This window comes from Helianthus annuus, chromosome 16, assembly GCF_002127325.2.
Source record: "Helianthus annuus cultivar XRQ/B chromosome 16, HanXRQr2.0-SUNRISE, whole genome shotgun sequence".
NCBI classification, from domain to species: Eukaryota; Viridiplantae; Streptophyta; class Magnoliopsida; order Asterales; family Asteraceae; genus Helianthus; species Helianthus annuus.
Window position 1 is genome coordinate 31,096,418 of NC_035448.2, and position 72,089 is coordinate 31,168,506.

Sequence of the window (72,089 nt, forward strand, 5' to 3'; positions counted from 1 at the left end):
CGGGATCGATTGAAGAATGGTTGAAGGTTATATGGAACAGAATCAATTGAAGATCACGTATTGACATAAGAACAGGGGAAATGTTGTGAATGGTTCAGCTATTACCAATTACGACTTTACCCTTTTTATTAAAACACAAGAGAATTAAATGAGTGACTGAGATTTGTTCTCATGGTTCTCACAAAAGGTGGGTGTTCTCATTTAAACTCTCCCATATATATATATATATATAGGGAGAAGATCATGCGAGAACCACCTCTTATTGTGAGAACCGCGAGAACCAATGTAAACACACCAAAAATGCCTAAAAATAGCTAAAAATCACACAAAAATTTTTTTTTTTGAATTTTTTAATATTTTTTATAAAAAAATCGCTACTTTTCGAAGCAAAAAAAAAAATTTTTTTGGCTTCTAAAAGTAGCGATTTTAACATGAAAAATATTAAAAAATTCAAAAAATTTTTTTTTGATTTTTTTAGATTTTTTTAGGTTTTTTGAGGGTTTAGTTTTTAGCATTTTAGCTTGGGGTGGGGGGGGGGTGGGGTTTAGGTTTTTGGGGGGTGGGGGTTTAGGTATTTTTTTTTGGGGGGGGGGGGGTTAGGTTTTTTTAAGCATTTAGCTTAGGGGGGGGGTTTAGGTTTTTTTGAGTTGGGGGGGGGGTGGGGGTTAGGTTTTTTAGGTTTTTTTTAGGTTTTTTTAGCTATTTTAGGTTGTGTTCACATTGGTTCTCAAGGTTCTCACAATAAGGGTGGTTCTCGCATGAGCCCCTCCCTATATATATATATATATATTGGGAGAAGATCATGCGAGAACCAACTCTTATTGTGAGAACCGCGAGAACCAATGTGAACACACCAAAAATGCCTAAAAATAGCTAAAAATCACACAAATTTTTTTTTTAATATTTTTTTATATAAAAATCGCTACTTTTCGAATCAAAAAAAAATATTTGGCCACTAAAAGTAGCGATTTGAGCATAAAAAATATTTAAAAAAAAAAAAAAACTTTTTTAGATTTTTTTTAGGTTTTTTGGGGGTTTAGTTTTTAGTATTTTAGCTTGGGGGGAGGGGAGGTTAGGTTTTTTTTAGGTTTTAGTTTTTAGCATTTAGCTTTGGGGGGGGGGGGGGTTAGCTTGAGGGGGGGGGGGGGGGGTTAGGTTTTTTTTTTTTTTGGGGGGGGGGGTGGGGGTTAGGTTTTTTTAGGTTTTTTAGCTATTTTAGGTTGTGTTCACAATGGTTCTCAAGGTTCTCACAATAAGGGTGGTTCTCGCATGAGCCCCTCCGTATATATATATATATATATATAGGGTAAGGTTCATGCGAGAACCACCTTTATTGCGAGAACCGCGAGAACCAATGTGAACACAACAAAAAATAGTTAAAAAACCTAACCCCCACCCCCCCCCCCCCCCAAAAAAAAAAAACCAACCCCAAGCTAAAATGCTAAAAACTAAACCCCCAAAAAAGCTAAAAAAATCAAAAAAAATAAAAAATAAAAAAAAACACACAATTTTTTTAATATTTTTTTTTATCAAAAATCGCTACTCTTAGTAGCCAAAAAAAAAATTTTTTTTGGCTACTAAAACTAGGGATTTTTTGATAAAAAATACGAATTTTTTTTGTGTATTTTAGCTATTTTTAGGTATTTTTGATTGTGTTCACATTGGTTCTCGCGGTTCTCGCAATAAATGGTGGTTCCTAACGGATCCTTATCCTATAGTTGTGTTTAAAAAAATTTGAATATCCGAACCCGTGAGTATTCACAGGCGATAACCTACTATAAATACAAACCAATCAAGATTATATCTTTTTTATGCATAATTATGCATGGGCTAAATAGTTCAGGCCCATACTTAAATACAAATTTAGTACTAACAAGTTTGACCCATATAAATATAACACATAAAACATAAATAAAGTTTGCAGCCCATATCGAGAGAAGGTGTTGGATTGATAGATTATATATATCTTTAGTATTTTTCAAAAATGTCCTTTAAGTTGTTTCATTTTTGTATAAGCTTTAATAATATATGGCAAGTGCTTAAGTGGCCACCACATACATTATTCCCAGAAAACAAAATAATTAAATAGCATACATACATACCTGCTTGCTAAGCATCGGATTTTCATGTCAAAGTTGGTTATGAAAGTTGTATTTAACAGCAACACATGCTAACTTCAGTCAGTCTGGAGGGAAATTTGGGTACATAAAGAATTGATGTCTGCTAATCCAAAAAATTGAGAATTAAATCACCAACATACTCAAGTCTTTCATAGGATTCAGATCCTTGATAACTTGGATGTGTAAAAGCATGCTGCAATAACAATTTTGTTCTTGAATTTATACACCCTCCATTTCCTTGAAGACTTGCTGATGCTTTTTTCTCCTAGAAATCGCTTCTAATTTCTCTCTAATCTTCTGCCCAAATTTGGTGCACATCATATTGTAATTACATTCAGGTTTAGGTTGTACAAAGTGCAATGAACACCTGGTGTACTCAAGCACAAGTCCTTGAGCTTCTGATTGTTGTAGTGTACAAAAGGTGGACCTGAGGTGCTGGTCAAAAGGGCTGGTATGACACGCGCCTCGTGTACATGGAAAGATTTTGTGAATCCAAGATGTTGTACACCTTTTAAGTTATACATACAAGTTATTTATATATTCAATCATAAATAGACGGTAGACTTATATATATCCAAGTTAGTTTTGGGTTCATCATGATAGATATGAGAAACATAGAAATATTTATAGAACTATCTTGCACTTTGCTAGGGTGAAGCAGTTCGCTTTTGCACTTTGCGCCTCGGCCACCTCGGTCCGCCTCATGCTTTTAAAGCCACCTTGTTAACTTATAATGAACATCAAGGAATTGTAATGTCTCGAGATTGAAGGAATCTGACCAGAAACCGATCACAAAACTGTAGCGTTAAATTCGATAAGCTGATTAAGTATGAATTGGATGAATTCTACTCATCTGTATCATGAAGATTCATCTCCGTTTGATGATATATTTCTTGGTCTTGGTTGTTACGTGGAAGGTACCTTAACAAACTGAATCAATATGGGATGTGGACTGACTTCCGACCGAAGGTTGGTGTGAATGATAGTTTCAGTTTCACACCTTATACTGTAAATAAGATACATGTTTAACCCATCTAATTTGAATTTTCTATATACCCTATGTTCAATCATTGTTGTAAAAGTTATTCAAATTTTGTATCGTAAACTATACTAGTATCGGTATCATACCAGTGTCGTAACAAATCAAACTGATACCAATCAAAAAATTGAATTCCCCTCATCGCTATGTATGTTAAAAAATATGTTGTCACCAATCTAAATCTAATCTAAATCTAAATCTATTAATAAGCCAATGGGAATGAAGAGTGTTTTAAAACATGGCTTGCTCTAATTGATGTATTTGGGTGGCCATCCCTTCCGGTTTGTTTTGATTCAACTATTTGGGTAGTCATCCCACCTTTAGACGCATGTACCTTATGACCCTTCCCCCTTTAAAACCATCCGAGGAGAGAGAGCGAGGAGAGAGAAAAAGGGTAAAGAGGGAAAGAAGAGGGTGTGAGAGTAACCGGAGGGTCACCACCGTGACAGCACCACTGTGGTCACGTCGCATTGGTGTTTCCGTTATGGGTTTTTTTTTATGCCTAACAAGAGAGAGAGCCTGAAAGAAAAAAGTGTTGGAAATCCATTTTTGCATCAGCGGAAGCATCATATCCTTTTGGATTCGCAGACATACTTGGCATTGATAATGTGCAGATAAATGACAAGAAAAAGAACAAGGATTTGGTGGACAATTTCTGTTTTGATTGAAACTGTCTTGATACCGGACCATAATGCCGGATATTACATATATATATGAGAGGTTTTGGCGGTTGTTTATGGCGGGAATAACTGCCATAAACCGTTTGAACATATAACCCGCTTATCTCTCGGTTTATAGGTCATAATACATATCTAATTAATAAGTTTCATAATAAACATAAACATAATTAAGTTTATACTTCTAACACAACCCCCTAAACTTGATTATATTTGGCTGCATGTGCTTGAACACTCCGATTCGCTTCGTCCACTGCTTTCTTTGCTTCATTAAAATCAAACCGGCGACGCTTCTTCTGCAGAATCCATCCATGAACCTTCCCAGCTATTTCCGGCATATAGAGCATAGTGCTCCGAAGCAGCATCCTCCGGTGTTGGATCTGCACTCTTACTTCTTCCTTTATCCTTGCCTGCCGTTGAAGTTTCACCTTCTTCCATCAGTTCTTTAATCTGCACCCTCTCTTCAGTAGCTTTAAACTTATAATAGTAGATCAAGACATCCAAATACATGGCATATATGACTCTTATAAAGTCACCATCTTGATACTCAAAGCCTAAATCTTTCGCTATCGCCGGCCACAAATTATCAATGGTCACACTTCGGTAGCCTCCATCCCTCTCAACCATCACATACAACCCAAGCAAATTTATCTTTCTCCCATCAGTTAACAGAGGAGGAATTGATCTTGATGTTATCCCCATCTTTTCTTTTAAGAACCATCCTACCATCTCTTCAAACTTTACTTCGAGATCATATTTATATTTGAATATGAAATCCCGGTCATCAATCATGTCGAGCAGTGCTTTACAATCAGTAAATTCATGAAATTCAAGTGCTCTAATGATCATACGGGTCCAGTCATTCTCGTATTCATTTGAAACACTTAGTGTTTCAAAATATGAATTCAAGTAGTTTTCTTTGAATTCATCATCTTCGGAACACAGAGATTGCAATTTTCGTTTTTCATACAATCCTAATTCCTCTTCCTTTGACAACCCACTAACTTCACTTACAACATTTGCAACCGGGGATGAAAACATGGGGTAAATCTTGCACGTGTCACCGGATTTCTTAACCGTAAACCCTTGAAGGGTTAATTGATCAAGACTTAGAACATTACGTTCTAGATCCGGTGAGTAGAACACACTATGTATTCTCATTATTTCATTCCCAGTTTTGATTTCTACATTTCCCACCCCTCTAATGAACATGAAGTTATTCATCCCAGTTTTTGTTTCTACCCCTATCACATGTTTCACTCTCTTGAATAAATTCAAATTACCACTAAAATGATGATCAAACGTCGGATTTACATACCATATATCGGACCATAATCCGCCTTCAGTGCCTGTAACGATCATCTCATCCTTGCAGTGTACGTCTCCCTCTTGCCTTTTAGTTCCAGAATTTATTGCCTGCTTCAACAATTGTGTCACTTCATCATTTTCTTTAACTTTGCAATTATAAATTTGATGGCCTGGAGAATGACAGTAGTAACAGAGTTTTGTGCGAGGGATTCGTCGGATTCTTTCATTTTGTTCATCAGTGCAGTGTTGGCACGGTAAAGTGGTTGAATTGGGTTTGATTTCTGCACATTTATCAGACTTGGCTCTGATACCACTTTGTTGGAAATCCATTTTTGCATCAGCGGAAGCATCATATCCTTTTGGATTCGCAGACATACTTGGCATTGATAATGTGCAGATAAATGACAAGAAAAAGAACAAGGATTTGGTGGACAATTTCTGTTTTGATTGAAACTGTCTTGATACCGGACCATAATGCCAGATATTACATATATATATGAGAGGTTTTGGCGGTTGTTTATGGCGGGAATAACTGCCATAAACCGTTTGAACATATAACCCGCTTATCTCTCGGTTTATAGGTCATAATACATATCTAATTAATAAGTTTCATAATAAACATAAACATAATTAAGTTTATACTTCTAACAAAAAGGGAGAGAGAAGGATGAGGGGCGGTCACCGTTAACATAATTGATACTAGTAAAAACAAAACCTCTATCAAATAGCATAACCGAAAAATGACTCATATATGTTTGTAGAACTTCTACAATATATGTCTGGAATATTAGAATTGAACAAAAAAACTAAAAACAATTCTCCTGTTCAATGGGGATTTATTCCATTTTGGATAATCATTTTATTTAGTTTTATCATCTTTTTGAACGTGAATGATTTTTATATAGCTTTATGATTTTTATATACCTTTCCTAAAGCATTTCGAACTAGATGCACTTAACACATTGCGTTTACTGCATATAATGGGACATCAGGTTTATATATGTGAGTCACTGTTTTTAACGTTTTCTTCGACTTCCCTTCTCGTTGATAGTTTGATACACGTGAGCGTTACATACCAAACAATAGAATTCAACTCAAAAGACTAGTCTTTTGGGTGAAAAAACTCATTTGGTATATAAAACCCACATTGGTTGTCCATATAACCGATTGCAATGGTTTCAGTCCATAAGAGTGACACAAATAGTTCTCAAGAAAACATGGTTTTGAGTTTTGACTACTTTAATTTGTACATGATTTTACCTCTTGGAAACCTGCAATGGACAGTCGGTAGGAAACCTACTACCATTACTAGCTTTGTTGACGAAAATAAAACTACAAGGAATTGTGATGGATATTGGACGAATATGAGATGAACATGTGGACATATCAGCATCAAGGCATCATTTGCTCGATTCAAAAACATTTCGTGGAACGTTGTCTTTTCAAACAATATTCTAATTCTATTAATGTGATGGTAACACCAACAGCTAAGCTGTCTTTAAATTCCGTCCTTTGCTTTCAATGCTGGTTGTTTTATTTGTTGAAACATTTGATTGTAATAATGCACATCGCCCACTCAAATGTATTGTAAATACACACACATACGTATATACATGCTTACATACTACACACACATATACAGACATACATATACATATACACATACACATACATGCATAATACTACGTATGATTAGAACTTAAACGTCACAAAAGGGTGTCTAAATTTGGTCTGTTATTTGTTTCCAGATTTGCAAAGACTTCGTAAGATTGTCACGTGTCATTTGATAAACCTAATCATGCTGTGGAGTTCTAATCTCATCCGTAACAATATGATCAAAACGCATTGCTGGTATTCGAGAGAGACAATTCTTATGAAACCTAAAGCTATCATGTTTACGATCAATGTGACATTTATCTAGTGTGTTACGCGTATGTACATAGCGTCTTTAATATACTGTAGGTTGTATTTTTAATTGTACCTCCATGAGATTCTTATAAAAAATCAAATGTGTCAAAAACAATATACGTATATATTTCTAATCATCAAGTTCGATCAATACTATGATGGTGTATTTTTATATTATCGATCTAATATGATATAATTAAGAGTTCAAGTTTTTGTAGTTGTTTCTATACATTTTAAACTAGAATTTATACACGCGCTACGCGACACGTTTTAAACTAGAATTTATACCCGCGCTACGCGACAGGATAACTTTTTTTACCGGAGCGTTACAACGGGTTGTTTCTTAAAATTTAAACGTAGAAAAACATTGTAAATGTAGATGTATTTGAGAAGCGACGTCATTGTATAATACTACATTAAGAGAAAAACGAAATAAAGAAATATTAAAGTGGATATATATATATATATAGAGAGAGAGAGAGAGGGAGAGAGAGAGAGTGGGGATCCTGCGGAAAGTGTGTTTTTCCTAGAAAGTCTAGGAAGCGATCTGGTCCGTCCAATGGGTGTGTTTAAGGGTTGAGATTAAATCAATGGCAATCTTGTAATATTTGAGTTTAATTAATTGATTGTTTTAAATGAGTAGGGGCAATTTTGTCAATGACCGGATTTTAAATCAATCAAAAAAACTGTCAGGCAATCACAACTCCTATTTTCACGCGAATTTCCCTCTCTCTCTCTAAAACCCACATTTGGAAACCCCCAAAATCATACCAAATATACCTAAAATCATGGATGAAGATAAGAGATTTTTTCTTGTTCTATATACGTAAGATCAAGCTGTCATTGTACTACGTGTTTTACAAAGCGATTACGGGTGTTAACACATTGACTTCAGAGTGTTAAAACACATTGACTTCAACCTCTCTGACTGGTAAAACACATCACCAAGAACATGCTGAGTGTTAAAACACACTGACTTCAGAGTGTTAAAACACACTGACTTCAACCTCTTTGACTGGTAAAACACATCACCAAGAACATGCTGACTTCAAAGTGTTAAAACACACTGACTTCAGAGTGTTAAAACACACTGACTTCAACCTCTGTTACTGGTAAATCATTAAAACACATCACCAAGAACCTGATTATATATTGACTTCAGAGTGTTAAAACACACTGACTTCAACCTCTCTGACTGGTAAAATACATCACTAAGAACATGCTGATAGTTTTCCAGATAAACACATTCACTTCCAGATTTGAATTCGAAAACAACAAAAATTCCGAAAATCATGGAATGTTAGTTAAATGAAAAATAAATTCCAAAAATAAAATTAAAATGTGAAATTACATAGTTGCCCTTTTAATTAAAATAACTCAATGCCACATGTCCAATTCACATTGCTTCCTAGACTTTCTAGGAAAAACACACTTTCTACCCAACTCCTACTATATATATATATATATATATACACACACACACACTAACTATATTAATATATTTAATAACAGTATCAATGTAAAATTTAGTTTTTTTTTTAAAGGTAAACTTCATTAACAACCAGCCGACCCAAACTGGGCCGACCAAAAACTACAAAACAATAACATATTTACAAAAGAGCACCATTCTTCCCATTCTATCCCTTTAAACTTTGATCTAGTCGAAAACCAAAGGAAACCTAAAGCTTTTACTTCACTAATAATCCTATCTATCCTTACCGGACTATTGGAAAAAATCAGTTTGTTCCTCGCTCGCCAAAGACTCCAGCAGGCTATAATTATAATTCCTTGCACCGCTTCCTTCTTCTTTTGCGAGGCCTGAATATCCGAATGAATACCGAGAAGGTCTTTAATCGAAAAAGCATACATGAGCGGGATCTTGCACCACGAACTGATCCCGTTCCATACGTTCGAAGCCACCACGCAGGCTGAGAACAAATGTTCAGCCGACTCATCAGCAGAAGCACAAAGCGGACAAGTCGGTTCACCAAGAATCACGTTCCTTTTCCTTAACGCTTCCTTAGTCAGGATTTTTTCCATTTCCGGTCTCCAAACATGTATATTACATTTGTTGGGAACCCATTTACACCAAGCCATAACAAAATTATTGCTAAAATCCCTATCCAAGTAAAAAAGACTCTTAACGGATTTAACCGAAAAATTACCGAAACGATCTGGAGACCACGTCCTCTTGTCCTCACTGTCTACAATCTAAACCGAGGCGAGCTGAGCAAGAAGCTGCTGCAGATCAGCAGTCAATCCCAACTCAGATACATCTGATTTCCAGTTCCATTCAAACGCCAAGTTCGAGCCAACACTCTTAACCCGGTCCGCGACTCTGCATTTTTTCTCAGCTTCCAAACTAAACAGAGCTGGGAATTTCAGCTTAAGCGGTTCATTAGCTATCCAAGTATCAAGCCAAAACGAGATTTTGTTACCGTTGCCGGCAACACCTTTCAAATAGTTCCTGAGATGAAGACCTCCAGCTTTACTATAGATGAAAACCTTAGCGATATTACTCCAAACTCCATGTAACGATTTCTTAAAAGGGATACATTCCCAACCAACTCGACTATAGTGAAGCGCATCAACCATTCTTTTCCATAAACTATTGCTTTCCGATTTATACCTCCAACCCCATTTAGAAAGAAGCGGCAAATTTATCTCCTTGAGTTTGTTTAACCCTAAGCCCCCGTCTTTTTTGTGACTCGACACACGGTCCCACGCCACCCAATGCATCTTCCTCTCTTCGATAGAACTGCCCCAAAGAATTTTTTTAATCATTGATTCCAAGTCTAAAATCACCTTCTTAGGAGCTTTATATAGAGAAAAGTAATAACAAGGCAAACTTTCCATTACCGATTTAATAATGACAACCCTTCCACCTATCGATAAGAGATGAGATTTCCATTTAGCCAATCGATTGCGAAAGATATCGAACACAGGTTGCCAGTTGGTAATCCGGTTCATATTGGCCCCAACTTTAAGGCCTAGGTATTTGAAAGGAAGAAGATCTGGTTTACACCCCACCTCACTAGCCATATCTCCAATTTCCTTCGTCCCCACCCTGATACCGTATAAGTTCGATTTCTCTATATCTATTTTAAGACCTGAGCAAATAAAAAAGCACCGGAGAACTCTCACTATGTTTATCACTTCTGACTTGGACCATTCTCCCACTACAATAGAGTCATCCGCATACAAAAGATGCGTAATAACCGGCACGTTATTTGGAGTAGCTATGCCCTTAATCTCTCTCGCAACCTTAGCATAATTGATCATGCATGAAAGAGCCTCCATAACAACTAAAAAAAGGAAGGGAGAAAGTGGGTCTCCTTGTCTCATTCCTTTTTCACATCTAAATAAGAACGTAGGAGCCCTGTTAACGAGAATAGACGAAGAAGCCGACTTGAGGATTCCCATAATCCATTTGCACCACAAATCTGGAAAACCCATTTGAGAAAGAATGTTGATCACAAAATTCCAGTTAACATTATCATAGGCCTTTTCAAAATCAATTTTGAGAAAAAACGCTTTCGACTTTCTTTTTTTAATCCAAGAAATAAGCTCATTAATAATGAGAGGACCATCAAGAATGTATCTTCCTTTTAAAAAAGCAGACTAGGTGTCCGAGATCACTCCATCCAACACCATCCTCATCCGATTTGCCAAAACTTTAGAGATAGCTTTACTAATAACTCCGACCAAATTAAGCGGCCTAAAGTTGTTAAGAGAAACCGGGTCAGGAATTTTAGCGATAAGAGCAATGAACGACGCCCCACAACCATCATTGATCACTCCGTGGTCATGGAACCAAGAAAAAATTCTATAAAAATCTTCTTTGGATAATTCCCAGAAGTGTTTGATAAATCTGAAATTAAAACAGTCCGGGCCAGGTGACCGATCATCCCCACATTCAAAAATCGAGTTCTTAATTTCCTGCTCAGAAAAAGGCTCAAGTAACAAGTTACCGTCAGCTTCAGAGATCCTTTTAATGTTATTACAATGCAAGACGGGCCTGTGCTTGATAGGCTCTTTGAATTTATCTCAAAAAAAAGAGAATACTTGTTTTTTAATTTTTGCCGACTTAGTACAACACTCTCCATCTATAGACAGGCCGTGAATATTATTCGAAGCTTTTCTATTGTTAATCATAGTGTGAAAGAACTTTGAATTCTCGTCCACGTCAATGACCCACCTCAATCGGGCTCTTTGCTTAGAATCACTTTTCTTCCTATCGTCGATTTCTTGGATAATTTTCCTATTTTCTGATAGAATCCATTCTTCCTCTTCCGATAGATCCCTCGATTCCATCTCTACTTCCAATTTCTCCATCTCCGAAAGCGCAATATTTTCACATTCTCTTTCTTTAGCCAAAAACTCATCCCTCCAAGCTTTAAGAAACGACCTAATACGAGCAAATTTTGTCATAAGGAATGAGTCTGGAGGATCGAAAACCTGCATACCTTCGATTGCCGCTTTAACCATATCCTCAAATCCCTGCTTCCCAATCCACGAATTGATAACTCTAAATGGGTGAGGACCGAAATTCAAATTAACCAGCTCTAGAATAATAGGACAGTGATCTGAATGCCGATTCGGCAATGCTCTAACACAGGCCGACGACCATTTGTTGAAAAACTCGGGGCACACAAGGAAACGATCTAACTTACTTAACTTTTTACCATTATCTCTAATGCAAGTGAACTTCCTTCCCTGCATCGGGTATTCAAACAAACCACAGTTAAAAATAAAATTATTAAAGTTTTCTGAATAGACCGGCTTGAAATTCGAGAAGAACGAACTGCGTTAAAATCTCCAATGACTATCCACAATTTGATAGCCACGTGTACACGCATGTATTAGAATTTGACAATTTGTGTGAGAGAATAAAAAGCGCATGGATGGAAAAAAACACCTTTACCATGATTTGAACCGGAACCCGAAAGCATTGCAATAGTGCATGTAGCAAGAATAGATATAATATACACAACCGAAAACGATAAAAAATAAGGTCCAACAGCCAGCTGCAAAATTACGTGGGTAGGCACGAAAACCAATTGAGCTAATATAAATTTTGGTGATGTCTATGTCTATGTCCCCAGACGCGGTGCGGTTCTTCAAGCGGGTTCAGCAGGTTCTAAGCAGTAACAACGCGAATATTAAGGGGCTGAATCTTATGTTTAGCAGGGTAGGGTTTGATATTCAGAATGAGGTAGCGGCGCAACTTGTTGCTCTTCTACCTACCATTAGTCTGTAATCGTCTTTGTTTTAAATAATTTGTTTATTAAAAAAAAATTCACATCTTATCAATGTAGATATTTATATTAGTTAACGTGTATTTTATGAAAGATAAACTAATTATGGAAATTGGAAAAGTATTATAACGTTGTACGCTATTGATTAACGCCTCTGTCATGTGGCAAGCGGCTTGGCGTGGAAGGGCGGGGCACACCGCCGGAAGTGGCGGTGATGGTGGCGGGTGAGATGTGCTGTGGAGAGGGAGTGTTTGTGGTGGGCCAGCCACGTGGTTGGTTTTTGTTTGCCGAGGGATTGATTTTTCACCGGAGATCTGGATTTATGTCTCTTGGGGAGAAGAAGACATAAATAAAATTCAAAATTTCCATAGCCCCTATAATTTATGTAAACTAAAAAAATGACGGCATTATTTTAAAAATGTCTCTTTTTGTTTTTTTTATATTTTAATGTTGATTTATTTTAATTACTATATCAAATTATATTATACTAGCCTAAGACCCCGCGAGTTTCGCGGGTGGCTTAACACACAAATATATAACTTAAAATCATTGGAAATAATCCTTTGAAAGAAATAAACGTTCAAGTAAGGAAATCCATCTCTCTACCCGCGGGTACGTAATGTATCAAACGAAGTTAGATTCAATCTAACTTTAAAAAATTAAACTAAAACTAAGGTAAGGCATCTGAAGTTTGTTGAGTTTCGAATCAAACCATGTACCAAGTAAGATGACAGATGTTGAAATAAGCGATTACGGGTTCTATAGCCCAAGGTTCAAACTATGTCATTAAATAAAATAAAAAAAAACATGTTTTCAAAAGGCAAAAATCCATAAACGATTTTCGATTATTATAAATCTATTAAAGATTTATCTATTGACAAAATAAGTAACTGATCTACACAAACGAATATCAAAAGAATTAATTAAGTGTGAATTATCTGTTTTGTTCTCCAATTCCCCAGCTACCCTGTCACAACATCATATAAAACAGTTTCAAATAAACAATGGTGATCGCTATTTGTTCCTATTCATTATTTAGCATATAGGTAGCTTATCGCTATTTGTCACTATTGGCCATTAACAACTACGCACCACTCTCATTTTGTCATCCATAACAATACCTTCCTTTCCTAAAACTTCATCCACCAAGCTAATATCAATAAGACGCGGGTCAACAATCTCTCATGTAGATTTGGCCGTTGTCTAAATTTCTCACCAAGCACTAATGTTTTCTATATTTTTTTGAGTTGATACAAATCAACTCATTACCAGCTTGTACTGCCACATTCTCTAATTGCAGTCCTATAGATGTTATTGGTTTGGTCTTTCGGGCTTTGTTAGTTTGTTTTAGATTTCTCAACTAAGTTTAGCGCATAAGCTAAAAACACATACTTAAAAACACTGGTTTGACCCGTTACACAAGTAAGAAATCTATCTTGTTTGACCCTTTAGTATACTACACTCATTCCACCCGTTAAGAGGAAAATGATCATTCTCCGTGTTTCAAAAAGCTTGCCTTCTCGACCCGTTTTATAAAGCTGACTCGTAGTGCCATTTAGTATGGCGTATGGCCCCAACATACCTGACCTGCCCATCTTACAATACACACACACGCCATATCTCATTATTTATCTCAATTACTGTTAGAACTTTTGAGATCCTTGATACTTGTGCTGGATTAGTTTAGTAGCAGTTTGTAGCAAATTAGAATGTACAAGGGCTTGTTTTGTAATTCTCTAATAGTAATGTTCCTGACCTAGTGTAGATAAGATTCCAGCAAATTTATAAATTTGCTGGCAGATCAGGAACACCCTATAAATAGTCCAAGCCTTGTAACCAACTTAAGCTTTTGGCTCTTGAATGAATATTGGTGTTGTTACTTTCTCTTGTTGATCTAGTGCTCAAATCTGATATCCAAGGTTGTTTATTGATATATCTTATTATTTGGATTCAATACAACACTTGTTGTATTCACTAATCCATTAGCTTCCATTCATCTTTGATCTTTCTTAACATTTCATATCTCAAACACCTAATCAATAGGTGTTATGAGTTAAAACAACCAACCACTGTGATCCGGATACGTTTTGGGATCTACAATTTGGTATCAGAGCCTTTGTGCTCTTGGTTGTTGTGTTCTTGTTGAGATTTTTCATTGTTTTGAAGGTTTTTCAAAGTTCCGAGGTTTTTCAAATTTTTTAACTTAAAATGGATTGATTTGGTGTGTTTAATCGATAGGTTGTTGTTAATACTTGATTAGGGAGTCATTTTGGACATTTTGTTGCATCAAAACATGGTTTTTGAGCTGTTTTTGAGTGATTAGAGGGTTTTAGTTCGTGTTAAACCCTCTGTCCAGCGAAATTATCTTGAAGGCAGCGAACAACTTTTGAATATAGCGAATTTATTTTTTGAAGACAGCGAACTCAGCGTTGAATATAGCGAACTAAATCAAATCGTTGAGGATCTCATCGCATAATCACTAATTTCGCCGACCATCATTCGAGCGAAATTATTGATCATTAGCGAAATAGTGTCCAGTGTCCCTTGAGCGAAATTATCGAAGGCGACTTCGAGAACCGTGATACCGAACCACAGCGTTCTTATCACGGTTATTGGTGAAATTAACCTAACAGCTGTCTGTGTTGTGTTTTGTCCGCGAAGTTACGTGATCGCTTGTGCAGGACTGCCCAACACTCTAGCGAAGGAAGAGGATCAGTCAGCGAAGGTGTTCAAGTATCTTCGATCATCGGCGAAATTAAGTCTCTTGCCGGTTAATCTGTGACTAGTCAGCGAATTTAAAGTCTAATCAGCTCAAATTTGTCTAAAACAAGCTAACATGTCGTTGAATCAACTAAGTCCAATTGCTCAAGCTGAACTTGAGACTGGAACCACCACTCGTCCACCAAAGTTGAAAGGGGCTGAAGACATTAGCACTTGGAAAACTCGCATTCAATCGTTTTTCGAGTACACGGACTACAATCTGTGGCTCTCAGTTACCGCTGGACCCCACATTCCAACGGTAGTTCGAGGAGATGCAGTAGTTGCTAACAATGATGCTACTACCTTCACTGATGAAGACAAGGCTCTTATTCAACGTGATCGTCGTGATCATGCTGCTCTAACCATGGCTCTATCAACCAACGACTGCAACATGTTTGAGGAGCACCGAACTGCAAATGCACTCTGGAATGCATTAATTGAGTACTATGAAGGGAATGAAGAGCTGATTGAAAGCAAGAGAGATATGGTGCAGAAGCAATACGACATGTTTTGTGGAGTTCGTGGAGAAAGCCTTTCTGACCACATCAGTCGCTTTCTGAACATGATGACCAAAATGAAGAAGGCGGGAAATCCTGTCACAAACCGTGCTGCAATAAAGAAGCTACTAGATTCACTTCCCAAAGAATGGAGCCTACAATGCATGATGATCAAGAAGGATTTCCTTAACAATCCAAATCCTGTCACTCTGTCAGATCTGATCAACACCCTAAGAGCCTTTGAAATGGATGTCAACAAAAGAGAGATGAACACCGCTGGATACCAACCAAAGTCAACTCAAACTCAAACTTCATCTGGATTGAAGAATGTGGCATTTCTAGCCTTAGGAGGCAGTACTCCACAAGCTTCTGACTTAATCTACGCGAACGCTTCCGCAAACGCATCAAAAGCTCCACAACTTGTTGAGAAGACGTTCACTATTGATCCTCAAGCATTGAAAGTGTCTACTGAAAACGTGGCACTCTTCAACACATTTTTGAGCAGCTACGAAGCTCTAATGTCTGGAGAATTGAAAAAGGAGATGTTCACTGCTGCAGACATGTATCAGGTTGATCCAGATGATATGGAGGAAATGGATCTGAAATGGCAAATGGCCATGATCACTTTGAGGCTGAAGAAATTTCAAGACAAGACAGGAAAGCGTTTGGGTCTTGGAAAAGCTGGTTTTGACAAATCCAAACTCAGGTGCTACAACTGCAAGAATCTAGGACATTTCAAGCGTGATTGTCCTCTGTTGAAAGAAGGAAACAGTGAAGCCACTCCTGCTGTTAAGCAAATCACAGTTGAAGAAAACAAGAACAATGCGTCTCCTAGCATGCCAAAAGCCTTAGTCGTCGAAGACTATGATTGGAGTGAAGAAATTGCTGAAGCAAAGGAGCAAGTCAACAAAGCCCTGATGGCCAAAATCTCAAGTGAATCCTCTTCAAAGCAGTTTGAGAAGCAGACAGCTGGAATTCCAAAAGGAGACAATACGGTTGACAAAGGTTTGAAAAGCATTCTGACTTCAGTGGAGCCTGAAAAGGAGAAAAAGTGTGGTCAAACAGAGGAGCATGTTTCGAACAAGGCATCTGAGAAGGGAAAGGAAAAGGTCCCAGTAGCTGCAATGAAAACAGAATCATCAAAAGAGAAGGCTGACAAGGACTTGGTAAACAGTATTCCACTTAGCTTCAAAGAAAAATTATGCACACCCGCATGCGTTGATGTCGTGGCACATTATAAATTCTTAAATCTAGAATTCGAAAGACAGAAAGATAAGGCCTTAAAATTTAACAACGAGCTTAAACAGAACGAGGCTGCATATCAGAGAAAGTTGAACTCAACTTTGGCTGAAATGCAAACTCTTAAAGAATTTGTGTTTAGAAAAGATTTATCATTAACGATCTTACAGAAAGGTTAGAAAAAGCTTTGAATGAAAAGAATAAATTACAAATTATAATAGATAAATGGAATGTCAGTCAAAAGGCCTTTACTGACATTAAAAACTGCCAACGACCAATGTTTGTGAAGGACGGGATTGGGTATAAGGATAGGCACGGAAATGAAAGAAAACTTTTCTTTCCTCCACATAGCAAAAACTATGTGCCCATGCCAACTCCTCATCCCGAAAACGATCTTATCAATGAAAAGGCTTTTGTTGAACAAAATGATTTTTGTGAAAATGAGACAACCACTAACTGTTCTAAAAGCAATGCAGATCCCATTGTGTGTAAAGAAGATGTGTGCCATGAGGATGGAGACTGCGGCGGGTCTAAAATAGGAATTGGATATTCAGGCGACAGTTACTCGACTGTTAACTGGTTCGCCTGGAATTGTTCTAAGAAAAACAATGTTAAGGATGACTGTAATAGTTTAAGTAGGATGGATGACTGTAATGGCCGAGTGCCTAAATTTAAGTCTTCGGACAACTGTAAGGGCCATGTGCCTACATTTGAGACCCGTGATCGTGAACATTGTGTGTCTGAATGTCATGATTTGAATTATGTGTGTTGTGATGATAACATTGCCTGTAAATCTCTTGTATTTGTGCCAGAATTGAAAAAGAATAGTTTCGGAAAATTCCTCACAAAGGAAATTCCCGAATTTATTCCTTCTAGAACAGGTGTGAAAGATTCAGAAAAGAGTGTCTCTGAAGATCATGGCGATGAAGATTCAAACTTTACTGCCTCAGAAGACGTGCAAGGATCAGAAAGTTCAAGTGAAGATCAATCCACCAATGAGGAAAGCTCCGAATGTTCAAGTTCTGAAACCATTGAAGATCAAGACTCAGAAAGTCCAAACAAAGATGAAAGTTACAATGAGTCAAGTTACGAAGCAAGTGAAGAGCGAAGCTCAAGTGAGGACAACATGTCTGAAATCTCATCCGATTCAGACAGTGATGAAGAACAGTCAGAAGATGAAAGCAGAGTGGACAAGAAAATGAAGAAAGCAGAAAGCTCAAGACTCTCATCACATACATCATTTTCTAACACCAAACGACCCAGACATAAAAGATGCTTTCGCTGTGGTCATTTAGGACATACAGCGAAACATTGTAAAACCAAGAAGTTTTCCAAACCAGAGCATGATTTTCTTACAAACGTCACATATCAATTAAATTATCTTAAGAAATCTGTTAAAAATCTGGTGGAATCAACTGCCTATTTTTGGAAACAAAAAGAGGTCAATATGGGTCGAAATCACGACAGAAGCCAGATGAAGCAAATTTGGATTCCTAAATCTAACTAATTTGTATATATTTTTTGTATATCAGAATAAACTCCAGAAATGGCTTCGTATGCTCATGGAATACATCTGGCATGTGGACAGCGGATGTTCAAGACACATGACTGGATTGAAGGATCTTCTAAAGAACTTTCGCTTCATCGATGGCGATTTCGTATCGTTCGCTGGAGACGAGAAAGGCGGAAAGATTGTTGGAATGGGAGACGTTGTATCTGAAGCGCTCACGCTGGAGAATGTAAACTATGTTCCGGAGCTGTGCTACAATCTCATGAGTGTATCACAAGTCTGTGATAAAGGAATATCGGTGCTTTTCAATGATATGGAATGTCTATTCCTAAAGCCCAGCTATGTTGTTCCAGCTGAAATGATCATGCTTACTGCTCCAAGACAGAACAACACATACGTGCTCAATATGAAGAATCCCAAGACAAATGACAATCTAACCTGCTTGATTTCTAAGGCATCAGAATCGGAGTCACTGCTTTAGCACAGGCGATTGGGGCATGTTAATTTTAAAAATATGAATAAACTCTCTAAGTTAAATCTTGTAAGAGGTCTTCCGGTTAAAGAATTCCCATTTTCTGAAAAATGTATAGTATGCGCCCAGGGAAAGCAACACAAGAAATCGCACAAGTCCAAAGCAGTGAATACGATCATTGCGCCTCTTCAATTGCTGCACATGGATCTTTTTGGTCCAATTAGTGTTAAAAGTCTTGCTAAAAGTTCTTACTGTTTGGTGATCACAAATGATTTCTCTCGTTTTTCATGGGTCTATTTTCTTGAAGCAAAAAGCGAGACAGCTGAAGTCCTCAAAACATTCATCCCGCTGATTGAAAATGTGACCAAACTGAAAGTGAAGTCAATCAGAAGTGACAACGGGTCTGAGTTCAAAAATCAGACCTTCATATCCTTCTATGCAGAAAAGGGAATTCATCTCCAATACAGTGCTGCCAGAACTCCTCAACAAAATGGAGTCGCTGAACGCAAGAATAGAACGCTGATCGAAGCCGCACGAACCATGCTGGTAGACTCAAAGCTTCCAATCATCTTCTGGGCAGAAGCAGTAAATACGGCATGCTATGTTCTTAACAGGGTATTAATCGTAAAGCCGCACGGAAAGACTGCATACGAACTTCTTTTCAAAAGAAAGCCGCTTATTGACTTCTTCAGACCATTTGGCTGCTCGTGCACCCTTCTTAACACTCAGGAAAATCTCATCAAATTTGAAGCAGTGGGTGATATATGCTACTTCATGGGGTATTCATCCACACAGAAGGCCTACCGTGTCTACAACAAAAGAACAAAGATGGTGACTGAATCCTACTATGTCGATTTTCAAGAAGGAAACTACACCAACACCGGAAGTACTCCTGATTGGTTCTATGATGTGGGTGTGATTTTCAACACCTTTGAAATTCCGGATGTGGTTCCAGAAACTGAGCCTGCTGAAGACACTCAAGTTGAACCACTGTTTGACTCATCTGACATTGGTTTAACTCCATTTACCACCCGCTTATCTCCATCATCCGATGATCCTATTCTGGCCGTCAATGAAGCAACTGGTGACACTTCGCCTGAGAACACCCAAGACAATGGTGCTTCTTCTTCACAGGCGAATGTGAATGAGCCAACTCAAGAAGATGATCCACCAGTGATTTACGTGGACGAACATTTCACCAACCTTCCGCAGCGGATTGAATCTCTAACAAATGTCGGATACAAGACAAATAGAAATCATCCTCTTGAAAACGTTATCGGCGCTGTAGAAGAAGGAGTACGTACACGCGGGCAGTCGTCAAGCATCAACAAAGGTCTCTTCGCAGCTTTTCTATCACAATCAGTTCCACGTGACATCGAAGACGCTATTCAAGACTCCAGTTGGGTTCAGGCAATGCAAGAAGAGTTATCTCAATTCAGGAAGCTAAAAGTTTGGGAACTAGTAGATTTACCTGAAGGAAAGTTTCCAATTGGCACTAAATGGGTCTTTCGAAACAAGATGGATGATCGTGGAGTGGTGATCAAGAACAAGGCCAGATTGGTGGTGCAGGGTTTTCGTCAAGAAGAAGGAATCGACCACGAAGAAGTATTTGCTCCAGTTACTATCAAGAACAAGGCCAGATTGGTGACGCAGGGTTTTCGTCAAGAAGAAGGAATCGACCACGAAGAAGTATTTGCTCCAGTTGCTCGACTGGAAGCAATCAGAATATTTCTGGCGTATGCATCATATAGAAATTTCAAAGTTTTCCAAATGGATGTCAAGAGTGCTTTTCTTTATGGGAAAGTAAAAGAAGAAGTGTATGTATGCCAGCCTCTAGGGTTTGAAGACCCACATTTTCCTGGAAGATACTTCAAGCTGGACAAAGCTCTCTATGGTCTTCACCAAGCTCCACGTGCTTGGTACGAGACTTTGTCCACATACCTGTTAGAGTGTGGATACACCAGAGGAAAGATCGACATGACTCTCTTTACCAAAAAGATTGGGGAGGATGTAATGTTGGTTCAAATCTATGTCGATGATATTATCTTCGGGTCAACTAACGAGGCGTTGTGCAGAGAATTCGAGACCGTCATGAAGGGAAAATTCGAAATGAGCATGATGGGAGAGCTGAATTTCTTCCTAGGGCTAGAAGTGAAGCAAAAGGAGGATGGGATTCTTATTCATCAGGCAAAGTACATTCGGGATATTCTCACGAAGTACAACATGAACGATTGTAAAGTTGCAAGCACCCGTTCGCCTCTCAGACAGAGCTCACTCTGGATCCTCAAGGAAAATCAGTAAACAAGTCCTTTTATCGCTCGATGATCGGTTCTCTGATGTATTTGACGGCTAGCAGGCCGGACATCATGTGGGCAGTCTGTCTTTGTGCTCGTTTTCAAATGAATCCCAAGGAATCCCATGAAATCGCCGTAAAGCGCATCTTCCGCTATCTCAAAGGAACTCCGAAACTAGGTCTTTGGTATCCTAAAGATAGTAATTTTGATCTTATTGCATATTCTGACAGTGATCATGCAGGTTGTAAAGTAGATCGCAGGTCTGTATCAGGAGGATGTCAATTCTTGGGGAATCGTTTGATTTCATGGCAAAGCAAGAAGCAAACAACGGTGTCCACCTCAACCGCTCAAGCAGAATACACCGCGGCCTACAGCTGTTGTTCATAAGTTCTCTGGATACAAAATCAGTTGCTGGATTATGGAATCAACATCATGAAGACTCCTATATTCATCGACAACGAAACGTGTCTAGGAATTGTGAAGAATCCCATACACCACTCAAGAACAAAGCACATCGAGATTCGAATTCATGCAATTCGAGATGCTTACGAGAAGGGATATATTCAAGTGGTGCCAGTGGATACAACACAACAGCGGGCCGACATCTTCACGAAAGCCTTCGATAAAACCCGATTCAACCAGTTGGTAACCTGGTTGGAAATGGTTAATTTCCTTGACTGGAAATGAATCTTGTGATCAAAATGTGTAAAAAAAAACGTTTGTTGAAAATTAAACCAGTATCGAAAAACGTTGCCCTCCAAAAAGATTTTCTTATTAAAATTTTATTTTCGGGTAAATGGACTCACGAAAATGAAAATTTTAGGGGGGATATATTCTGAAAATCCAAACATGAATGCTTATGTCTAACTCCTGCTAGAGGAAGTGATAGAAAATTGCTAACACTTTGTCATTTCTTGCAAACACAGAAAACAAAAGGAAATCAGGGTACCAAGCAACGACATGTCGGTAGATTCAGCAACACCAACGAGTAAACTGCTGTTAGGGAGCAAAACATAACGTCTACACAAGAATTCTGGCTTTTCTCAGGCATTACGCTTCTCAGTGAGTAACATGTTGCGGCATATGGCTTAATGGTCTTGAATCTTGCTTTGATAGATTGCCATAGTCTGAGATTTCGGGTCTTTATATTGGTATTTCATTCGGAGGATATCATAGTCGCTCTTCTGCTGCATCCAGATACATGCTGACCTAGACGCTATGATATTCTTTTAATAATAAGTGCCTTACAAAAAAAAAAAAAAAAAAAAAAAAAAAAGAGGCCAAACCCTTGCCAATAAGTGCCATTTTTGGCCAAAATCCATAATAAGCGCCATTTCTGGCCAGAATCCTTTGATAGATTAGTTTGGCAACTCTGCTGTACGGTGGTACTGACCTGTTAGCCGAACTATCTGTCTTAGCCCTCGATAGCTCTTGGGATCTCTGTTGTACGAAAGTACAGACCTGATCTCTGTTCTATCGTTGAAGAGAATGAAACCAATATACTCACCCGTTATGAGGAATCTTTGTGCATACCTTGATCGCGGGGGTATGTCCTGATGTGGGACTCACGAGGGCGTAATGATTCTATTCTCAATAGCTTGTGTGGGGGCCATCGAAGACTTGTCAATATTACCGAAAACATGATAAAAGCGCTCTCCGAAGGCACGTTGAAAGAAGGATGCATGGATTTAAGTGGACAAACATACTGGCAGTTTTTCTTGTGCCCTGGTTAGTAAAATAATAATAATAATAATAATATATTAAGAATTTGGCGAGTGTTGGCAATATGATCTTCTGCAGGTAAGTTCGACGAGCGTCAGATATTTCAAGGAAATCTGCATTAAATGGAACCTCCCAAAGCAAGAAATTTGAAGTTCGGAGTCAAAATGGCCCAATTTTTAGCAATATTGTAAATATTTCGAAATAAACAATATTTTAAACAAAAATGGGCACGTTTTACGAGAAAGTTTGAAATCAACGAGCGAAATTAAAAACGGTTTGAAAATTTGACTTTGGTGGCGAAATTAAGATACCAGCGAACTTATAAGTTCGCTGGTTATCCTAATTCACATATATATATATATATATATATATATATATATATATATATATATATATATATATATATATATATATATATTTAACCGTTTTTCACCATTTCACATTTTCAAATTCACACCAAACGGTTTCACTTTCTCTCTCGATTACTTCCGGACATTCAAATAAGAAAAACACAAGATTCAGTTCAAATCAAGATCATCAGGTATCTTGTAGTTATCTTTCACCTTGTCATCGATATCACGTCTGCTTCTGATTCAAAGGTTTATGTTCGTATGAATGTGTGGGTTTGGGGTTTGATACTTGCTATATTGTTCATGACATACTCAATTTCTGTAAATGATATGTATGAGAAATGATGCCTATATGTAATCGGTTTCGTCACACTTCGGAATGACATGAAACTGCTTGAATCATATGATGATGTGTGAAATCAATGACTAAGCGGGTAAATCTGATATGGGTTTAAGAAGGGTTTATCAAGAAATTTATGAAGCCAACGAAGATAAGATGAACGTAGCGAAGATAGCGTATTTAAATAGGGAATCTCAAAAGTCTCGAACGCGAGTTCGAGCACCCAGCAAAATGGGCTAATTCGCTCGTGTAGCGATTAGTCTGTTACCTTCGCTGGGAGATCGTTTCCGAAAAAGGAACCTTGTCATCGCTATGTTCGCTGGAGAAGTTAGCAGTCTAAACTAAACCGAATCGCTAGCGAACTTGGCGAAGATACAGTGACTAATCAATCTGGTTTTTCAGCGATGATAGCAACAATCAAAAGTCTCGAACGCGAGTTCGAGCATCCAGCCACATAGTCTAAATCGCCCGGGTAGCGATATAGTCTATAGTCTTCGCTGGCAGGTCGTTTCCGAAATAAGACCTTGTCATCGCTATGTTCGCTAGCGAACTTAGACGCTGATCTAGTGTTTTGTCTCGATGACTAGTGCCAGCGAAGATATCTCATGTCTTGGCAGCGATATTATGTAAATTTTTTTAATTTTTCTTATTTATTCTTGTAATATTATATTTAAGTTAATTGTGTCTAAGATTTGTATATACTGTTTTGTGCATAGTTTCATGAGTAAATTCTCTGTTCTAACTTGCCCCGTTTTACGTGTCATGTGCAGTATGGTAAAGAATCTAGAATGGGACAAAACGCTGAAACACAATAAAAGTATCAATCTAGACGAAGTGCCTCATGATTTCGAAGATGTGACCAGATGGGTGCGTTCCAGCAGAATTGGCTATGCTGTGGAGACATCTGTTATAGTCTACAATATCCACATTAAAGAATTCTGGGAAAACGCAAAACCAGAAACCATCAACAACAAACGAGGGATAGTATCGACGGTTCGCAACAAGAAAGTAGAGTTGACAGAAGACAGGATACGTCGGGTTCTAAAGTTTCAAGATAATGATCAAGATCCGTTAAGTCTAAGTCAAGATGACATCCTGGATGGTTTTCGAGGGATGGGATATGTTGGAGATTTCAGTCATAAGAAAGAGATCAAGAGAGGAGGTCTCACCAGAGACTGGAGATTCATCGTTCATGTGATCTCTATGAGTCTGGCTCATCGAAAAGGTGGATTTGATGGTCTGAACCTGGAATGGTCGGCGGCTATGTTGAATTTATGCCTCAATCAGAAGTTCAACTTCTCGGGCTTAATATTCAACTACATGCTTGAAAATGCAAGTGGAGCTACGTGGGCGATGTATCCTAGATTCATTCAAATGCTTATCAACGATCAACACAAGGATCTCCCGAATGATGGAAACACTTACAAGTTTCATGTCCCCACCAGCCGTCAGTACACTGAGATAAAGACCAATGAATGGGTGCTGTTGCATGATTGGATGTACCGAGCAGAAAGACTACCAATTGTCAAGGAAGCTTACAAGAAGTACAAAGAAGCGGTACGAGAAAAACAGCAGCGAGCTGCCCAAGCTCAAGCCGAAGCAGCATCAAAAGAAGAACGTGCTAAAGGTAAAAGAAAAGAAAAACAGTTAGCTGAAGGCGAACCACCCAAAAGAAAAAGGGGGTCGGAAAGCACTGAACGATTCATGGAGGCAGGCATAAGGGCAGGCGAGTCAGAAGAGCAGCGACAACATATTAAAGATTTGAAAGCGATTCATGCTCTGCAAGAGAAAGAGAAAAGAGAGAAGAGTTTGAAACGAAAAGAAATATCTCCCTCAGAAAGACCAGGGACGGTACCTGAGGAAATTCAAAGAATGCATGATTTTGTTGACACCTTACTTGTCGATCCCGATGAAGTCCAGGCAAGTGAAGGAACCTCCAAAGTCTCCCCTGTAAAGCCAACAAGGATTTCAAGGCCTCCGGTGCCTCCGCAAAGGGTTCGCCCCTTTCAAGAACTGTACGACAAGTTAATCAAAGACACCGGGCCTTCAGTGGCAAAAGAAATTTGTTTGTTGAAAAACCAAGTGAATGACACCAACTTCCTCAGGGAAAAGATCAAAGATCAGAGGAAGAAAAACAAAGAAATGACTGCATACATGGCTAAGCAGTCCAAATTCATCAGATTCCAACAAGCAGGGCTGGAGAAAATGTATAGAATGATGCGAAGTATGTGTGAGAAAATGAAAATCAAGCCAATGTTCACGTTTGATGAAATCTTTGACTTCGATGCCTTCATAACAGAAGAAACAACTAGAAAAGAAAAGGAGGCAGAGGCAAAGAAAAGGCGTCTGGAGTCGGTTGACAGGGTATCTGAGGGAGACGAAAGTGAGGAAGAAGCTGTCGATCGGGAAGATATGCCAGCAAAGTTTATTGAAGGGGGTCTTGAGGACGAAGTTCTCTACAAGCAAGAGAATGGAAAAACATTTGCTCCCGAGCACCCTGAATGGTTCAAAAAGGAAAGAGAACGACTTCCTGATTTCCATCAAGTTATCAAGGTTGAAAAGTCTGAAGCTACCGATAAGATTATCAGTTGGATGTATGATAATCTTAGAGGAATGTTCGTGGTAAAAAGACGCGGTGGAGTAATCCAGTACTTTCAAACTGGATTTGATCTGTTCACACTTCCGAGGTGGGACCTCCGGGAACTTGGTCGTCTAGATATACTGAACCACGAAGAAAGAGGAATCGGGAGGGATTTCGAACGCATAATTGCCAAAGAATGTAACAAGGGCTTCCCAAATCACGCTCCGCAGCGTCCAAGACGCAGAGTGTCAAAAACAACCATCGATCCAGTGACTGGAAAGGGTAAAGTGACGTGGGTAATCAACCCAGCCAAAGTTGTCACACGGATCAAACTCCCAGAAGAAGCTCTTGTCGCTCTCACAAATTTCAAGAAATGGTTCTATGACAGCAAGACCGGCGAAGCTGTAATAAGATCAAACGAAAACGAGGATATCCGTATTCTGGATCCGATGGATGTCTTCATGTTTGGGCTCTCAGATCTGACAATTCAAAACGCCAGCCGAATAAATGTAGGAGCCGGAAACGCAAATTTGGAGGAGGCGGCGTTATTTTCGAGAGCAGTGGAGCGAGCGTGGAAGCTGAAAAGAGATATGCTGGATTTGGTTGATAAAATGAAGAAGATGAAAGAAAAGGATGCTAAGAAACAGGAAGCAAGAAAGAAAAAGAAGCACGAACGAAAGAAGGAAGGAACTTCTGCTTCTACTACTGAACCCACCACCAAATCACCACCTCCGGCCTCATCCACATATGAGGCCACTAAGGAGGACCAACAAACTTATGAAGCTACAGTTAATCAAGAAATTCCGGAAGCACCAACCGAGACAGAAGCACCACCAGAAACAGCAACTACCGAAGAAAATCCAACAGAGCCCGAGAAGCAAGCTACTGAGAATCCAGCCGCCACAACTGAAGAATAAGAAGACAAGTATGCAACGATCTAGGGGGATATTGTTAGAACTTTTGAGATCGTTGATACTTGTGCTGGATTAGTTTAGTAGCAGTTTGTAGGAAATTAGAATGTACAAGGGCTTGTTTTGTAATTCTCTAATAGTAATGTTCCTGACCTAGTGTAGATAAGATTCCAGCAAATTTATAAATTTGCTGGCAGATCAGGAACACCCTATAAATAGTCCAACCCTTGTAACCAACTTAAGCTTTTGGCTCTTGAATGAATATTGGTGTTGTTACTTTCTCTTGTTGATCTAGTGCTCAAATCTGATATCCAAGGTTGTTTATTGATATATCTTATTATATGGATTCAATACAACACTTGTTGTATTCATTAATCCATTAGCTTCCCTTCATCTTTGATCTTTCTTAACTTTTCATATCTCAAACACCTAATCAATAGGTGTTATGAGTTAAAGCAACCAACCACTGTGATCCGGATACGTTTTGGGATCTACAATTACGACTTCCCATCTTTGCCCATCATAATCCATGATTTGCTATATAAAAAAATTCATGTTTAATTTTCTAAAATTCACAATAAGCTAACATAAATCAGCATTGAAAATAAAGATTAATCTGGATTGTGTCAGAAATAAACTTAGAACTTGAAATTTATCATTTTACTGTAATGTTTTCCCACATAATGTTTTCCCACATAATCAAACAAGCATATAACTAAAAAGCAACATAATTTACCATATCATTTGGGCATTGTTCCTTTTTAGTCGATGGTTTATGGTTCATCTCAGATGAGCTCTGCTATTTTCTAGTCTATGTTTCATCTCGATTCGTAATCACAACTGCAATCGTTGTAGTCTTAAATGAATCATTAAAAACTCAAATCCAATGAGTACCCACCCATACATCTACATCGGATCTGCATAAAAAAAAACTCAAATCCTTCTTTTGTTATAAATTCATTATGTTCGGATTTGACGGTGAGTTCTAACTTGTTTTCTTTTTTAAATCATAATTTATAATTTCATAATTAACTAATGCAGTTCATATTCATATCACATATTTTTTTATCATTTAAAATCATATAAATTGAATTTATATCATATATATTTTTATCATTTAGAATTATAAAATACGAACATATAAGACATCTGTTCAAACTCACATATACCATCTTGTTCAATTGACTTCCAACTCCACTGTGGTTTTTTTCCTTCAGCTCCAACTCACCACCAACAAATCAACCATTTATTTACCTCCTGTCCTCCCATTTTAATAAAATTAGAAACAATATATGATAACCCCCCCCCCCCAACTACGTACGCCGTAACATCCCACCGCAACCACCATATCCGACCACCCACATTTGGCACCATACCGTCTTAGGGACTAAAATGGCATTTTATTCAATTTGAAATGAAAGAAACTTTCTCATTTTTTTCGTCCTAGTGAAGAGCGATCCATACATGAACTTTATCCATTAAAAAGAACAGTTTAACTTAGGATAACGGATGGCTAAATTCCACTCAGCCTATTCTACAAAGTTTGAAATCTGATCATATTGATGCTTTTCACCTCTAGTTGGTGGTATCTCAACCCAATATATTGTAATTCTATAAAATAAAGTGATCAATTTGAAATGCATTGCAAAAGTGAGGTTCAGTTTACATGCAGTAGTAAATGGGCATATCAGAAGCCTTCCAAATCAAAATCTTCTCAGCTGCGAACCACAACAAAACAACTAAGATTAAGAACAATAGCTAGAACGTAGCAACATCATATAAACAGTTTCAGATAAACAATGGTGATCGATATTTGTTCCTATTCATTATTTAGCATATAGGTAGCTTATCGCTATTTGTCGCTATTCGCCATTAACAACTACGCACCACTCTCATCTTGTCATCCATGACAATACCTTCCTTTCCTAAAACTTCATCCACCAAGCTAATATCAATAAGACGCGAGTCAAAGCTCCATTAGGTTGGTGGAATCAATAAGAATCGTTTATTATATTAACAAAAAATACATTGACCAGGTAGCCACATTTGACTGTCCCTTCATTGGCTTATATGACATGAAAAGCATAAAAAGTTAAGAATAAAGTAGACGAATGGTCCCTGTAGTTTACCAACATTTCAGGTTTGGTCCCCAGATTTTCAGAAGTACACAGATGGTCCCTGTGGTTTGCACATTGTAACGCATTTAGTCCCCAGCTAACAAATCTAAAGGTTTCAGCAAGTCCAAGTTAGGGGCTAAATGCGTTACAAAGTGCAAACCACAGGGACCATCCATGTACTTTTAGGCAAAGTTGGGAACTAAATGGGTTACAAAGTGCAAACCAAATGGACCATCCGTGTACTTTTGGAAAGTTAGGGACCAAATCCAAAATTTGGGTAAACCATAGGGACTCCATGTACTTTACTCAAAAATTAATCTGAACAATCACTTTAACATCAATATCTTGATGCCTTCAGGCATAATTTATCTTAGGCAGAATACTACTTAAAATTCAAATGAAATATACTGGAGTGGCAGGAATACCAACCTTACAGGGAAAAGAATTCCATATCTCACTACAACGCCTAAACACCACAGGGGGAACAAATACACATTCCAATTCCAAGGTTCTGGAGGATTTGACTTGAAACATCTTGTAAAAGAGTCCTGTTCATGAACACAGAAACTTTTGTTGGTCAATTATGAATAGTACAGTGGAACTAAATAAGGTAATAGCACAACACTACTCCTGTCATCACAAAGACTTTGTAGCATTGAACTAACACACTTGTTAATACAATAAGGTGTAGTTCATAAAAGTATGCAATCTGTTAAAATTTCTTTTCATGCAAATGGAACATAGTTTAACATGAGGTGACTACCAATGCAGTCATACAGATAGTTAGATAATAAACATGACAAAAATATAATTATACAAATTTCCCCAAACGAAAAGAGAAAAGATACTTGCATCGACAATGGCACCACCTGCCTCCCTTAGCGTGGGTGAAATGTCCAGTAAATCACGCCTAAACATAATAATCACTCACTTGATCAGCAACTTCATTCAAATAATAAATCCCTTTTATTGTTAAACTGTCTAAAAGTTTCATCAATGGGTATTCTGTTACCATTACACCATGCTTCTTCAGTTCTTCCAAGTAATCAACTTCAATGGGTTGCAATCCGTATCAAACCATATGATATTCAACCCGTATCATCAAACAGAAAAAAATTAGGGTTCTCAAGAACATGAGTGTTTAGTGAAAACATAAACTTTCAAACAATTGACTACAAAAGATTCAAGAAAACACTTTGGTCCCTCAAAATTCTTACAACAATCAATCGAAATACGAAAACAAAACTAATACTGACAAAGTGAAAAAGTTAAATCAGAATACCAATTAGAAGATTGATCAGAGAAGAAAAATAGAATAGACCAAGAAAAGGATCGGTCTTTCCTTCCTCAGATTCATACTCTGCGTTGTTTGTTGAATCTATATTTTTGTAAAACCCTAAACAACTTACAAAGGAAGAAGATGAAAGGCGACGAAGAGGGAGAAGAGAAGAGAGAATGGGGATTAGGGTTTCTGGATATAGAGGCAGATGAAAGGAAAAAAAGGAATATAGAGAGGAGAAAAAGGCGGTGGATTGAGAATGTGAATACGGGGAGAGCGTGTTTTTCTTTTACCGCTCAAATTGATTCAGTACAAAATAATAGAATGCCAGGTGGCAATAATAGAAGTAAGAATATGCCAAGTGGCATAAGTTTGTTTTGTTTTATTATAAGGTATAGATAATTTATAATTCGGTTAGTTTAATTTTAACATTATTAACTTTTTAAGACTTTATTGTTGTATTCGTTTATTCAAATTTTATTGTTATATTTATTTAGATATTTAAGTAAGTTAGTTTTAATAAAAAATAAGAATTAAATAAATGGATAATGATTAAAAAATGATTGGGATGCGGTGATGTGGAGTGACATGGAGGTGGAACCATAGTAGATGTTAGTGAAAGAAAGTGAAGGAAAGTACGATGATAATGTGCAAGTGAGATGACAGTTAATTTATGACGTGACAGTGATATAGAGTGAAAGGTCGTGAGCCCATAATAAACCGCCTAAAGCATGGGCAATGCACAAGTCATGATTATCAGTTAATTTTTATAAAACAGAACATATACTTATTAGAAACCAAGATACAAAAACTCTCGGACACTTTCATTACAAACCAAATTTAAGTAAAAATTTGTGATATTCACATTATGCATTTCTACACATTACTTTCCAGATATAATGAGAGAAACAAAGAGTAGAATAAGTGGTTATAGAATTGTTTTATCTATCACACTTAAATTAATAAATACAAACACATTATGTGATTCTTACGGTTCGTTACCCCGTCTGCGTTGCGAGGTACTAAGTTGAATATTTCTCTCACATAATATATACGTTTGTGTTTCGGTTACTTGCACATACTACTCATAACACGATCTCAAAAAAGATTACATCGAATCAACCAATTAAAATAAACACTAACATACTTTTGCTAAAAAAAACTAAAACGATGAAAAAAAACAATAACTTTAAACTGGGGGGCAAAACCGTAATCTTTTAGAACAAATGAGCGTGTGCCAGGCAACCGCCTGGCATGAATAAAAAGTACACTAAGTAAACCAATTAAAACAAAGAGTTAAATGTCATTTTAGTCCATGTGGTTTGAGTCATTTTGCCAGTTTAGTCCAAAGGTTTCATTTTTTCACCTGTGGGTCCAAAAAGGTTTCACCGTTGCCATTTTAGTCCACTGGATTAACTTCATCCATTTTTTCTGTTAACGAGAAGGCCAATTCGGTCGTTTTATATGGCCGAATTGCCCTTCTAGTTAACAGAATTACATATAAAATGACCGAATTGACCTTCTCGTTAACAGAAAGAAAAAATGGATGAAGTTAACCCAGTGGACTAAAATGACAACTGTGAAACCTTTTTGGACCCACAGGTGAAAAATGAAACCTTTGGACTAAACTGTCAAAATAACTCAAACCACAAGGACTAAAATGACATTTAACTCTAAAACAAAACACTACCATAGTTTTGTAAAAAAAACAACAAAACGATGGCATCACTGTAATTTTACACTAGGGGCAAAATTGTATTTTTATAGGAAAAAACAAAAAACAATAGCAAAACTGTAAATTTGAACCGAGGGTAAAATCATAATTTGACTTAGGGGGAAAAAACAAAACCAATGGCAAAACTGTAAATATAAACCGGGCAAAATCGTAATTTGGCGTAACGAACGGGGAATGGCACTATTCCTCTTCATGTAAAATGTATGTATACTAGTTGATGTCTCGCCCGCGTTACGGGGCAGTAGGCCGAATATTTCTCAGTCAATTAAAAAAACATTATCATAGTTTTGCTAGAAAAAAAAAGTAAAACGATGGCAAGACCGTAATTTTGAGCTCGGGGCAAAACTGTAATTTGTCATGACTAATGAGCGAGTGTTAGGCAGCTCTTTGACATGAATAAAAAATTATATCGTGTCAACCAATTAAAACAAAACACTTCTATAGTTTTGCTTGAAAAACTAAAATGATAGAAATACTGTAATTTTAAACCGAAGGCAAAATTGTAATTTTTGACTGGTGATAAAATCGTAATTTGCCAAAAGCTAAAGCGATGGCAATACTGTAATTTTGAATCACGGGCAAAATCGTGATTTTGAACAGGGGCAAATTCGTAAATTTGAACTCGGGCTAAAATCATAATATACTCGGGCCAATGGGGGGGGGGGGTGTCATGCAGCAGCATGGCACCATTCCCACACACACCTTTTAGAAAAACTAAAACGATGGCAATACTATACTTTTTAACTGAGGACAAAATTGTAATTTTGGGGTTGGGTAAAATCGTAATTTACCAAAAGCTAAAGCGCTGGCAATACTGTATTTTTTAACCAGGCAAAACCCTAACTTTGAACAGGGGAAAATTCATAATTTTGAGTTGCGGATAATGAGGGAACTGCCTAGCACTTTTCCCCTCCATTTTTCAAAACAAATGAGTGTGTGCCAGGCAACCGTCTTGCACGAATAAAAATTACACCGAGCAACCAATTAAAACAAAACACTAACATACTTTTGTAAAAAAAAACAATAAAACAATGACATGACTGTAATTTTACACCGGGGATAAAATCGTAATTTGACAGAGGAAAAAAGCAAAAAGCAATGGCAAAACTGTAAATTTGAATTAAGGGCAAAATCATAATTTGAATTGCAGGAAAAAAAAAACAAAATCAATGGCAAAACTGTAAATTTAAACAGGACAAAATCGTAATTTGGCCGGACGAATGGGGAAGTAAAATGTAAAATGTATGTAAACTGTAAATTTAAACGTGACAAAATCGAAATTTAGCCGGATAAATGAGAAAGTGATAAGCAGTGGCATTATTCCCCTTAATGTAAAATCTATACTATATAATAAAAGAAACCAATAAAGGGACACTTGTCATTATTCTAGGCCATCTTTAATTATAGATAATTATTATTTAATTTAAATTATTAAATACTAATTAAATTAATATAAATCTTATCAACTCTAAATTATTAGCATAAATAAATACTTAATACCTTTAGGTTTAAATATATTTTATATAAGATTTTAAAATCATTGAATATTAAAAATAAAGATAATTATATATCATCTTAGTTACGGGAATAAGATGATTTTAAACTATTTTTCCGTTGTTAACTTGATTAGAATTTTTTATGTGAAAACATTTTATAAAGTTAATAATTATTAGTTGATATTATTATATGATTATTTTATCTATATATAATGAATATCTTTGATAATAAAAATAGGAGTGAATTTCAAGAATTGTCCTTTATCTTTATACTCATTTTCAGGCGTTGTCCTTTATGTTCAAAATTGACGAGTTTAGTCCTTTATGTTTTCATATCATACACGTTTTGTCCTTTAGGCCTAACCCAGTTAGTTTTTTCAGTTAAATTTGGTCATGTGCTTTGCACGTGTGGGCATTTTTGTCAATTCAAAGGTTGCAGAAGCTTTGAGCTGTAAATCTGACGTTGAACTTACCTTTGAATTGACAAAAATGCCCTCATGTGCAAAGCATATGACCAAATTTAACTGAAAAAACTAACTGGGTTAGGCCTAAAGGACAAAACGTGTATAGTATGAAAACATAAAGGACAAAACTCGTCAATTTTGAACATAAAGGACAACGCCTGAAAATGGATACAAAAATAAAAGACAGTCTTTGAAATTCACTCTAAAAATAAATATTTATAATAAGTAGGAGAGAGAAACAAAAAAACTAGATAGCTCTAATAAATGATACGTGTCACTGATAGGTTTATTTTTACTATAGATAAGTTTAATTTTTTATTTTACGTGTTCTTTTGGTCTAATTATTATTTTTATATTTTCATAACTGATAAGTGATAAGTCATAATTATAGATAAGTTTTTTTTTACGTATTCTTTAGGTCCATTTTGCATCATATGTTATAATTTAGTGAGCCGAAGATTTAATTTCTTCTTAATCCACTTTTTTTAGATTCTATTATTCAATTTTAAAAGTTAATTAAAAAAATCAATAATATCTTTTCACAAAAACCGTTTTATAATATTTTAATCTTCATTATTAACTATATTTATTTTTTTCAACCCGTGTAATACACGGGGTTATAACCTAGTGTATGTATATAAAATTAAGAGTTAAATGCTTGGTTGGTCCCTGTGGTTTACAAAAATTTCATATTTGGTCCTAGTGGTTTACTTATTACATGCGTGGTCCCAAAAGTTGTCAAAAATGAACTCGGTTGGTCCCCTGACCTAACCTCTGTTAAATTTCCCTGTTAACTATGTATAAAATGACTATATTACCCTTAAACAATTAAAAAAGTAAAAAATATATACAAAGAAGATCTGCTATTCATCTTCTTCAACCTCCTGCTCCTTCATAACCTGCTCCAAAATCAGAGCACCTCCCTCCTTCTCAAAACACATACACATACACACCCAAACCCCTGCCCACTCTCGTTGTCTCTCCCTCTGTATTCTTCCAGCAGACGCGTCGGACACCGGCGTTGATGCCGGCGGTTAACCGACTACCACACCCACCCCACCTTCTTTCACCTCGCACCACCCTTACACGCACACGTATGGTCTCGAAAGAGAGAGAAAGTGACAAAGGGGAGAGAGAAATCAGGAAGAGAGAGAGAGAGCGGCGGAGATAGGCGGCGGCGGTGATGGTGGTCGACGATGATGATGAAGACGACAGTTGTAAGCAAATCGCACATACCCTTTTGCAACAATTCTCGAACACAAATCTGGTAATTCGTTTATCAATTCTTCACTCAGCCCATTCGATCCGTTGTACTCGCACACATCAAAAGGATCCGCAAAAGTCGTTTCGACTCCACTAATCGCCGCACCGGACCATTTCTCGCCGGAAATCTCCTCGCCACGTTATTCCCGATTGGATCACTTGAGGGTGTTTGTGATTGTGTAATGGGTGTTTGTGATTGTGGGTTGTGGTGGTGGTGGTGGTGTTCGAGCTATGTGATCTGGTTTAGTGCTTCTTCTATTGTGGGTTTCTTGAATTGCTAATAGATTTGATTGTAAAGATTGAAAGGGAGGTTTAAGTGGAAGAGAAGATGATGATATGATCTGCTGATTAGAAATGGTTCTTGCCCAGGCAATGTTTAGGGGTTAATTTGTTAAGTTGTAAAACCAAATGGGTTTTTTAATTGTTTTATTTTTTAATCTCAGGGGTAAAATGGACATTTTACATGTAGTTAACTGAGAAATTTAACAAAGGTTAGGTCAGGGGACCAACCGAGTTTATTTTTGACAACTTTTAGGACCACGCGTGTAATTAGTAAACCACTAGGACCAACTATGAAATTTTTGCAAACCACAAGGACCAACCAAGCATTTAACTCTAAAATTAACCTCAAAAACTTCAAATGTTGGTATATAGAAAAGGAATAAAGGTAAGCAATGACAAAATCAATAGTGGCGCCATCGGTTGTGTCGTGTTGAGTTATTAGGCTGGTGAGTGTGGCTTGACGTCATTCCGCGACCTTAGCTATCATAGCGCCCCGGGGGGTCATCGTTTACACCGCCGCAATTAAAGGGGGGGCCATGGCCCTTCCGCCAGCACGTTAACGCGCAAAATTGAGGGGCCCACCTCTTTTCAACCAATAATATCTTTTTTTTTATTTTGTTTAATAGGGGGCTTTATACCATACCGTGCAAGTTAACGATAAAGCCTCTCGCTTACGTGGTGCATACGTGGCTCTGACGTGGCACTATAAAGCCTCAAGGGGCTTTAAACCACATCCCTCAGCCTTAGGCTATGGGGTGTGGGATAAAGCCCCTAGGGGCTTTATCACGCCACGTCAACCAGGGGGCTTTATCACGCCTTCTCTTAACTTCCAGGGTGTGGGATAATGCCCCCTATTAAACAACATTAAAAAAAATTATTGGATGAAATGATGTGGGCCCCACCTGCAACTCACCTTCCTCCTCGTTACCATGGTGAAGCCCGTTCAATGGCGCCCCTTGTTAAACGGCGGGGTATGGGCGGTGGCGCCCCTATGGCGCTATCGGAGGTGAGGTGGCAGAGGTGACGCTCTTCACACTCTCCGGCCTCAGTATCATGTTCATGAGTTAGATAATAAAGTTAGTGGGGTTTTTTTTATATTGAGTTTATTATTTATCCAGTGACTCTATATTCGATCCATGTTTATTGAATTTGATTGTGAAAAAAAAAATAGTTTGAGCAAGCATCCGTTCTACAGATTGATGAAACTGTTTTAGTGGTTGTTGAAAAACTCGGCCGCCACAAGGTATTCAACATCTTCGTTTATTTTTTATCTGGCCTTGAATTCGAATCAGTTGCATGTTCGCATGTGATTTTAGCTATGATCTAAATATGGAATATAATATTGGTGGTTTGTGGTTTGAATTCCAATAAAAAAAAGTCACAAATTTGGTGGAGGAGTTTTATGTTGGATGAGATCATCATCCACTCATGATAAAACATGAATTCTTGTGGAACATGAGATGTATTTAAGATTGGATATTCTTGTGGAACATGAGATGTATTTAGGATTGGATATTAATTGTTGGGTATTAATATGTTCTTTAGTAGATGTTTGGTTTATGTTTGCTTTAGTTCATTGTTAGGTTTGAACTTTGTTTCCGTCGTTGGTTTTGTTTGTGTTAGTATTTTTTTTTTTTTTTTTTTTTTTTTTTTTTTTTTTTTTGCCTTCGTTACTTGGTATTTATTTGGTATTGGATTGTTGTTGTTGGTCCGGTACGTTCGCACGTAGGGTTTGTATCTGCTTCTGCTACTTACTTCGGATTTGGATCTGATTGGGTATATATTCAATTAGACACTTGTGAACTTGTTTCGATTTGGTTCTTGCGGTTGGACGAAAAGTTTTTCTGGCGAAACATATATATATATATATATACCCCTATATATATATATATATATATATATATATATATATATATATATATATATATATGGTTAGGTTAACATACAAAAGCCTTTATCATACTTCACGTATGCGACAATGGTAACCGTTAGATCAGGGCTATAATCACGCATGGAACATATACTCACGCATGGGAACATATAATCACGCATGGGATCAGTTTTTGCATGATAATCACGCATGGGATCCAAAATCACGCACGTTAATTTGATCAAAATTGTAATCACGCATGTTATCTAATTGGTTGCGTACGTTAAGCCGTGAAGTACATTATACTTTCTCATATATATATATATATATATATATATATATATATATATATATATATATATATATATATATATATATATATATATATATATATATATATATATAGGGAGCCGCTAGAATGAAAACCACCTCGAGTTGTAAGAACCGCGAGAACTACACCCCACGGAGCGCCGTTCGCCATGATTTTTTTTTACAAGTAGATGTGTCTATTATAAACACAGCCGTAAAAAATCATGGCGAACGGCGCTCCGTGGGGTGTAGTTTTTTACACCACAAGTTTGGTGAAAAAAAAAAAAGAAAAAAGAAAAAAAATTAAAAAACACCAAACTTGTGGTGTAAAAAACTACACCCCACGGAGCGCCGTTCGCCATGATTTTTTACGGCTGTGTTTATAATACACACATCTACTTGTAAAAAAAAATAATGGCGAACGGCGCTCCGTGGGATGTAGTTCTCGCGGTTCTTACAACTCGGGGTGGTTTTCATTCTAGCAGCCCCCTATATATATATATATATATATATATATATATATATATATATATATATATATATATATATATATATATATATATATATATATATATATATATGGTAGAAGTTGGCTACAAAGCCAACTTTTCCTACAAAGTGTAGGAAGCTATATCCTTATGACATGTGGCAATTAATTATTTTAATCAAAAGGGTATGCTAGTAATTTGATACTTATTTTAATTATGGAATATATTATACTCTAAATTAACTAATGAGAATTTTAAGGAAACTGAATATCTCTTTGATATCAAATGTGACGGTTATCAATGATTATAATACGATCACTACAACATATTCACGTTCAATTCGTATTTCATTTAGCTCGTCACATTGTGTTTTATTACTAAAACACACTACTATGAACATATCTACGTTGTGTTATAGCTGTCAGTAACTAGTTCGTCACGTTGTGTTTTAGCAGTCATTAACTGTAACTGGTTCGTTGCATTGTGTTTTATCATAAACAAATTCTTGACGTTGTGTTTTAGCAGTCAGTCATTTGTTCGTCACATTGTATTTTATCACTAAAACACACTACATGAAAAAAAACATCTTTGATCTCCAAAAAAGAAGAAATAAAGAAACCCTAGGGGTTTTAGAATGTGGGGACTACATTGTGTTTTCGCTTTATATTTACATTTGAAATTCCGATTTGTTTCATTCAATTAAACAGTATAACTTCCATATATGTAATAATTGCAATAAATAATTTTATTTTATTTATTTATTTTTTGTTCATTCTGAAATCTCGAACCCTACCGTGTGTGTATATATATATTCTTATTTGAATCTTTTCAATATGCCCCATAGCATACCGATTTTTTTAAGTAAGTTCATCGTGCCTTAAAGTCAAAGTAAGTATTTGAGTTTGAGTTTTCAAATTTATGTATACAAGCATGCATATCCATATTTGCGTGTAATAATAAAAAGGTATCTATTATTATTATGAATAGTTGATTGTTAAATTTATGTTCATATGTGTAACTTAGAATAATACACATAAAATACATATATGTAATTAGGAAATAATGTTCGTGAGTTTAACTTACATATGTATAGTTTAACACAATTTAATAAAATGGATACATGTAAGTTCTCAATTGTTAATGTTTTAATTTAATTATTTACATATATGTAATTCACTAAGTTCTTTTAAAATGGATACATGTAAGTTCTAAATTGTTCATGTTTTGATTATTTACATATATGTAATTCACTAAGCTCTTTTATTCTCAAATATAATACACATATGTAAACATCTAATTTCACATAAATTATTATATATTACACATGGATAAAATTTAATATTATAGATATGTGTAAACATATATATATATATATATGTACATATGTGTAAATGATTCAAATTTATATTGCTGAGTATTTTTAAGTTACATTTATGAACAATACACTTTAAATACATATATGTAATTAGGAAATAGTGTTTGTGAGTTTTACTAACATATATGTGTATTTAGCACATTTTAATAAAATCAATGCATGTATGTTCTCAATTATTTACATATATGTAATTCACCAAGTGCCGTTCAAAAAAAATGTGATTCATTAAGTTATTTTATTTTCAAATCACACATATGTAAACATAAATGTACGGAATTGATATTTGTTAAAATACGTAATGTAAGTGGTCTATTAGGGATTATTATAATTAATTGTATTCATATTTTTTTTAATTTCTTTACGAATTGACTTCTGTTTGAATACACCTAAGTGTGAGAAAAAAAAAGGATAGATTCTACATTTTTCAAATTTACTTAATGTTTGATTACGACTATACCCTTGTAACATCTAAAACTCCACCTTAATTATGCTTTTAATTACAATTCTACCCTAGTATATTTTCAACCATTGATAAAAAGATCAATGGCTCTAAATAGTTCTTAATGGTTCTGTACAAAATGCGAGTTCTGCATTGAACTCAACCTTATATATATATATATATATATATATATATATATATATATAGAGAGAGAGAGAGAGAGAGAGAGTATAATGTACTTCAAGGGTTAACCTACATTAACATACATGACAAAAAATATAACGTGCGTTATTATCATAGAACGTGCGTGATTATAGTCCCATGCGTGATTATGTGGTCCCATGCGTGATTATGTGGTCCCATGCTTGATTATACCCCTGATCCAACGGTTACCATTGTCTCCTACGTGATGTATGATAAGGCTTTTTGTATGTTAACCTTACTATATATATATATATATATATATATATATATATATATATATATATATAGTGTAAGTATCTATGGAAAACCCATTTAATCTAGAAAACTTAGGAAACCTGAATTGTGTGGTCAAGATTGATCCACATCATATCTTTAAACACATGTTTAAAGGGCAAATTAGTCATTTGTTCAAGCCATCATTTCACTCTTTCCCCCAACCCATCAAGTCATTTATTACCCATCATTTCATTCTCCCTCTTTCTTCTTTCTTCTTCTTTTAGAATTCAAAATATATCATTCTATCTCTTTCTTCTTCTTCTGTAAATTCACCATCATCATCATCATCATTCATTCTATCTCTCTCTCCATGTTTCAAAATAAACACCAAGAACACACACAAGTGTGTGTGAGAGAGTTCAGGAGGTAGAGAGAGAGATTTAAGAGAGAGAAGAAGTCGACGATGGACGACGGACAAGCCGTCGTCTACAGCGGTGGAGGTTCTCCGACGAACAGTCGGTGCCGACGACGGTGTTACAGGCAACCGGAGTGGGGATTCTGATTACAAGCCTTCGTCTACAGCGATGGAGGTTCTCCGACGAACCGTCGGTGCCGACGACGGTGTTACAGGCAACCGGAGTGGGGATTCTGATTTTAGCTCAGTTCAGATTCGAGTCAGCCGCAGATCGGGACTCGGTTCAGGTTTCCGGTTAGTGATCCAGTCCAAGTATGGTTCAGTCTTTTTGGATTCTCTTGTTTTTATTTTGGTTTGGATTCTCTGGTTTTATACTCGGTTAGGTGTCATTTGGTTTGGATTCTTTGGTTTTTTTTCAGTCTTTTTTAATTTGTGATTATTGTTTGTTTAGGACTGTTCAAATGTTATTTTTTCTCTGTTTAAGCGGTTTGGTTTGGTAATGTTGTTAGATTTAGTATTGAGATTGTGTTTTTAGTGTCGGATTAGCTGAATGTGGGCATTTTTTTGTTAAAATGTAAAGGCGTAGGGTGGAAAGGTGTGTGCAGAAAAAATGCAACGTCCTGAGTGCATCAGAGAGTGTGATTGTGTAGTTTCGGTGCAGAATACAGTTTCAGGTAACACTTTGTAGTGAGGGCGTTGCTTGACGAAAAGAAGATAGTTGTTGACGATTGTGTAGTTTCGGTGCAGAATACAGTTTCAGGTAACATGTGTTACCTATCTCGTACCTGTTTGTTGTGTTAAATAACTCCGGAAATATTACTTGTGTTATTATGTATTTACTATGGCTGTTGTATTTGCAAGAGTGAGGAGAATGACCAGGTCCGTGACGGGTAGGCTGGCTAATAAGCGAAAGCAGAACGATAAAGAAACAGAACGATAACGAAAGAAGGTAGATGGAGAAACCGATGAAGAATGGGAACAAGAAGTCGATGAAGGGCAAGTGGTGGGTACCTTTGATGTTGTACAGAAGTTACCCTCCAGTGTAACACATGTTACAAACATGTGTTACATATGTTCAACCTCTTTGTTACAAAAAATCGGGGCTGCACATATGTAACACGTGTTACAACAGGTTTTTACCTACTTGCACGTCTCTATTACAAATGGATGAAAACAGTTTTTTTAAAACATCCACGGTGTAACACTTGTTTATTTGAAAGTTCTTAAAACAACCGTTGTAACACGTGTTACATCTTTTTACTCAGCTGTGCATTTTCCTTTTTATAATCCCATCCTCAACGTAAAGATACATCCAATGTAACACGTGTTACAAAAGAAAATTACCTACTTACACATCTCTATTACGTTGATTTAAACAGTTATTTAAAAACATCCACTTTGCAACACTTGTTTATTTGAAAGTTCTTAAAACAACCGTTGTAACACGTGTTACAACTTTTTTAGTGTTGTGCATTTTCCTTTTATAATCCCATCTTCAGCTTGAAGATACATCCAATGCAACACGTGTTAGGTTTTTTACGTGTTACAAAAGGTTTTTACTTAATGTAATAGTAAGTTTAAATGTTAAAACGTTTTTTTAAGATTGGTTGTTAAATGTTAAAATGTATAAACTTCATAATTTATTCGGAATATCTCGTTTATTTTACAAATAAAAAGTCGTGTTTTTTTTGGTGGGATAATTAGCTACATATGCAGTAAACGTTACCCAAGTTACTTGTAGTTACCCCAACCCTTTTTTGGACACAAAGGGGGGTTGCACATATGTAACACATGTTTGTAACATGTGTTACACTAGAGAGGTAACACATGTATAGCCACGTTACACATGTTACATAGGAGATTAATAAGTTTTAACTATAGAAACTAATATTGATGTACTTATTTTGTTCACAGGTGAAAAAATGTTTTGTGTTCAAGATGAAGATGGTTATCAAGAAGCGAAGCCCGCCGAAGGATTACAACGCATCATCAGGTTTTCGTGGTGACGATGGTGTGTTTTTTGGTTGGCTGCTATGTGTTGTGAAGATGGATGTTGTTGTGAAGACCATTTTTTAGAAGCATTACAACTATTGATATAAAATTCATTTTTATTTTCATTGTTAGTATGCCCATTTTTGGATGAATACGGATGTTGATGTGACGGCAATTTTTTTTGGGATGCAGCAACTATATGTAACATGTGTAACCTTGACGTTGTAACACATGTAACACCTATATGTAACATGTGTAAGATGGCTATACATGTGTTACATTTGTTGCCCCATAGTGTAACATATGTTACATATGTCAGTCCCTTTGGTGTCAATTTAAACTTAGTAAAATTACATATGTAACAACATTACGTCATCCAAAATGTCATATCAATGAACAAACAAGTAATATATGTAACTATAAGTATATGAGACTAGCGTAACGAATTAAAGGGACAAACGATACACTTCATGTTACATATGTACCTAGAGTTGTTATTAACAATGTTATTAGTAGATAAAAAAACTGCATTAACATATATTTTTTTACATTGAACCCAGCTTATTGGTCATAAGTCTTATACATGGCAAGAAGTTCTTTCAGTGTGACATATGATTTAACATTAATAGGATGATATTGCTCGTTGACATTCGGTGTCCACAATTTAGTGCCATTAGAAGACTCGTAAAGATGGTAATGTGGAGTATGTTCTAGATCATCTGTGGACATAGGGATGGATGTTAGTATAAGTTTACGTGCGTTATGAACGTTGTAATACGTTTAGCACCCTAGGGTAACAAAAAAAAGATCACACGTGACACTTGTCGCCATGTTACACATGTTAATTGTGTGTGCACATGTAACATCTTATCTACAACGTTTGTAACATCCTTAAAAGTTGTGTTCCTACTATGCTTTATATTTTTTAAGTACTTATAGGTAAACATGTTTTTTAAGATACAACATGTAACATGTGTTACACCGAAATGTTACACAAGTGTTTCCAGTTTACACATGTTACGTCTTGTGTAACTCTGCTTTATATTTTGTAAGTGTTTCCAGTTTCCAGTTTAAACATGTTTTAAAGATACAACCTGTAACATGTAAGTATTTATAGGTAAACATGTTTTAAAGATACAACCGTATCACCTTACAAGTTATATGTTTTGCTGACAAACGCCATGTCACACATGTTACACACTATAGAGTGAAACAACAGTATTGAACGCTGCTACACATTTCCCCTTCTGTCATAACATGTGCAACCTTTTTGGGGGTTTCGATGTTGTAGGTTTATACAGACTTAAATATATACAAATGATCCAAAAATGATCATACATGTGCTACCCTCTAGTGTAACATAAGTTACAAACATGTCTTACATATGTGCAGCCCCGATTTTTGGTAACAAAGGGGTTGAACATATGTAACACATGTTTGTAACATGTGTTACACTAGAGGGTAACTTCTGTACAACGTCAAATGTACCCACCACCTGCCCTTCATCGACTTCTTGTTCCCCTTCTTCATCGGTTTCTCCATCTTCCTGCCAAGATCCCTTCTCGTTTGGCTGCAACTGTTATGGTCAAGTCATAATAACACAAGTTACAGTCCAGTATTTTTAATTTACTAATTAAAAAACAATAGTAGTAACATCACTAACACTAGTTACCTTCTACCCAATTATGCCCTGAACTTGAAGACTCCCCAAATTTTGAGTTTTTATCTGCATCATTTCACACATAAAAAAAACTAAGCAAAACCACCCAAAAAAAGGTTACATATGTAAACAGTTACCATACACTTCAAACAACTACTATCCGGTAGAACCAACTCCCTCGCTGCAAGCACTAAACAAACATGTAACATATGTTAGCACAACCTTTCGTATTTGTTTGACGTCGTATAGCTTTTGTTTTTGTTTTCTAGACTGGACAGTTGTACTCCCCACAATAATTGTTTTAGATGTGTTACCCTTAAGTGTAACACACGTTACAAACATGTGTTACATATATGTAGCTCCTTTTTGTGTCCAAGAAAGGGCTGGTTTTAACATAGGTAACACGTGTAACATTATTACAACATATGTAGCTAATTATGCTAGCAAGACATTTCAACTAACAACCCATTTAAAATAAATTTCAACCCATTTAAAATTACATCTCAACATTTCAACTTGTAAGCTAAGAACAACTGATAATATCAAAAAAAATAAAAATGATTTTAATACAAAAATAAAAACCTGTAAACTACATAAACATTTACCCATTAGTAGACCATTTTGTGCACACAAAAACATATTAACAACAGCCTTAACAAAAAAAGGTTACTAAGTAAAACCTCTAGTGTAACACACGTTACAAACATGTGTTACATATGTGTAGCTCCTTTTGTGTCCAAGAAAGGGCTGATTTTAACATAAGTAACATGTGTAACATTGTTACAACATATGTAGCAGCAAAAAGAACTACTTTTTATATATAAAATGAACGAGATCATTACTACATAAACATGATTTTAATACAAAAAACAAAAACCTGTAACTACTAAACATTTACCATTACTAGACCACTTTGAGCACACAAAAACATATTAACAACAACCTTAACAAAAAAAATCAAGGTAAATTAGTTCAACCCTGCTTCTCTCTCACACACTTGTGTGTGTGTTCTTGGTGTTCGAGAACACGATGAAGATTGTTGTCTCTCTATCTAAAATCAAGGTAAATTAGGTTCAAACATGCTTCTCTCTCACATACTTGTGCGTGTGTTCTTGGTGTTCGAGATGAACACGATGAAGATTGTTGTTCCTCTCTCTAAATCTGCTTCTCTCTCATGTTCATCTTCAAATCTGCTTCTGCACTTCCTTCTTGTTTTCTTCCATTTTCCGATGACTTTTACCGGATGATAACAACTGAAATGTTGCTCTCATATCTAGGGATTTCGATTCACCGTCGCACCTTGTTTTTATCTTGTTTCGCGATTCACCGTAGCACCTTTTTCTTCTTCTCCGGCGAGACTTCTTCTTCTCCGGCGAATGGATGACGATGATGATGATGATGGTGGTGACTTCTTCTTCTCCGGCGAGACTTCTTCTTCTCCGGCGAGACTTCTCTCTTAAATCTCTCTCTCTACCTCCTGAACTCTCACACACACACTTGTATGTGTTCTTGGTGTTTATTTTGAAACATGGAGAGAGAGAGAGAGAATGGATGATGATGATGATGGTGAATTTACAGAAGAAGAAGAATGAAGAGAGAGAATGAGATATTTTGAATTCTCAAAAAGAAGAAAGAAGAAAGAGAGAGAATGATGATGGTTTGATGGTGATGGTGACAAATAAAGAAGAGAGAGAAAGAGATATTTTAATATGGTGTACTTACTTTGACTTCTTTTGGACAAATGTAATCATATCATATGTAATTTTACACATATGCCCTTGAACTAACTTTATTGACTTTATCATGTATTTAATTTAATTCAAAAAGGTTTCAAATTTTATGAGCCATTGGATGATCTTGATCAATGGTCATAGATTGGGTTTCCTAGGTTTTCTTAGTACAAATAAGTTTTCTATACATCCATGCCCTATATATATATATATATATATATATATATATATATATATATATATATATATATATATATATAGGGGACCGCTAAAATGAAAACCACCTCTAATTGTAAGAAACGCACGAACCACTTTCTAGCCATTAGATCAAGATGATGGATGGATGAGATTAAAAGTATTTAAAAATAATATTAAGTATTTTTTGTCTTATTATGTCTTTAATATTTTAATTCAAAAGGGTATTTAAGTAAAATTAATTTTTTTGTCTTTTTATATATATTATATTTAATTGCCTTTTTGTCATATTCATTAGTTACTTTTTATTAAAAAACAGAATTTTTTGTTAAACAATATTTTTAAAATCAGATTTTTATGATAATTTTTTTTCAAGATTTTCAAAATGGATGGATGAGATTAATACATTTTTAAGAGCCGTTCTTTACGAGCGTTTTTTTACGGAACGTTTTACGACCTGTTTTTACGCTCCGTTTTTTCGCGTCGTTTTTTCGATCGGGTTTTTACGCGTCGTTTTTTACGTGCCGTTTTTTTTAACGCGCCGTTTTTTTAACGCCGTTTTTTACACGCCTTTTTACGTTTTTAACCCCGGCTTTGTCACGCCTCGTTTTTTGACGCGGCTTTTTACGCCCGGCTTTTTCACGCGCCGTTTTTACGTTAACGTTATTTACGTTTTAAGCGTTTGTTTTTTACATTAACGTTTTTTTACGTTTTACCCGCCGGTTTTTTACGTTAATTTTTTTTACGTTAATTTTTTTTACGTTTTACGCGCCGATTTTTTACGTTAACATTTTTTACGTTTTTACGTTTTACGCGCCGGTTTTTTACGGTAACATTTTTTACGTAAAAAAGTTTTTAAAATTTTACGTTTTATGTAAAATTTTTAAAGTTTTACGTTTTAATTTTTACGTTTTACAATTTGCGTAAGTTTTACGGTTTTAAAATTTTTTTACGGAAAAAACTTTTTTACGCCAAACATTTTTTTACGGAAAAAAAACATTTTTTTACGATAAAAAACAACAACATCAAAACAAAAGTGTATCTCGAAAAAAAACGGGGTTTGGCTCAGATTTTCCGATAATCAAAAGGTGGCAAAGTGGGGTTGCAGGTTCAAAAACCTACCCTCCACCAACGTTGCCGAGCCATCGTCATCAAAATCTAGGTTTTTTTTTTCATCATCGCCACCCAAATCCAATCGATCAAAACCCACATAGTTCACTTATCAAAATCAAGCAAACTCATGTAAACCCCACAAATCAAGCAAACCCAGATGGTATAAACTCACAGGATCTGAAACAGATGAACAACCATCCCATCTCCCCACCGTCACCCACCACCACCCGTCGTCGGCACCACCAAGATCGTATGAATACATTTTACTCATAAAGAAGCCAAACATATGCACATAACCTGAGCTAAAATCTAAAAATAATTAACAATTTATAAGATAGGACTCTGCATTCAAACAATTTCAAGAAGCTCATTTTTCATAAAATTCAAACTACAGCTCCCACAACTTACCATTCAGGCTTGGTACCAGACCAAAATCCCAAAACAAGCAAACACCCAACTAGGGGAAACAAGCAAACACCTAGGGTTCCGGTAAGCAACCAACCACCAAGACGCTCACCCACCATCCACCACGATCGTCCCGGTCACCCACCATCCACCACGTCTTGGCACCACCGGAGACGACGAAGGAGAAGGAGGGAATCGGAGACGGCGGAGGAGGGAACCGGAGACGGCGGCGGCATACACCGGAGACGGAGAAGGAGGGAACCGGAGACGGAGAAGGAGGGGTCGCCGGCGGTGCTTCTAGGGGAAACAGAGTCTGTCTCATCATAGGTAGATGATGAAGATTTGGCACCGGAGAAACGATGGGGGCGGTGTGTGTGGAAATGAGAGATGGGGGTTTATAAAAGTGGAGATTTGGAGAGATGGGTTTGGCACCGAAGATTTTCTCATCACAAGAGAGTTTCTCTGATCCACAGGATGATGAAGATTTGGAGAAGATGGTTTCAAAAAAAATGAGAGATGGGGGTTTATAAAAGTGGAGAGAGAGAGGGTGATTTGACCACAATAAATGAGGAGAGATATAGGGAAATGACATTTGGTAGTAAATGACTAAACTACTCTTTTGAGTGGCTGAATATAATTGGTTGAGAGTGGTTCTCGCGGTTCTTACAACTGGGGGTGGTTCCTATTTTAGCGGCCCCATATATATATATATATATATATATATATATATATATATATATATATATATATATATATATATATATATATATATATATATATATATATATATGTATATGTATGTATATATATAGGGAGCCGCTAGAATGAGAACCACCTCGAGTTGTAAGAACCGCGAGAACTACATCCCACGGAGCGCCGTTCGCCATGATTTTTTTTACAAGTAGATGTGTATATTATAAACACAGCCGTAAAAAATCATGGCGAACGGCGCTCCGTGGGGTGTAGTTTTTTACACCACAAGTTTGGTGAAAAAAAAAGAAAAAAGAAAAAAAATTAAAAAACACCAAACTTGTGGTGTAAAAAACTACACCCCACGGAGCGCCGTTCGCCATGATTTTTTACGGCTGTGTTTATAATACACACATCTACTTGTAAAAAAAAAATCATGGCGAACGGCGCTCCGTGGGGTGTAGTTCTCGCGGTTCTTACAACTCGGGGTGGTTCTCATTCTAGCAGCCCCCTATATATATATATATATATATATATATATATATATATATAGGGTAAGGTTCATGCGAGAACCACCTTTATTTCGAGAACCGCGAGAACCAATGTAAACACAACCTAAAATAGCTAAAAAAACCTAACCCCCTCCCCCCCCCCAAAAAAAAAAAAAAAAAAAAACCTAAACCCCCCTCCCCCCCCCCCCCCAGCTAAATGCTAAAAACTAAAACCCCCAAAAAACCTAAAAAAAAACCTAACCCCCCCCCCTAAAAAAAAAAAAAAACTAAACCCCTCCCCCACCCTCCAGAAACCTAAACCCTCCCCCCCACCCCAAAGCTAAAATGCTAAAAACTAAACTCCCAAAAAACCTAAAAATATCTAAAAAATATAAAAAATCTAAGAAATGTTTTTTTTTTAATATTTTTTTATGTTAAAATCGCTACTTTTAGTAGCAAAAAAAAAAAAAAAATTTTTTTTTGGCTACTAAAAGTAGCGATTTTCTTATAAAAAATATTAAAAACAAAATTTTTTTTTTGTGTTTTTTAGTTATTTTTAGCCATTTTTTGTTGTGTTCACGTTGGTTCTCGCGGTTCTCGCAATAAAATGTGGTTCCTAACGGATCTTTTTCCTATATATATATATATATACATATGTATATATATATATGTGTATATATATATATGCATATATATACATATGTGTATATATATATATATATATGTATATACATATGTATATACACATATGTATATACATATATATACATATGTGTTATGTATACATATATATATATACATATGTATATACATATATATACATATGTATATATATATATACGGGAAGGTTCTATGCAGAACACAAAATATTGCGAGAACACGCAGAACACAATGAATCACCTATTTTTTCAATCCTAAAAACCTAAAATGTAAATGAAAATGTTGCAAATGTAAGATTTATTATTTCTTACACTAGAATTCAAAACAAAATATGAAAAAAAAATCACTTTTTGTATAACATACACATATGTAGGTTATGTGTAGGTTAAATTACCAATATGTATGTATGCTACGTGTAGGTAAAAAAATATGGTTTTTTATGTACATATAATACACATATGAATGTAAGAAACATAAATTTAAAAAAAAATATATATGAAACTTAAATCCCAAAATTTAGTGTTTTAGAGTTGTTCTTTTTGTTCTCGCAATAGTTAGTGTTCTGTAAAGATCCTCATCCTATACATATATATATATATATAGGACAAAGATCCGTTAGGAACCACCCTTTTTGCAAGAAAACCGCGAGAACCAATGTGAACACAACCAAAAATGCCTAAAAATAGCTAAAAAACACATAAATTTTTTTTTTAATATTCTTCATAAAAAAAAAATCGCTACTTTTAGTAGAAAAAAAAAGTTTTAAAAATATTTTTTTGGCTACTAAAAGTAACGATTTTAACATAAAAAATATTTAAAAAAAATTAGATTTTTTTTTAGATTTTTTTAGGTTTTTTGGGGGTTTAGTTTTTAGCATTTTAGCTTGGGGGGCGGGGGGTGGGGGAGGGGGGTTTAGGTTTTTTTTTTTTTTTTTTTTTTTTGGGGGGGGGTGGGGGTTTAGGTTTTGAGGGGGGGTTAGGTTTTTTTTAGCTATTTTAGGGTGTGTTCACATTGGTTCTCGCGTTTCTTGCAATAAAGGTGGTTCTCGCATGAACCTTACCCTATATATATATAGGGGAAGGTTCAAATGAAAACCACTAGTTATTGTGAAAACTAATTAAAAAGGCCAAAAAAACATACCAAATTTTTTTTTTTTGCATAATAATTTTCGCTACTTTAGTATATAAAAAAAATTTTCAAAAAAAAAAATTATTTTTTGTAGTGCAGATGTGTAATACTACACATGTGTAGTACACATACACATATGCAGTATTACACATGTATAATACAAAAAAAAACAATTTTTCTTTTTGAAAAAAGTTTTTTTTTTATATACAAAAACCTGCGATTTTTTATTAAAAAATTGAAAAAAAAATTGGTGTGTTTTTAGGCGTTTTTTAGTTAGTTTTCGAGTTTTCACAATAAAAGTGGTTTTCATTTGAACCATCCCATATATATATATATATATATATATATATATATATATATATATATATATATATATATATATAGGGGTAGGTTAACGTACAAATGCCCTTATCGTACATTACGTACGCTACAATCTCAGCCGTCAGATCATCTTCCCGCATTGAAAATCGCATGTTGTTTTTTTGTAACAATTTCGCATGTTGGTTTTTTAACATGCGATTTCATCAAAATTATCACATGCGAAATTGTTACAAAAAAACAACATGCTATTTCATCAAAAATTATCACATACGAAATTGTTAAAAAAAACAACATGCGATTTCATCAAAAATTATCACATGCGAAATTGTTACAAATAAACAACTTGCGATTTCAATGCGGGAAGATGATCTGACGGCTGAGATTGTAGCGTACGTAATGTACGATAAGGAATATTGTACAGTACACTTTCTCTCTCTCTCTCTCTCTCTATATATATATATATATATATATATATATATAGATTGAGGTTCTTGTAAAAAGACCAAAAGTGTGAGAAGGGTAAGAAAGAATCTCAGCCGTTAGATCTTTTGATCTCATGGTTGAGATCAATTGGAACCAAATTTTAAATATTTTTATTAGTTTGGACTGATATGAAAATTCTATGGGCAATTCTGTCTTTTATATCCACTTGATTTTAGGAAACTGTAAATCAGTTCCCTAAAATTACGATTTCTCTTTCTTGTTCCAGAATCCTCCTCCTCCAATTCGAATCATCTTCATCAACAACCAGTGGCAGACCCAGGAATTTTTCCATGGGGGTGCGGAACATTTCTAAAAATTATAGACCCCTAGGTATATAAGTAAAAAATCGGTTCGTATCGGGTCAGGTCAGGTCGGGTCATGTAAAACAAAAGAACATCAAATTAATTTATATAATCATCAAAAACACGTCAAACATTGTTACAAACATAATTAAAACGCCAGCCTACGGGTTTTCATTTTTTGAAATCTATCCAAAACATAATGTTTCAATTTAATCATCATTTTTTGATCCATAAGTTCATCGCTCCATAACATAATGTTTCAATTTTAATTTTCAACTATTCAAGCCCTAGAAATCGTGTGTAATCACCCTAAAAATCATCTAAACAACCATAAATAACGTCAAAACACACGAAATTTCAAACTTATTTAAGAATTTTATTACCCTTTTTCGCCTATAATATCAACTAAAATCATCAAAAAAACATAAAAATTATCTCAAAACACATAAAAGTTTAAACTTTTTAATCTAACCTATTATCTGATGAGTCTTGAACAAAATCCCATAAACATCAAAATAACAAAAAAAAAAAAAAACAAAACAAAACATGTACTTGTTCGTGGCCGGAATTACGCTGGCAGTGAGGTGAGGCAGTGGCAGAGGAAGGGCGGGAGTCGCACAAAGCTGGCAGTTGATTGGGTTTTTTTTTGTAAACTGGGATTTTGTTTACTTAAAGATATATTTGGGTTGGGCTTGAACTTTATTAACTTATTGGGCTTGATAGAGTGAATTCAAGTATTAAAGGGGTTAGTGAGCTAACTTGTTTACATAATTGGGTCGGGTTTCAATCCGTGTTCACAATATTTTTTATATAAATTCCTAATATTTTTTTTCCAAGAGGTGCGGTCGGAATTTTCCAAGGGGTGCGGACGAAAATTTCCAACGGGTGCGGTCGGGATTTTTCGCGGAAAATACCACTAAAATTTTTTTTCAAGGGGTGCGGCTGGCCACCCACCCTATAGGGTAGGTCCGCCCCTGTCAACAACCATCGCACCACTGTCGCGCCACCTTGCCACCACCGCATTGTCGCACTTCCTTTCCACCGCCGCACCATCTTGCCACCATCGCAACGTCATTTGTGGACTTTCGAAAATTAACTGAGTGGTTTCTGGCGGAGCCATGATGGTATGTTTCATTCAATCAGTTCATTTTCCTCATAGAGAGGCGGCGCCGGCCACATCCCAACGACGACGGACGACAGTGGTGGTGCCGGTAGTGGAGAAGAAGATGATAGTGAGATGTAATGATTATCGAATGGTGTTATATATGTGCTAAATGGTGTTATATACTTTATTGTATGGTGTTATATACTTTATTGAATGGTGTTATATATGTGCTGAATGGTGTTATATACTCTATTGTACGGTGTTATATACTCTATTGAATGGTGTTATATATGTGCTGAATGGTGTTATATACTTACTGAATGGTGTTATATACTTACTGTATGGTGTTATATACTTACTGAATGGTGTTATATCCTTTATTGAATGGTGTTATATACTTAATGTATGGTATTATATAACTACTGAATGGTGTTATATACTTACTGAATAGTGTTATATACTTTACTGTATGGTGTTATATATGTGCTGAATGGTGTTTATAGAGATCTTCTAAAAAAAATCGAGTTCCTATAATTAAGGTGGCGGATATGAGAAGTTTTTAATTAATTGAATTATTGATAAAATTACTTGTTTACCCTTTTGAATTAATTTAGATTTAGGACACATGTCATCTCCACAATATTTCTCACCTTTCTCACACTTTTAACCTTTTTTACAATAACCTTACCCTATATATATATATATATATATATATATATATATATATATATATATAGGATAAGGATCATGTGAGAAGTAGTACGCTAATTGAGAAACTTGAGAAGCATTCTGGACCACGCATTTTCCCTAAGCAAAAAAATGCAAAAAAAGGTGAAAAAAATGCATTTTTTTTTTGGAAAAATCGCAGCTTTTTCTTTAAGGATTTAATTTTTTATTTTTTTTTAATAATTTTTTTTGGGATTTATACACATGTGTATATTGTTAATCTTTTAACTATACATATATGTATATTGCCAATTATCCATATATGTATATACATGTTTAAAATTGAAAAATAAGTGTTATTTAGGGTTTAGCATTAGTATTTAGACTTGGGGTATGGGGCTTGGGTTGGGGCGTCGGTTTGTTGAAAACGCTCAAGCAACCACCCCGGGTGGGCTTGGGTTGGGGCGTGGCCCAAGGGGCGGGAGTTTAAAGCCGAGCGTGGGGCGGGTCTATCAAGGTGACATGGCGAGCTCTCAATGGCCAAACCAAACTAGCCGTTGGCCAACGACTATGTTAAAAAAATTATTTACTTACTGAATAGTGTTATATACTTTACTGTATGGTGTTATATATGTGCTGAATGATGTTTATAGAGATCTTCTAAAAAAATCCAGTTCCTATAATTAAGGTGGCGGATATGAGAAGTTTTAATTAATTGAATTATTGATAAAATTACTTGTTTACCCTTTTGAATTAATTTAGATTTAAGACACATGTCATCTCCACAATATTTCTCACCTTTCTCACACTTTTAACCTTTTTTACAATAACCTTACCCTATATATATATATATATATATATATATATATATATATATAGGATAAGGATCATGTGAGAAGTAGTAGGTTAATTGAGAAACTTGAGAAGCATTCTGGACCACACATTTTCCCTAAGCAAAAAAATGCAAAAAAAGGTGGAAAAATGCATTTTTTTTTGGAAAAATCGCAGCTTTTTCTTTAAGGATTTAATTTTTTATTTTTTTAATAATTTTTTTTGGGATTTATACACATGTGTATATTGTTAATCTTTTAACTATACATATATGTATATTGCCAATTATACATATATGTATATACATGTTTAAAATTGAAAAATAAGTGTTATTTAGGGTTTAGCATTAGTATTTAGACTTGGGGTATGGGGCTTGGGTTGGGGCGTCGGTTTGCTGAAAACGCCCAAGCAACCACCCCGAGTGGGCTTGGGTTGGGGCGTGGCCCAAGGGGCGGGAGTTTGAAGCCGGGCGTGGGGCGGGTCTATCAAGGTGACATGGCGAGCTCTCAATGGCCAAACCAAACTAGCCGTTGGCCAACGACTATGTTAAAAAAAAATATTTTTTCACTATAAAACTCACACTTTTATTCCTTTTTTTACCACATTCAACCACAATACACTCCACATCTTCTATAATCATCTCTATTCTCATTCTACAAAACAAAAAATGCATCCTCATAATGGTGGTTATGACCCGAACAACCCGTTTGCATTCCAAGAAAATAATCCTAGCAAACCACCCAATCGTCCAATGCCTCGTCCATTTTTAATACACTCCCCTATGCCCGATATGGCGAGTTATGCATCGTATATCGGGAATCGTTTGTTTACTAACTTCCCACACACCGACGATTTTATACCTAGCCTGTTTCCACAAACGCCCATCAACCTTTCACCAACCTCCATCAACCTTTCCCAAACCGAAACCGTCCCCGAAACTCAACCACCCAACGATGGTCCTTCCGCCTCAATAGTTCCCAAAAAGGTCAAGGGCCTCGTCCCAAGCCCAATCTGATGCACGAGATCAAGAGTTTGAGGACCTTTTGGATGATTCGCCAAACCGGCCTAAATATGCAAGAGATGCCGCAAAAAGGCGCGCTCAAAAATCAAGACCGGGTACGGCATCGCCTTCAGTTGGGAGTTCGTGCTCGCGTAGGGGAATATACAGCGATCAGTTGGATGACATTGCATGCAAGTTAGATACATTCAATGTATTCCAACAACAAAGGGCCGAAATTCAAAAGAGCAAAGAAGCTAGAGATGCCCTGAAACAAAAACGAAATGATTTGAAATTTCTATCCCAGCCCATTGATCACCTAGAGGGTGACGAGTTGGAACTAATCTTGGAGATGAGAGAAGAGATAAAGAACAAATATAAGCGTTAGAAATTTTTTTATGTAATTTTCTTTATTTAAAAATATTAAAAAAATTAAATTTGTTGTTTTAAAAAATATTCAAATAGCGGTTTGGGCTGGCCATACCCAACGTGTCAACCCATGCCCCAAACCCCCGCCCCACCATACCCCACGGTCTTAGGGTTTAGCATTAGAGTTTAGGGTTTAGCTTTATGGTTTAGAGTTTAGCTTAAAGGTTTAGCATTAGGGTTTAGCTTTAACTTTTGGGTTTTGCTTTAGCTTTAGGGTTTACATTAGGGTTTAGCATTAAGGATGTAGCTTTAGGGTTTAGTTTTAGCTTTAGGGTTTAGCATTAGGGTTTAGAATTAGGGTTTAGCTTTAGGGTTTAGCTTTAGAGTTTAGAATTAGGGTTTAGGGTTTAGCATTAAGGTTTAGCTTTAGTGTTTATGGTTTAAGGTTTAGGGTTTATAACACATATTTTTTCAATTTTAAACATGTATATACATATATGTATAATTGACAATATAAATATATTGTAACATGTCCCATCTTTCAAGTTTTGTGTTTTAGATTCTTTAGTATTACTGCAATTTTCTGATTTTGTATTTACTGTTTCTAGTTACATTTTCAAGTTTGCTTTTTATTTTTTATTATTACTTTTTTTGGGTTTTTATAATAATTTTTCAAAGTAATTTTATTATAGTTTGGGAGTTTTTTGGTGGCGTTTAACTAGATGATATCATTTAAACAAGCATTTTGGTTGTTTTGGTGTTTTTATTATATATGGCGTTTTTATTATATAACAATTAACTGAAAAGGAAAATAAAAACAAAATACATAAACAATTAATCTTCCAAATCTTCTCTATCACCAGTCTCTTTCTTCTTTTTTGAATCATGTCAACTGGCTGGTTCGACTTTCGTATGATTCATTTTGTTTTTTTGTTGTTCAAGTAGTTTTTTGTGTTGCTGTTTGGAAGCACACAGTCTGACATCAGCATCTTTTTCTTGAAGATTTGTCCATCTCATGCAGCAAAATGTTATTGAGTTTAGATCCTTCAGCCAACAATCTTGAATTTTTACAATCAACGATGTTTGATTTTTTAACTTTTTGGCGTTTTACCGATAAAAAGAACGCCACGAAATAAGATCACCTTAAACCTCAAATTTTGATCATGCTAAAATCAATAATGTTTTGCTGTATGAGATGGACAACATTGTTAATCCCCGGTTAAGAAAGATAACTGACAATGTTGTCCACCCCATACAGCTAAACTTTATTGACAACAAACCTCAATAATGTTATTGTATGTTTTGGCGTTATAAATTGGATGGATGTTTAGGATAAGTCAATAAGATTTTACTCAATAAAATGGACAATATGCTCACTTAAGGATTTTGTCTATTTCATTGAGCGAAATCTTACTGACAGCCAAACTGAATTTCAAAAAAAAAAACGTTTTGGGGTAGAAGATTTTTGATGTTTGGGTTTTTTGGCGTTTCTAAGGCGAATGGGTTATATAAAATATGGCGTTTGGGTTTTTGTGTGTGTTTTTAATTGAAGGTCTGAGATGTTGTATATATAGGATTTTTTTGGCCGTTTTTTAGGCGGGATTTTACGATAATTAAGTTTGGCGTTTTATATTTAATGGCGTTTTACTTAGAATGGTCTGTGATTTTTGTTTTTGGCGTTTTATTTCATGAGATGGCGTTTTGTGTGGAGTAGTCAAAAGACCCTTTTACCCTTAATGAAGTGCGTCCACGTAATAAAATTAATGTTATTTACGAAAACGCCACCGCGCCAATCTAGTCCATAGATTGTTTTGATCGTACGATCGTTAAGCGTTCTCACCGTTCTCACACTTTCTACCGTTTTCTCTAAATCCCGGCCATATATATATATATATATATATATATATATATATATATATATATATATATATATATATATATATATATATAGGGAGCCGCTAAAATAGAAACCACCTCCAGTTGTAAGAACCGCGAGAACCACTTTCAACCAACTAGATTATGCCAACTAAAAGAGTGTTTTGGTCTTTTACCCTAAATGTCTAATCTCTCACTCTCTCTCTTCATTAATGCACTAGAAATATCTCTGTCCTCTTTTTAATTATAGAACTCTCTTCTCTCATCCCTTTTTGAAATTACAGAGCTTCATAACCCACCACTCCTTCATCTTCTTCACCCCTTCCCCTCTCTACATATCATCACTCTTGATTACATTCAATCATAGACCTTCACACACAACACACACACAAATCAGACCCTGTAAGAGCCGAAGTTGAACCACCACCATTACCGCCGCCATCGCCGGCGTCGGTTCGTTGCCGGCCGTCGCTCACGGCGCTGCTGTCGCCGCTCAACTCCTCCGCCACCTCTCTCTCATCGAGTTTCTCTCTCTCTCTCTGGTCGCTGCAGGCCGTCACTCACCACCACCCCGATGGTGGTGGTCATTCCTATAGCCGACGAAGGGGGGGTGTGGGTGTGCTTGTTACCGGACAAACGAAAGAAAATGAGGAGGAGGGTCATCGTGGTGGGGCGATTGTGGGGAGTCGCCGACAGAACCGAGTCGCTGGAGCTCGATGGGGGTGTGTGTAGTGTTTGGAGGAGAGGATTTGTAAAGACGGGTTCCTGATGTTTGGATGTGTAATGAGGGGGATGCAGGAGAAACAATCCAATCTTTTGATTCTTTTCAAAAACTTTGTTAAAAACCCACAAATTTCATACCTTTTTTTGTTGAAATCTGAGTCTTTGACCTCTTTTTGGTGCGGAATTCTTTGGGTTTCGTCAAAAGGTACGTTCAAGATTTGGTTTCTTGATTCAAGTTTTGATTTTTATTTGTGTTTTGTTTGATGGGTGTTTGTAAAAATTTGTTTCTTGATTTGGGGTTTCTTGTTTTGTAAAAATTTAGGGGTTTTGTTGAATTTGTAAATTATAGTTCTGATCCTGTAAATTTTGGTGATTTGATTCTCTGGTGGGTGTTTGATCTGTGTTGTAGATTCCCTGGTGGGGTGTTTGACCTGTGTTTTGATTATGTGTTCTTGATTCTCTGGTGGGTGTTTGATCTGCGTTCTTCATTCTCAGGTGTTTTTTGAACAGTGAACCATGTGGGTTTGACGTGTTGTTTTTTTGGGCGATGATGCAAAAAAAAACGTAGCTTTTGATGACGATGGCGCGGCAAGGACGGCAGAGGGTAGGTTTTTGAACCAGCAACCCCACTTTTGCAGCCTTTTGATTATCGGATAATCTGAACCAAACCCCGTTTTTTTTCGAGATACACTTTGTTTTGTTGTCGTTAGTTTTTTTTTATTTTTCCCCCTAGTCGATGATGATAACAATATATCTGAGACACCTACCGAGTTTGCGATTTCTGGGTACCTTCGTTTTTGCGTAAAAAAGTTTTTGTAAAAAAGAGTTAAACAGTAAACTTTTTAACGTAAACCGTAAACCGTAATGTAACACCTCGAAATTTCATGTCCAATAATGTGCTAACACGTGTCATGAGTTTACACGTGGCATTAAATATTAAATAAAGGACTAAAGTTGACAAACCTTGAATGTATGTAAATTCGAGGGTTGAAAATGTCAACGAGGGATAATTATACTGTATAGTAACCCTAAATGATGCTCGTACCTTCAAACGAATATATCATGGATCGTACGGAGCGAAATGCGGAAGAAAGTGAGAGATTACAAACTACAGGGGTCGAATGTGTCAACATGTTTAACTTATCCCTCTGAGTGACCCTTTGACGAACCCGAGACTTTGTAACAGTAAAATACGCTCACTAGAATATACGGTATAAATTTCGTGAAGTTCCGTTTTAAAACGAGAAAGTTATGATCGATTCGTATGCGAGGGGTTAAAAGCGTCAACAATAAAAGTTAAGGCTTTTCGGATAGTAATTAGACAAACCGGGGACTTAACAATGCGGGTAAAAGACACGAGGCCCTTAATTGTAAATAATCGAGGGCCAAATCGCAAAGTTACCCCTTCGAAACCGAAAGGTCAGGTTAATGATTACAAAAGATTTGAAAATCTTGGAAATAAAGCCCCAGGCGGGCCGCGTGAAGGAAACAATCAAGCTAATGCGGGCCGCGCGCCATATGAAGATCCGTTTACTGACATGAGGATTCAGGCGGCCCGCGTCCATGTTGCCTGATCTCTAATGCGGGCCGCGTGAAAGTCACAGATGCAGAAAAATGTTTAACTTGCCTGTTCAGCCTTCTAAACGTCATGAAATGCATTTAGAACCTTCCAAGTGACTCCTAAACAATCCCTAAGCATTAGGGACACATGTTGATGAGTTGTGGTCAGTGGTAGAGTTGTGTGTCAACTTCTTATGGTGAGAAATGGACTATATAAGGGCCATGATGTGCAACCCATTGTTCACACCTTCATCTGCATTCTTGGATCACTTCTGGAGCTCAAACCTTCTCTCAATTGGTCACATTTCGTGCATAGGACTTCAGTAAGTGTTCTACTCCTTTCTTATTTGAGTTATCGCTTAGTATTAGCTTAGAAGTCATACCGTCGTAACTAACGATTGACTTTGCGATAAATCACAAATGGTCCAGTGGTTTGTCGAATCAAAGGTAGTTATACGTTGGTAATCATGTGGGCTTTAAACCCCTAAAAGGGCACCCTCTGATTCCCACTCTAACTAGTCCGAATGTCGAGTCAAACGTGCTTAGAAAAAGTCAACAGAAATGCTATTTTGCGATTTTATGCATAATCAGTAATGTAGATGGTGAGTAACCTGTTTTAACACTCATAAAACATGATAATAAGTATATTAACTAGCCTAAGCTTGTTTGATCCGACCGTTTACTGTTTTGACCCGGTTCGGAGCCGAAAGTCGCAAAACTTTGACTTTTGCTTTGACTTCAGTTCTGACCCGTTAAAGTATGATTTAGATATGCCTTAAGACTCTCTTAGGACCAGGTTACATGATGGTATAACCCTCTGAGACCGGTTCGTTGTTTGTCCGAGTCTTTAACACCTTTCTGTTAAATGCTTAAAAGTTGACCATAACGCCCTTTTTAAATTAAAACGAGAATTTCGGACATGTGAAAGGACCATAACCTTGGTTACTGATTTCTAAGCATGTCCCTAAAATTTCACGTCAATCCGAGGTCCAGAATAGGAGTTATGCTAAATAGCGCAAATTACGGAAACTTTAGTAATTAAATAGCGCAATTAGCATAACGCCTATCTAAACCTAGATTTCAACACCAAACCTTTTACACACTAATGTAAAATAATATTTTGGGATTTTTAAAGATTTTTAATTATTTTTAGCCTGCTCATAACCTGCGGTTATGGCATCGGTTCGGTAATTACCAAATATACCCTTTTCGGCCATAACTTGAGTTCTACAAAGTCTTTTGACCCGATTCCAGTTGCTACTGATTTTAAATAATAAATAGAGTATTTTGAACTTTATAAACTGTTCGGAAAATCTCAGATTTTCTGTAGAACTCAGAAACCTCTTTTATAATCTTTGAAATGACCCAAATACCCCTACGGGGCATAATATGGATTTAAACTCGTTACGGGCATTATGGAAGGTATCCTACTGATACCACAACCCCTTTAAGGCATATTGACTTAGGAAACTTGTGTAGGACTCCTTCGGATTTACCGTTACGCCTTTTGCGCGCATGGTTCGGCTTATGTAACTAGTTTACATAAACTAGCCGAAACGGGTCAAACCTTATTGTTTTGACCTCAAAATCCAAAGTGTGGTCATATTGCCCATATAAAACAAGTCTTCAAACTTGTTGGGTCCAAACCACATTCCATTCCCGGTTTTCGCCTTTCACGCGATTAAACTATAGTTATCCTCTGAAACTGACCGGTCTAAGCTAAGGCTAAATTAAAGACCCGTTAGGATTTTAGTAGGTTATTATAAACCTTCGTTCCAGATTAGGAGCCCAGTAAAAGTACTTGCATTTGCTGTATTTGATTGATACTTTGCTCAGGTAAATACTCTTAACTTATTTACCCTATACGGGCTTGGGATACGGTACTATAAAAGTACCGCTTGGTCGGGTATGTAGTCATTTAAATCGGATTGTGATTAATGTATTTACATAACCCGCTTTGTTCTGTATTATTTGATGTATGGCCCTTGGGGTTAAATGACCATGTCCCGGATATCCTTGGCATCATTTTACGAAATGGCCACGACCTAAGCACGGGGTATAGGCGTACACCTGACAGATGCATTATGTAAAAACTGGTAATCCCCTGAAGGAATCTACCTTGTGGGCATTATCCCGGTGGCGTGTCAGTTAACTTAAACCGGCTCTTCTAACCGGTACTAATGGACGACAAATAAGTAAATCTGTACACAAGATTATATACAAATAATTGTCCCAAGTTATAAAGATAGTTTTGCCGAAGTGCATTCAAATCAATTTACAAACTCTTTTCAAAACGAGTCAGTTGAGTTGTATTTACCAGTGTAAACTGACGTATTTTTCAAAAAGGTTAAGTGCAGGTGCTAGACGTAATAGGCTGGCTACTCCAGACATCATTACTCAAGTCTCGCAAGCTCTAGATGTCAAAGTCTGTTGAACTATTGTTTCTGTTTTATTATCAATCCGCCTGTGGATCTTTTTACTCTCCGTTGTAATACTGGATATTACTTATATTCGGATTGTAATATATTTTACCTTTTGCTTCCACTGTGCATTCATATAATTGTGTGGTTTGACTATATTGTTGCCAACTACGTCACGGTAATCCCCCACCGGGCCCATTGGTGAGACACGTGGAAATCGGGGTGTGACAGGTTGGTATCAGAGCCAACAAGTGAGTGAATTAAACACTTGCCTTTGTGTTTAATCTTAGTTACGCAATTTCACATTCTTGAGTCTAGACAAGAACATAGGACGAATTCCACTTCGTTTCATTACTTCCTTGTTATTTTTCTGATTAGCCCTTGCATGGGCAAGTCATGTTCTTAAGAAGTCCCGTTTAGGGCAACCATATACTTGTTTTAAAATTTTTAAAAAGGAACGAATATGTTAAGATATCATTCCTATATTATATAAGATCTACCATTATAATAAGATGGCAAAATCTAAAAAGGACAAGACCTAGCTCATGTGTTATTTTAAAACAGGGCCAAGATGATAGTTCCATAATTAGATTCAGATCCTCGTTAACATTCCAATTAAGGATTGTTCTACGTTAATTATTAAAAAGAATCTAAAGAGTAAAACCTAGCCTGAATGTCATTATAGACATGGCCAAGATGGTAGAACCTATCTAAGAGATTCAAAATTTTGTTAAAAATCTGAAAGCATATTAACATGCTTGACAAAGTGTGATACGATAAAAATCACATAAGTCATTTTTAAAAGGGTTGTTCTAAATCCCCTTATCTATATAATCATCCCTTATGGATGAAGTGCCCACGGGCTATGACTAACGTCCTCCGAGACTAAAGACAGTGGTAGCTTATGACTCCTTGTCAAGAAAAGGTATTGAACTTTGATTCGAACCTTAATGCCTCGATTCTCCGAAATCATGGCTTGTAAATTAAACTTGTCTACGTGACTAGGCCTTTTGTGCTATTATTAACTTATAATTTAGGATTATGATAAAGATCCTGAACAACTTTATCTTTAACAAATTACCTAAAATGTGTATTAAAAGCATGGTTAATAAATCGTTTAAGAACGATAGTACTGAAGGGGCTTCTAAATAAACTTTGCCCCTATCTTCTTTTTGTAGCAGCGAAGACTACATGGCTGACTCTGACGAGATAAACAGTCATCCTTTGGAAAACCACGATGATAATGATAGGGTTAATATAACCAAAGGAGAGTTTCGTTCACTGATTAACACAGCTGTATCTAAAGCTGTAGAAGAACAACTTAAGGAGTATAGCGAGACGCATAGTCGAGCCTCATCTGTACCCCGCTCTAAATCTGTCCCTAAAACTCATTCAGAGCCTCAAAACAAGCCGCCCTCTAGAAATGAAGGACCAAAGAAGGATGACGATCGTTATTCATCAAATGAACACAGTATCCCATCCAAGAAACCAGTGTTCGATAATGAACCACGTACCAAGTCTTGTACCTATAAGTACTTTGTTTCCTGTAAACCCCGAGATTTCACTGGGGAAAAAGGAGCAGTAGATTGTATGACCTGGTTGGATGAAATGGACACGGTGGTGGACATCAGCGGTTGTGCTGAAAGGGATGTAGTAAAGTATGTATCCCAATCGTTCAAAGGAGAGGCACTGGCATGGTGGAGGTCTCTCATTCAAGCTGCTGGGAAGATCCCGCTCTACAACATGACATGGGAGCAGTTTGTTACTCTCATTATGGAGAACTACTGCCCTCAACATGAGGTCGAAAGAATTGAATCTGACTTCTTGTCATTGGTGATGACAAACTTAGATTGTCAAGCTTACCTCACCAGTTTCAATACCCTGTCCAGACTGGTTCCTTACCTAGAAACACCAGAGCCCAAGCGAATTGCTCGCTTCATTGGGGGTTTAGCCCCAGAAATCAAGGCCAGTGTTAAGGCTTCAAGACCTGCTACGTTTAGGTCAACAGCTGATCTCTCCTTATCCCTTACTTTAGATGCGGTCAGGTTGAGATCGCTAAAGAAATCTGAAGAAAGTAAGAGGAAGCGTGAGGATGATAACTCACGAGGGTCAGAGAAGAAGCGCAAGGGAAACACTGATTCTAAGAAGTTTGGGTCTGGAAGGAACAGTCAGCAAACAGAGGAAAAACCAAAGTGCACGAATTGCCAGAGACGCCACTTTGGAAAATGCAGACTTGAATCCAATTCTAATTCAGGAGCACCTGCATGTGGGATATGCAAGTCTAAAGAGCACAAGTCGATAGAGTGCAAGAAGATAAAAGATGCCACATGCTACAACTGCAATGAGAAAGGGCATATCAAAACCAACTGCCCTAAGTATGCCAAGAAACCTGAAGAGGTCAAGAAGACAAATGCTAGAGTCTTTCGATTGGATGCCAAAGAAGCGATCCTAGACGACAACGTGATCACAGGTACCTTCCTTGTAAATGATGTCTTCGCAAGAGTACTTTTTGATTCAGGCGCTGATAAGTCTTTCGTAGATCATAAATTTTGCAAATTGCTGAATATGCGTGTCAAAACCTTAAATGTGAATTATGAGGTAGAGCTAGCAGATGGCACCATAGAAACCGTCTCCACTGTGTTAGATGGATGTGTGATATCCATTAAGAACCACTCTTTTCCTTTATCTCTACTTCCCTTTAAATTGGCCGGTTTTGACCTAGTATTGGGTATGGATTGGTTATCTCACAACCAGGCCCAAATCGTCTGCAACAGAAAGCAAGTAGTGTTAAAGACTCCGACTGGTGAATCGCTTACCGTTCAGGGAGATACCCAGTATGGGTTTCCTGAGCAAGTGACTATGCTCAAGGCTTCAAAATGTTTAAAGAAGGGTTGTGTCATCTACATGGCACAAGTGATATGTAACGCCCTGCGTTTTCAAACTTCCTACATTTAGAAACCTTACGTGAAATTCTAAATTTGGAAATCTTGTGTTCTTATAACCATTCTTTCATTGTAATCGTTGTAAAATACGGAACTTGCTTCGTAAATAAAACTTGTACATTACACTTTTTACCTAGTTAAATCATGTTTTATTTCATATTTCACCTTGTTACAAGTTAGGGGAAACATTGTTGCACATTATTACACAACTTAACTAACAAAATTACTCATTATAATGTTTTAAAAAAATAAAAAAAATAAAGAAATATGGCAGCCCCAATTCAGCAAAATTCAGCCCATATAGTTGGGTTTTGTGGGCTAGTTTCAAGGTGTAACCCCTTCTAAACACTTCTAAAGCCCAACCCATTGAAACCCTAATCCTTCCCCCTATAAATACCACTTATAACCAGCCTCCCTACCACTTTTGCAACCCTAAAAACTCACAAAACATCCTCCAAACCGTAGCTGAAAGCAAGGGTTCGAGTAGATTGACACCCCTTCACGAAAATGGGCATAACTCACTCAATTCTTATCCGATTCACTCGATTCTTTTTCCTACTTGCTTGTATAATCATGGGGTTCGATTCCTAGACTTCTCCTTGGAGAAATCAGACCTGGAAATGCCCCGAAATTGTCCATAAACTTTCTGTTTGTTTTTATGTTCATCAAAAACTTGTTTAAACCTATGCAACTTGTGTCCAACACATCTCATACCTATGTCCTAATGCTTACAACTTATCCCATGGTTGGTTAAGCTTAAAAACAAGGTTGAGACATTTAAAATCAGAGGATTAAACCTCATAAACTTGGTGTTTTGTTTAGGGTTTTTAACCCACAAGTCATGTCAAACTTTGTCTTTGATACATGAGTGATTATGGAACAACTTGGGTTGTCCAAACATACAATCCTCACATGATTTGATGATTTCTCTTAATTAGTGTGTATATTTCTTATTCTTTATTGTATGTTCATGACCCTCCTTGGTTGTTTTTTTTACATCAAGTGTAGTGGTGAACACATAGAGGTGCCTAAATGGAAGACTTGATCTTCCTACCTCCTACATGACTTCTATGACATTTAGAGGTACCAAAATGAAGATTTTAATCTTCTACCTCATGCTTGAACTATTGGACATATATTATATAACCTAAATATATTATTCGAATAATCGAATCTTTGATGATGAACTAGTGTTCATATGTCGGGGTACTAGATTACATCATCCTAGACTATGATAACTTGTCACGATTCTAATGGAACCTTGTTCCATGAAAACATCTAAACTCCTTCGAGTTTCCTAGTGTCAAGAACAAGCATCATATGTACTAAATGATTATTTTCCATGTTATTCTCATATCTTATTTTTATGTTGTTTTAAACACCGAATCTCGACTCTAAACATACTTGAACTTTAACCCTTATACATTCGGACTCTAAATCTCTACTCGTCAACAATTGGATAATCGGAAAACGTATGCAAACTTTGTGAGTATACTCGTATTTCCCCTTTTTACTTTTACCACTTTTGGGGTGTAACATGTTTACCTATTGAAAACTTACACATGAACACTTTGTTAAACACATGAACGTTCCTATAACATGCTTGTATACGTGATGGCTTGATACTTTAAACTTGGGTTATTCTTATGTGTTGAACTTATCATTAACTTCGTACGAGCCAAACCTTGACATATGTAGCGCTATAGGATTAACGACCCGCCCGTAAACTTGAGGTTATGTCTTGAGCATATTGCGTTTTCTTGGTTTGATATGTTAGACACATGCCATATTTAATGTTATCTTGAATCATATGCTTGCCATGAGGAATTGTTCACACTTTTTATCTTATGCTATGAACGTACCAAACTTGTATACTCGCCTTTGCTTTTGCATTGAATTGTATTTTTAAACATGTTACAGGTTGATGATGATGAAATGAAAACGGATAGCAAAGATGCCTAGATACTCACTTAGACGTTTAGGTTTAAAGTGTTGTATCAATTTTGTTTATGTTATGTTGAACAATGTTGTTATTTGCTTTTCTTGTAATGTTTTGACAATTTATTTTGGAAATGAAATTTGGATTATTAAATTATTGTCACAAATAGCGTTATGATGTCTCGAGCAATCTTCACACTTCGTCTCATCCCGATGTTTCCGCCATTGGTTGGGGTGTGACAGATTGGTATCAGAGCCATAACTATAGGGAATTAGGAAAAGTAGGAATGCTTTAGCCTAGTCTATAGTTTTAGAGCCTTATTCTTATGTTTTACTTGAAACTACTTGCATGCTACCTTATTTGCTCTTATTTATTCTCTTTTGATCTTTTAAGCATATATGTCGCTTATGTGTTAACACTTGACATGCTATACTTGCTTTATTATGTGCTAATACATGTTTTATTGTCCCACTCATTATGTGCTATTCTTAATATGCTTCATTGTGAGTTTATATTTGTTGTTTATTCCTTTAACATACTCTTTCCCTCATGCATTTTACTCGACTATTCTAAATCCGTAAACACTCGAGACGAATTCACCAAAATAGGCGTGAAACCCACAATTTGGTGAACGACTCTCAATCTACATATTCTTTTTTTACACGAGATATCGCCATTAAGCTAGGAGTGAAATCCACATCTTAATGGTAAAACTCAAATTTCAAATTCTAGTGGACCCTCGTCAACATGTCGAAATTAAATTTTGACCCGACGAGTACCAACCACACTTAGGATACGAAATCGTCAAGTTAGGGGTGAAACCCGCACCTTGTCGACTAGTTCCACTCCTTGGTATTTTTTTTTTATAAATCCCGCCAAGTCTCGAAACTTCGATTGATTTGGGACATGTAGTAACCGGAAGGGTAAATACCGTTAACCGACTTGTCGGCGAGAGTATTTTACCTATTAGGCCAAAGCATGCTTCTCAAATTCAAAAGACTTTTCGACCACTTTGGTTAGTCAAAGTTCCATTTGGAACACTCCAAACTTTGGTCAAACATGTGTTTCTATTGTTCATTTTATACGATGCAATCTTTCAACCTCGAGTTTACCTTTGATTTCTCTTTTCACACGCACAACATATCGAACCTTTTCGATACATTTATATATGCATGATTTTCATATAATTTAAATTCATATTCCTTGTAACAACTAGTGGAGAGGTATCATCGAGATTGGAGTGACTTCCTTACCTTGACGATTGACTCCACCCCTCTTCCCTTAAAACGACCTCACCAACGAGTTAGGGGTGATTCTCTTACCTAGGTGATCGTTACCAAAACATCTCTTCAAAAATATCTTATTATGCAAACTCGATCATATTTTATACCCAAATTGTTTATGATTATTCAAAATACCCACTCATACCGATTTCAAAATGCATTGTTTTATCAAACGTACTTCTTATTCTACAATCTATTTTCACTCAACTCATATACGCGAAATTCATAATCATGTCTTAAAACGTTTTATTGCTCGAACTTCAAAACCTTACGAAATGCTACCTATCAATTTAATCGGCTCAATGAAACTCTTGCCCATGAACTTCATATTCGACTTAATCACTAAAACATGCTCACCTTCTACTTTTAATCAAAATCCAACCAACCTTTCTCAAATACTTATAAGATCTTATAGAAGTTATATGATTGTTTTACCAAATACCCTTTTCAACATCAACAAATCATTTGTTAATTTTTTTTAATCACTAAGTCCTTTTGCTAAATTTCTCTTCTAAGGATCCTAGTTTTCACAAGAACCTCCTAAATTCATAATTTCTTCTTTGATGAAACGAACTTACTTTTTAACGAAAACCTTTTTCCTACACCAATTTACAAAACACGTGCGCAAGAAGACTTCATAGGGACCGACCATTTTTTTCGGATTACGTAAACCCTTTTAAACAAAATTAGCATTTCTATTTGTTACAAAATACGTTTTGCATAACCAACGAGTACTTTATGTTCCTTTACATATACAAACTATATTCTACCTTTCAAACCAAGCTCAATCTAATTTTGATTCGACAAACTCAACGTTTTGTTTAAACAACTATACATACACATCATCATACACATTTTAGTCGATATCTCGCGATAACATCATTTATATCGTTCGTATCTACATACTTAACCTTTTTTTTTTCTCCGCAATGTCTCAACGTACACCATATACGCAATATTTATTTTTCATACCTACACCTATGTTCATACGTTTTATGCTTGTACTCATACACATACTACTTATACGTTTTACGCTTCTGCTTGTACACATACTACTTACACGTTTTATGTTTATGCTCATACATACATGCGTATTCATACTTAAACTTATGCTCATACTTTCATCCTTACTCATAATTCGTATATTCGTACCTATACGCGAGCGTAATCTGAGGGATTCGCTTACGTGGGTCCCATACATGCTTAAACATAAACATGCTTACATACGACATTCTTCTATGTACACATTCTTATTTTCAAATTCATGTATACCTTGATTCATATATAACTAGTACAAGCTATGTGGATCATGCGACAATCAGTATAATCGCGGGTGCACACGGGATTATAGTGATAGGCGTATGAGAACCATAGAGTGTACTACTGTGTATGGTAAGACACGGAACGTAACATGACCCCGAGTAACGAAACGGACGTAATGTGGTTAAAACATGGTGGATACGCCGCTGGTACTTCCTATATATAAGTGTTTTCACCATGTTACCAAACTTTCGTAAAACGTGCCATGAGAAATTCAGTGTGTTGCAGACCTTTTGGACCTAATACAACTTCACGCAACTCACAAACGCATTATATCCGATTATTCATGACGAGACTTCATCCTTAACACTCTACGTTCATCTATCCAACACTTATGCTATTCACATACTTGTACTCTTTAAGAGCCATTCGTTCATTCTATACTCGTATTATTTTATACAAAACTCGTTCGCAATCCAGCTTGTTTAAACATTTGAGTCCTAACTTACCTCATTACCTATAAAATAGCCTCCCTATTCTTGATTCTTGTGTAACTATACTTAGTATCTCTCTATTGCTGTATTTAAAGTAACAAACCTTTTCGTTCCTCTCAATAAACAGGTTTTACGAAAGTATGATTTTTTATACTATCCTTAAAAACTTCCCCTTGCAAATCTACCTTGATGTTCTCCAAAATTTGGTACTTTTCAAAACTTTCAAACTTCCCAAGTTTCAATTCTTAATGATCACCTTTATGCCAAAAACTCTTTCAAGCCTTCCTCTTAAATAAATTTCGGGACGAAATTTCCTAAAGGAGGGGAGACTGTAACGCCCTGCGTTTTCAAACTTCCTACATTTAGAAACCTTACGTGAAATTCTAAATTTGGAAATCTTGTGTTCTTATAACCATTCTTTCATTGTAATCGTTGTAAAATACGGAACTTGCTTCGTAAATAAAACTTGTACATTACACTTTTTACCTAGTTAAATCATGTTTTATTTCATATTTCACCTTGTTACAAGTTAGGGGAAACATTGTTGCACATTATTACACAACTTAACTAACAAAATTACTCATTATAATGTTTTAAAAAAATAAAAAAAATAAAGAAATATGGCAGCCCCAATTCAGCAAAATTCAGCCCATATAGTTGGGTTTTGTGGGCTAGTTTCAAGGTGTAACCCCTTCTAAACACTTCTAAAGCCCAACCCATTGAAACCCTAATCCTTCCCCCTATAAATACCACTTATAACCAGCCTCCCTACCACTTTTGCAACCCTAAAAACTCACAAAACATCCTCCAAACCGTAGCTGAAAGCAAGGGTTCGAGTAGATTGACACCCCTTCACGAAAATGGGCATAACTCACTCAATTCTTATCCGATTCACTCGATTCTTTTTCCTACTTGCTTGTATAATCATGGGGTTCGATTCCTAGACTTCTCCTTGGAGAAATCAGACCTGGAAATGCCCCGAAATTGTCCATAAACTTTCTGTTTGTTTTTATGTTCATCAAAAACTTGTTTAAACCTATGCAACTTGTGTCCAACACATCTCATACCTATGTCCTAATGCTTACAACTTATCCCATGGTTGGTTAAGCTTAAAAACAAGGTTGAGACATTTAAAATCAGAGGATTAAACCTCATAAACTTGGTGTTTTGTTTAGGGTTTTTAACCCACAAGTCATGTCAAACTTTGTCTTTGATACATGAGTGATTATGGAACAACTTGGGTTGTCCAAACATACAATCCTCACATGATTTGATGATTTCTCTTAATTAGTGTGTATATTTCTTATTCTTTATTGTATGTTCATGACCCTCCTTGGTTGTTTTTTTTACATCAAGTGTAGTGGTGAACACATAGAGGTGCCTAAATGGAAGACTTGATCTTCCTACCTCCTACATGACTTCTATGACATTTAGAGGTACCAAAATGAAGATTTTAATCTTCTACCTCATGCTTGAACTATTGGACATATATTATATAACCTAAATATATTATTCGA

General features: G+C 36.3%; 3 long non-coding RNA genes across 3 annotated transcripts in view; all 3 read right to left on the bottom strand.

Annotated features, from left to right (window-relative positions):
• The window catches only part of LOC118488349, a 1,540-nt gene extending 1,460 nt beyond the window's left edge, over nt 1-80 (bottom strand). Inside the window, exon 1 of the long non-coding RNA XR_004884313.1 lies at nt 1-80. This exon is cut by the window's left edge and continues 27 nt beyond it. This is a non-coding gene — a long non-coding RNA (uncharacterized LOC118488349).
• A 28,314-nt stretch (nt 81-28,394) lies between these two features.
• LOC110916033 lies at nt 28,395-30,652 on the bottom strand. Its single transcript, XR_002579430.2, has 4 exons — nt 30,116-30,652; nt 29,952-30,013; nt 29,533-29,651; nt 28,395-28,704 (listed from the first exon to the last, which is right to left on the bottom strand). It is a non-coding gene; the product is annotated as an uncharacterized LOC110916033 (long non-coding RNA).
• Nucleotides 30,653-44,202: 13,550 nt separating this feature from the next.
• On the bottom strand, nt 44,203-44,861 carry LOC110917828. Its single transcript, XR_002580888.2, has 3 exons — nt 44,733-44,861; nt 44,603-44,656; nt 44,203-44,506 (listed from the first exon to the last, which is right to left on the bottom strand). It is a non-coding gene; the product is annotated as an uncharacterized LOC110917828 (long non-coding RNA).
• Nucleotides 44,862-72,089: the final 27,228 nt, after the last annotated feature.